This window comes from Sebastes umbrosus, chromosome 2 (genome assembly GCF_015220745.1).
Source record: "Sebastes umbrosus isolate fSebUmb1 chromosome 2, fSebUmb1.pri, whole genome shotgun sequence".
Classification (NCBI taxonomy): domain Eukaryota; kingdom Metazoa; phylum Chordata; class Actinopteri; order Perciformes; family Sebastidae; genus Sebastes; species Sebastes umbrosus.
This window is the reverse complement of record NC_051270.1, coordinates 23,232,523-23,304,611: the sequence shown is the minus strand read 5'-3', so window position 1 is coordinate 23,304,611 and position 72,089 is coordinate 23,232,523. Positions and strand designations below refer to the sequence as shown.

The 72,089-nt window shown below is 39.8% G+C and overlaps 2 protein-coding genes across 8 annotated transcripts; one reads left to right on the top strand and one right to left on the bottom strand.

Moving 5' to 3' along the window:
- Positions 1-13,495: 13,495 nt before the first annotated feature.
- Positions 13,496-14,622, top strand: kctd12.2 (potassium channel tetramerisation domain containing 12.2). The gene has a single exon (XM_037758555.1). The coding sequence runs from the start codon at positions 13,615-13,617 to the stop codon at positions 14,383-14,385; it is 771 nt and encodes a 256-aa protein (XP_037614483.1). The 5' UTR covers positions 13,496-13,614; the 3' UTR covers positions 14,386-14,622.
- Positions 14,623-29,021: 14,399 nt separating this feature from the next.
- On the bottom strand, positions 29,022-65,759 carry lmo7b (LIM domain 7b). 7 transcript variants are annotated; one of them, XM_037754282.1, is made up of 30 exons: positions 65,682-65,759; positions 65,382-65,460; positions 60,492-60,562; positions 59,720-59,789; positions 56,760-56,866; positions 56,231-56,261; positions 52,179-52,292; positions 51,941-52,091; positions 51,115-51,268; positions 46,405-46,464; positions 45,539-45,707; positions 44,613-44,761; positions 43,594-43,765; positions 42,828-43,445; positions 40,783-41,127; positions 38,701-38,815; positions 37,814-37,975; positions 37,511-37,686; positions 37,328-37,391; positions 34,563-34,588; positions 34,331-34,438; positions 34,124-34,213; positions 33,197-33,378; positions 32,926-32,970; positions 32,298-32,350; positions 32,049-32,214; positions 31,746-31,931; positions 31,528-31,636; positions 29,814-29,916; positions 29,022-29,602 (listed from the first exon to the last, which is right to left on the bottom strand). In XM_037754282.1, the coding sequence occupies exons 2-30, from the start codon at positions 65,448-65,450 to the stop codon at positions 29,580-29,582; spliced, it is 3,888 nt and encodes a 1,295-aa protein (XP_037610210.1). In that variant the 5' UTR covers positions 65,451-65,460; positions 65,682-65,759; the 3' UTR covers positions 29,022-29,579. The 7 variants fall into 7 exon arrangements, with proteins under 7 accessions (XP_037610210.1, XP_037610230.1, XP_037610254.1 ...); XM_037754302.1 differs by having other exon boundaries at positions 33,197-33,375; XM_037754326.1 differs by having other exon boundaries at positions 43,594-43,690.
- Positions 65,760-72,089: the final 6,330 nt, after the last annotated feature.

The following is a 72,089-nucleotide window of genomic DNA, read 5'->3' as shown; positions in this document are numbered from 1 at the left end:
GAATATGAATGTAACCTCTACAAAATGATCTAATTATATCAAGTAGTGTACTTTTACGGCTGTTTGTGTATGTTTTTGTTTGTGATTTTGCAAAGTCAAACAGTAACTGTTGCGGAACGATGTGTCGGCAGGTTCTGCTTCACAAATCTGTTTTTCTTTTATTTGTTGTTAACAGCAGAATATTTTCTCCGTGATGTGTATGTTTGTATAAATATGGAGAAATATATATATATATATAAATGACAAATCATGTTGGTTTAAATTATTCATATAAGATAGAAAGGATGCTGTCTAAATGTTTATTTATTTTTGATGTCATAAAAGATGAAACAATAAAAAAAAAGGATAAATTATTTCAAATTAATATATAAATTCTACTTTTGGATCAAGACAAAATTGGTATTTCATATTTTTTTTGTTTTCTGACTCTTGTTCAAAATACACTTTGAGAATAGAGCCAATGTAGTTTAACTTAATTTACTTTATTCATTTTCTAAAATTTTTACTCAATTAGATTTTAGTATGCATATTGTTTTGTTTTTTTAGCTATTTTTTTATTGGGGATGATGCTGAAACATGAGGAGCATTGTAATCCTGCATGGTCGAGGTGGAATGTGATTATATATATACATATAATTTATTATATATTATTATATATGTATGTATGTATATGTATATATGAGTATACGTATAATTATACTTATATACTGTATATATATATACATATATATACAGTATATTGTAAATATATATATACAATTTATCATATATTACTTTATATGTATGTACAGTATATATGTATACATACATAGTGTGCATGGAGTGTATATAATAATAATAATAATAATAATAATAATAATAATAACAATAATAATAATAATAATAACAGTTCATTATTATTATTATTATTATCATTATTGTTATTGTTATTGTTATTATTATTATTGCAACCGTCTCTTTCTTGTGTGCCCGGCCCTCAGCCCTTCAGCCCTTCAGCGCTTCAGCTAGCTGGATGGTAGACGGAGAAAGAGAACATGTCCGAAAACGTGACTGAAATTACAATCGCTTGGCTTGCATCTTTGTCCCCCTCCACGGCCACAGTGAAAGACAGAATCTTAAAATAGACCTCACTCTCCGGTTATTTACATTACCTTAAGTGCTGTACTCTCTCTGGTCTGGGACTCGGGGAGGAGCCACCCAGGGGTGGGTGGGGCTGTTGGTGGCCAGGCAGGGAAGATGGACTCGGATGGGGGTTAGAGGGGACGTAGCTTACTGGCGCCTGTCGCCATAAAATCCACCAACAGTGATGCGCAGGAATGACGCAGGTGCCCCACCCATCCCCTGCACCTCCCCCCTCCATCGCTTGCGTCCTTTTTGTACGTCCTTGAGAACTAAGACCAATCCCGTAAAAAGAAACAGAGGGTGGAGGAGAGAGAGAGGGTCCCATCTCCATTCATAGAAAGTACCTCAGAGAGCACTCATGATAATTAACAATTATAAAGGAAAACTGTCGCTTGTCCTAAAGTCAATCCATTTATTTCAGGCTTCAGAACGGTGGGGGATGGTTTCTGCTTTCTTCTGGAGAGCGTTTGGATGTGAACCAAAACAGATTCATTCATTCAAAACTAGTGGATATATTTAGAACGTCCTATGATGTCTTTCCAGGAGTCATTGATATTGTGCCAGTGCAGATTGTTGTCCTGCATTGGTAATAATTGACACATTTTTGGACATTTGTTTTCTTCTGTTCTCTTCGATTTATTTGTACCCATAAGTGCTCTGAATGATGTTTTTCTTTTTGCTTTATTGACTGGTCACACAAACTGAAGACTACCCATCCTAACATCTCGTACAGCTGCATTCTTACTTTGGTTTGGAGGAAGATTCTTTAAGTCTCTAATCAGAGGAGGACCAGCAGACTTTAGGCTCTTGCCGATGGACCGAAATGTTTTATTAATGTGAAATTCACCACTTTATCTGCTACAGCTGTCTGGCTCATTTACCCCAGACCATCCTTAAGAGATAAAAGGGAATTCTGGGAATCAAGGTCCCACTAGAGCACTTTTCCCTCGACGTGAACATGAGGAGGAGATGAGATTACCGCGAGCAGACGATGCATTCAGATAGACATCTAACATGCTGGAGTCAGACATAACTTTAGAGAGGACTCAAATCAAGGAGACTGTCCAGGTATCACACCGATGGGTGGAAATGTTATTTGAGATGTGGAATGTTTTTTGTTTAACTTTTAAATGTTTGGAATTAGACACAAATTTGCACTAAACAGCCTAATCAGTGATCTCATTTGGTAAATTTGATCTCATTTCATTCATGAATATAATTGGCCTTCTTACATAAATGAGGTGGACGCAATGGCATCAACATGTAAATCCACAGCAGCACGATGCAACGCCTCAAACATTAACAAAAAGTCAGTAGCTTCTTGTCTTAACAAAATTTTAGCATTTAGATTAATTTAAGGACTATACAGTACAACAAGACATATTCTCAACAGTTGCATGTTTAGTTTAAAGGGGCATTCCACCAATTTTGGACAAGAAGATCAGTTTAGTCATCATAAGAACAGTTGTATATCTGAATGATTTTGAAAAAATGTCTTATTGCGATTATTTTGACTGATATTGTAAGTGCGATATGATTTGCGATATTAGATTTTTACATCATTATTCTCATTTTCATTTTAAAAACATATTAAAATGACTATGGTGTGATTTTTGCGGTGATCTGTAGCAAACAAAGGTGTTTTCTTCAGTCTATAGAATATGATGTGTAGGCCAGCACATCTCTGCAGCACCACAATATTTAGATTGAAATGGTATTTGACACACATTTTACCTTTAAGAAATATTGTGATTATATATATTGCGATTTTGATGAAATTTAGATTAATTGTGCAGCCCTAATTGTTTAATGTCTGAGATACAAACTGTAGGTATGGAGTTTGAAAGATGGGCATTTACCTGCCGGGACCGTCTAATGAAAGACGCTCCTGAATTGCAGTAAGAGAATTTTAGAGTCCCACATTTTTTGGAGCTTGACTCATTCCAGCAAATAAAAATCAAGATCTCTCGACCTCTGCTGCTCAAACAGAGAAATGCCGTCTGGAAAGCAGTGTTCATATTTCTTATTGTTTGCTAAGAAAACTTTAAGGTCCCCTTTAGATATGCTAAAATATATAGAAATAATCTGCTTTGAATAATAGTGTTTTTTTTAATCGGTTTTTTTTTTCACAAAAATATATTTTTCATTTCAAAAGTTTAACTGCTGGACAACGAGATGTCTCTTACTTTACTGTCTATTTTCAGTGTGTGCACACTGGATGCGTCAAGTTTCCGCATCACACTTTAAATTGCATACTGGACCATGATTGGCTTCCACACTAGTTGTGATGTCACAAAATCATACTCATATGTACATGTCGTCTTAAACTCAGATTTCATGTGAGCACAAAGAAACAGCAGATCCAACCTGCCGTCATTCTGCACGATGAAGGTCAAACATCCAAGTGAAGTAATAATATGAAAACACACTTTTGAGTGGAAGGAATACTTTAATATTTCTTATTGTAAGCACAGAAAAATGTGCGATGTGAACATGATGTAGAGCATCAGACATGGTTTCTGTGTTCCTTCTCCAGATAGCACGACACAAGGCAGCTCATATCTCATCTGTGGCTGAGGCACCATCACGTCGGCAAGCCACTATTTATGTCCCTCTTTAAGTAATGTCCCCTGTAATCTAATTGAAAGGCTGCCAATTGAAACATCGGAGGAGAAAGGAGGGATGGAGGCGAGGGATGGAGAAGAAAAAAGAAGTGATGTAGATTTGAGAAGGATATATGAGAGAGCATGTGTGTGGTGTATATCAATGTAAATGTTGTCTTGCTGCTGTTTTATACACTTGTACAGACACATGCACAAACATAATGTCATGTCTAATTGTTTCCCATATATCTCTCCATCTCCTCCATTAGTCCCTCCGAGCAGCTGAGGAGCGTCTTTAGCAAAACGAATGTAGCGGCTGCTCTAATCGAATCAGCCACAAGAACCTAATTATAGAAGCAGCTTTGTTCCACTCGGGCCGGCTGCAGGTAGAACCGTCTGGGCCTCACCACCAGAATGAGGCGACTGCTCTACGATCAGCAAACCTCACTGATTCCTAATGAGTCAGAGCCATGAATCAGCTGCACTGATGTGGAATTAGAGCTGTGAGTCAAACAGTTACTCAGATCCTCCCAGACTAGATTTTACAAGTGGTTGGGAGCCGTCAGCTCCAATGGATCGATGAGAATCGAATTGTTCCTTTGGACCTGCGTGTATGGAGAGACAGCGGTGCAGAGATTGAGAATAGGAAACAAAAAAAGAGCTCTTGCATGTGAAATATAAGTGCAAAGGCAACAGTCATGTCAGTGTATTACAACGTACATATTTTTTACATTTCTCCAAAGATTTCTGATACGATACTTTATTAGTGATTTAGTCAGTTTTCCTAAAACAGTTTCAATGTGCCAACTTCTTAATGCAAAAAGACAAAAGCAAGAGTTTTTCCTTATTTTAAAGGGGTAATATCATGAAAAACTCACTTTTTTCTCACACAAAAATGTACGTATCTGAAGTGCGAACCAACCCACAAACTGTGAAATTGATCAGAAAACATGTGATTCAACGAGCCATTTAGATTTGACTCCCCTTCCTATGTCACATTCAGGCTCATTAGAATATATCACCCACAGCTTGAGAACTACCTTTGCAAAGGTGCACCATATTTTTCTCGCAAGCCAATCAGAGCAGCTTGTCATGGCCATTTTCAAAAGGGGTCTCTTGACCTCTGACCTCAAGATATGTGAATGAAAATGGGATCTATGGGTACCCACGAGTCTCCCCTTTACAGATATGCCAACTTTATGATAATCACATGCAGTTTGGGGCAAGTCATAGTCAAGTCAGCACACTGACACACTGACAGCTGTTGTTGCCTGTTGGGCTGCAGTTTGCCATGTTATGATCTGAGCATATTTTGTTATGCTAAATGCAGTACCTGTGAGGGTTTCTGGACAATATGTGTCATTGTTTTGTGTTGTTAATTGATTTCCAATAATAAATATATACATAAGTTCGCATAAAGCAAACATATTGGCCCACTCCCATGTTGATAAGAATCTCCCTTTAAGGTACATTTTGAACAGATAAAACATGTGCTATTAATTTGCGATGAATCGTGATTAAATATTTGAATCGATTGACAGCCTTAGTAAATTGTGGTTTAATGCCATATGCTTTCCAATCTTCCAATATTACTGTACTGTAGCTTAGTGTATTTTAGATTATTAATCTTACAAGTGATTGAAATAGTAAAAGCTTCATGTCTTAAACACAAGCCGTGTGGTTGATAAAGAACAGTATCTCTAAATCTCTATATCCTGACTTGTGTGTCTTTATTCATATGCGAGCCGCCCTGCTGTACAACATGTTCCTCTTCTCCAGCCCGTCTCTTTTCTAAAGACAGCCAGGGAAGGGACACACTGGGTGGACGGTCTTTTTTTTTCATCCCATAGAAAGTCAGAGGGGAGATAATGTAGCGGCCACACACACACATACAAAAGCACACGCTAGCCCCAGGGGAGCTGTTCACTCTCTGAATGAAGACGCTGCTGAGGGAGGGTGGATGGGACCCTTGTGAACTATTCACATGCACACATAAGGGCCCCAGTGGTGGTGATGGGTGGGGGCTGGGTGACACAGAAGGAAAGATGTGAACATGAAGTTTGTATGTCATATATTATTTCATTTTTATAGCCTTAGAGAGAGAATTTAATAAATGTGTTTATTTTAAGGTCACAACACGTTGGAGATTTTGTTTCGTTCTAGATTTCTTACAACAGCGTTACATTTTGCGGTATCAAGGGAGAGTGATGGTGAAGCACGAGAGAAGAAACAAAGGACAAAGACGGGAAGAAAATGTTGGGAGGGTCGTCATACCTCTTAGCTCATCACGACGCACATCCAGCCTCCAGCCCCGCCCTGCCCTACGCTCGCGCGCGTGTGTGTGTGTGTGTTTGCGTGTGTGTGTGTTTGAGTGTCTTTAGTATCACAATCAGAGCCCCGGCTGAGTCTGAGCCAGAGGATCCATTAGAGCTGATTGAGGAGCACAAGGGTGCAGACGTAACCCTGAAAGAAGGTGACGAGAACACACGCACACACACTCCCACACACGCACACACACACCAGTCCAGTCACATAAAGCATGAGTAAAACAGGCAACTACTGTATGTCACAGGGCTATAAAGACACACGTGAGCATAGAGATGTCCACAATAACGACTGTATCCTTTCATGTAAACACATTTAATCATGCACAAAGACACACACAGTGAAGACCCCCACCCACCCACTCACACACACACACACACGCAAACACACACATACACACACACACACACACCCACGCACACACACATACACACACACACAGAAATTGTCATTCTTTACCGATGAGGAAGGGATGAATTTGCAGTTGAACCACAATAAGGAAGTAAAAGGTCTGAGCCACAGTAAACAGTTTGACTTGTCACGACAGGAAAAGCACAAGTGTTCCTAATAACATTAACAATGTCTCTGCTATATTAAAGTGCCCCAGTAAACTATGACAGTGTGACAGTGAGCCAGCATACACAAGCAGCCTATTGTCATTCCAAGGGAGTAAAATACGGCCCTCGGCGAGTGAAGGCACCCTTTGGCGCCTGTATGAGACGCACCAGGCTTTTCATTAAATAAATCCATCCTTTGCACTATTAAACGTTCACTGTTGGGTGTGTTTACAGGTGCAACTGAGCACACCTCTGGCCAGTGACACCCTGCTTCACAGCCGGGAGTTTAGTTACTCTTTAAGGTGCTTTAATTTACTCTTAAGGAGACTAACACTGGCTTAATAACTTTGAACTGTGTTTTTTATTGAGAATTTACTATGTTTTATCCTCTGGTTTGCACATTTAAACAGTGGGAGATACATTTGTAGCAGTCAGCAGGTGGTCCACCATGTGATAATGAAGAGTATATGAGTTTAAATAGTTCATTGCACATAAATGTATGGAGCCTTTGCTGTGATTCAGGCAGGCATTGAAGTCGTTTTATAGTCACATGTTCCATACCTCCTCCAATCACATATATGTCCATGACCTCACATCAGGTGTTCCATATAAATATTTGGCAGTTACAGTATAGTATGACCAATCAACCTTATTCAGAAGAAGGGAAGTAAGTAAAGTACAGAGAGAATAATCAGATTAGATGTGTTTGAGATATGGTGAAGTCTAAACGTGTGTGTGTGTGTGTGTGTGTGTGTGTGTGTACCGGGGGTTAAGAGGTCAAATTGTGTTTTGGAGAAAAAGAGTAAGGACGAGTGTTGACAGAGAAGAAGAGACAGTTTCTGCCTCTTGTCTCTGTCAGACAGGAGCAGGGAGAGGATCACTGGAGAGGAGAGGAGCTGAGAGAGGGCGAGAGAGGGGAGACAACACATGGATGATGGTAGAGAGCACAGAGGCAGTGTTGAGGAGGTCACACTCCAGCACACTGCAGAGTGACAGTGTTTGACTGGGTGTCACATCAGGAGGCTGCCTCGTGTCACAAGCAGGAGGACACACAGTCAGCGCTGCACACACACACATCCATAAAACATGTATAAATATACATGGAGTACAAGTACTGAAAAGCAAAGTCACAAGAATCCAACAGCCCTTCAAAATACAATGAGCATTTTCAACCATCCTTGACTTGTATTTGGAGGAATGCTCTGTTTAGACACATTTACAGCTGATCTGGCCTCGACATAAAACAAATACATATTTTTCCTATCAAAGGTCCCAGTATTACAAACATAGAAACATCCACTAGCAGAATGTAAATATGAGATGCTGTTAAATATATCCTTTGTTTTTCCAGTGGATATAACTGTAAGATGTTTCTGTGTGAAAAGAGGTTGTCTATCTTCTGGGTGGAGCCAGGTGGGCTGAGAATAGGGTTGCACATTTGTATTTGAGTTTTTATGCAAAAAAGTACTTTCTAAAGAGAAAATTGAATCTAAATATTAGGGCTGTCAAAGTTAACGCTATAATAAAGTGTAAACACAAATTTGTTTTAACGCCACTCATTTCTTTAACACATTAACACATAAAATCTTTCAGAGATTGTAGCGGGCTCAGGTTTTCAGAGTGAAGATACTGGCATCATATGAAACTAGAAAAACTGGCATGGCCATTTTCAAAGGGTCCCTTGACCTCTGACCTCTAGATATGTGAATGAAAATGGGTTCTATGGGTACCCACGAGTCTCCCCTTTACAGACATGCCCACTTTATGATAATCACATGCAGTTTTGGGGCAAGTCATAGTCAAGTCAGCACACTGACACACTGACAGCTGTTGCTGTCTGTTGGGCTGCAGTTTGCCATGTTATGATTTGAGCATATTTTTTATGCTAAATGCAGTACCTGTGAGGGTTTCTGGACAATATTTGTCATTGCTTTGTGTTGTTAATTGATTTCCATTAAAGTGGCAGTAGGCAGTATATTTTTGGCATCATTGGGCAAAAATTGGATAATAACCTTTCAGCATATTGTAATTCAAGTGTTCTGAGAGATAACTATACTTCTGCACCTCTTCATGGCTCTGTTTTCAGGCTTTAAAAAAATCTAGTGACAGGAGACTTTGACCAGTCACAAATCATTTCATTGAGAGAGCGTTCCTATTGGCTGTGCTCCGGTCATGTGACCAGATATTGGCGTTCCTTCACCAGATTTCACAATGGCGGTGGCGTCACAAACTCTCTCATTTTACAGCTAAACAGTGCACTACAAGATGATTCTGAAAACATTTGAGGAGAGAAGTAGACATTACAGTTACATAATATTGATTCATATTTGATCAGCGCTGCCTAGTTTGACCGTCTGATTGGAGTTTGTGAGTGATTGACAGCCGGCTCTCACAGACAGCAGCTGGACAGCAGATCCCAAGTCAGCTCTGACTGCATGTTTTCCTCTGGTCTGTGAAATATTGCAGATGCCATTAGGAGCAGCGGAGGACACAGAGGCGCATGTTTTTTTCAGGTTACCTGTTTCATTTACTACTGTCAGGATATAACAACCGCTTTATAAAAATTAGTTTTTTTAATCATATTTGCTCCAATCTCGCCTACTTCAGCTTTAATGTCCCTGCCAAATGTTGACAAAAGCAGCCCAAAATAGATAAATACAAAAACTGTCTGTGAAGGGGACCCGTATGACGAGTAGGCTAAATGAGCTGTCATATCTCTTAACCTTCCTATTCTCTAGGAAATGACTGGAAAGCTTAACTTTACAATTTTATCCAATTATCTCCTGCCAGACTGTGAGAAAAATGTTAACCTTTAACGTCGATAACAGAGACATGAGGTTGAAACTGGACAGAGGACGACTACGTGTAGGCCTGTGTGTATGTGGTGTGCAGAGAGAGACTTGATCATTTATTTTATTATAGCAAAGTGTTTTTGATGCACCTGTTTTTCAGTGTTATTTATATGGAAACTAATCACACATCTCCAATAAACAAACGCAGTGCTTCTATTTTATACAGTGGTCAGAAAAACTGGGACATTCAAAGGTTGTAATGTGGCTTAGCAGAACAGTAAACATCTCCATTACAGTAAAACAAGAACAACAACAACCTGCCTCTTCATTTATTGTCCACTAGATGTCGCTCTAATCCAAAGATTGAAATATGTTGAGTAGGAGAGGCTGGGTATTCATGTTTGCACTCTAAAATAAGAACCTCAAATGTCAGGAGAGCAACAAGTTTGTGTAGATTCAGCTGCAAAAGTTGAACATGATGTTACAATCATTATAATGTCTAATATGATGGAGGTGGTGATGTCCTGAAGAAAGAAAGACAAAAGTTACTTTATTAGATTTATCAAGACATGACACGATGGAAGCGGAAGTGTTTTACTTTCATTATATTTGGATCAAAATGCATCAACATAAAAAAGACAAAACTTTACAGTTACATAAAGTTGATTCAAACGTCTGTTTACTGCTTAGTTTGAGCTTCTTTGTATTCACAGAGTTTATTTAAACCAACGTAATTCCAGGATTTGGACTGAATATTCAAATGTTTTAATGCGTTTTGCATAATATTTGTGTGTTATCCTTGAATTAACACTTGCTTTAGCTTCCTATCAGATTGTATCAACAACAGTTTTACTGCAACACCATTCTGATTTGGTTTTTACTAGGCCTGTCAATTGATTAAAATATTTAATTGCGATTAATCGCATAATTGTTCATAGTTAATCAGAATTAATCGCAAAATCATCTGTTCAAAATGTACCTTAAAGGGAGATTTCTCAAGTATTTAATACTCTTATCAACATGTATATATGTATTACTGGAAATCAATTAACAACACAAAACTATGACAATTATTATCATTTAGCGTACAATATGCTCAAATCATAACATGGCAAACTGCAGCCCAACAGGCAACAACAGCTGTCAGAGTGCTGACTTGACTATGACTTGCCCCAAACTGCATGTGATTATCATAAAGTGGGCATGTCTGTAAAGGGGAGACTCGTTGGTACCCATAGAACCCATTTTCATTCACATATCTGGAGGTCAGAGGTCAAGGGACCCCTTTGAAAATGGCCATGCCAGTTTTTCCTCGCCAAAATTTAGTGTAAGTATGGAGCGTTGTTTAACCTCCTTCGCAACAAGCTAGTATGACATGGTTGGATTCCTTTCTAGTCTCATATGATGAAATTTGCGTGTTAGTGTCACGTTAACTTTGACAGCCCTAATTTTTACATACTGTGTCATTACATACAGTACACATATCACTCATGTCATTATAAGGGATAATGTCTGTGGTCCTCAGCAGAAATACTGGTGTGTGGACAGAAATATGAAAACAGCCAACGCTGCGCTTCAAGACTAGATCAAAGAGCTCTTTGGTGTTGAGCTGAAATCGATCTTGGGTTAAGACAAAAGTCTTTTCAAGGGATTGTGGAAACACCACAGATCAGTCAGACCAGCTTTATTTTACCTTTTAAAGCAGAGATTTTTGGTACTTTTCTGCACTGACCTTTGGCTGTTATTCTATTTTCAGTGTACTCACAAAAAACCCAGACAGACTCCCTCCTGCTCAGTTGTACAGGGAAGTTGGGTTCTTACATTTCATCTTGGAAACAAAGGATTGACTGACTCTTAGCAAATGTGATGTGCTCCAGTGTAGAGCTGCATTGATTAATTGATTAGTTGTCAACTATTAAATTAATCACCAACTATTTTGATAATCGATTAATCGGTTTGAATAATCTTTTAAGAAAAATAAGGTCAAAATTCTCTGATTAAAGCCTCTGAAATGTGAATATTTTCTGTTTTCTATACTCCTTTATGACAGTAAACTGAATATCTTTGAGTTGAGGACAAAACAAAACATTTGAGGATGACACTGATTGACATTTTTCACCATTTTTCACCATTTTATAGACCAAACAACTAATCTTTAATCGTCAAATAAAAATAATCGTTAGTTGCAGCCTAACTCTGGGGAAAATATGACCAATAATGTAACGCACCTTCCCCCCTGAACTTCCTGAAATGAACCCCCACATTTTAACAACGCTTTGAAGCCCATAATGCATAACAGCCCACGAATAATACATCAAAAAAAGTTACATCGAGCATTTATTATGCATTACAAAGACCTATAATAACAGCCAGAGGACATTATAAATATGTTGACAAAACAATCTCACCTCAAGGTTCATTTAGTAGCTGTACCGGAGCTTTTGAACATATCACACAGTCTTCCTGTAGGTGGAGTTTGACCAGTTGTTTAAAAATGTTATTTTTTTTCTGTGCACATCTTTTAAGCCAGTATGGACAAGAAGTACTTGAAAAGCTCATAAAAAGCTATATACTATTCCATGACAATATAATCAAAAGCTCCAGATCACTCACAGTGCTAAATGGATCCTGAGCTGAAACTGCTGTTTCCAAAGTCAAGAATGAACCTTGAACCTTACATTTATATGTGTGATTGTCCTTTAAATATTACTACTGTTTTACTACTGTTTATAATCACTCTCCTCATTTTATGTAACAGGGTATGAGGTGCGTTATGTAAACATAATGAATGAGTTGTTTCGGTTGTTACAATAACTTCCTCTTCATAATAACAGCATGTCTGCTTCTAATGAGTTATCTTCTGAAGAGACCACACTGTATCTGTTTCTGCAGCCTAAAGGAACACGTTTATGAACATGGAACATGTTGACCTTTATTACTGTTATGTATACTGCGCCGCAGAAAGACAAAACATCCTGTTACAGATATAAACACATCCTTGTTTGACCAGTCATAAAGGCATTAGGACAGGCAATAAGGATATGCCCCATCCATTATGTTTACAAAAGGCTTGAGTAAAAAGCAGCTAAGCAATTACTTTGTCATTACTTGACTTAGTCTAATATGTGTATTGTGGTGGCTTATAGCAAGTCTTATAATGCACTCCTCATTACATAAGTGGGTTAGATAGTTTTTGGTTTGCAACCAACCAACCAACCAACCAACCATCCATCCATCCATCCATCCATCCAACCAACCAACCAACCATCCATCCATCCATCCATCCATCCATCCATCCAACCAACCAACCATCCATCCATCCGACCGACCGACCGACCGACCGTCCGTCCGTCCGTCCGTCCAACCAACCAACCAACCAACCATTCATCCATCCAACCAACCAACCAACCAACCAACCATCCATACATCCAACCATCCACCCACCCACCCACCTAACCATCCATCCATCCATCATCCATCCATCCATCCATCCATCCAACCAACCAACCAACCAACCAACCATCCATCCAACCAACCAACAAACCAACCAACCAACAATCCATCCAACCAACCAACTAACCATCCATCCAACCAACCAACAAACCAACCAACCATCCATCCAACCAACCTACCAACCATCCATCCAACCAACAAACCAACCAACCATCCATCCAACCAACCTACCAACCATCCATCCAACCAACCAACCAACCAACCAACCATCCAACAAACCAACCAACCAACCAACCATCCAACCAACCAACCAACCAACCAACCAACCAACCAACCAACTATCTATCTATCTATCTATCTATCTAAAAAACATAATTAAACTAAAAAAATAACCGGCAATAGAAAACACTATCAAAAATAGAGTCTTAATATAGTAAACATCTAGAATAATAAAGCAGTATTAAATAGTAATACAGTAGCCTACTTATAGGCCTGATGTGACTTTAATGCATGCATGATGTGAAGATGTTTACAGACAGGATGCTGAGTGTTACAGGGGGCCCTTGAAGGCATCATAGTGTTCTCTCAGAGCAGTTAAGAGTTAATGTCTCTGTTGGCCGTCCTTCTCCTCCTTCTCCTCCTTCTCCTCCCACACAGACAAACCAACACAAACATATCTGTGCAGTGAGTAGTACACTCTCTATAACTACCCGTCCTTGTTAGGGCACCTACAGGGATAAAACACCACTAGAGACATAAGAGATGGCCCAAAGTTTCCCAGAGATAGTGGAGCTGAACGTGGGCGGTCAGGTGTATGTGACCCGACTAGAGACTCTCACCGCGGTGTCCAGCTCTCTGCTGTGGACCAAGTTCACCCAGAGCTCTCCGGGAGACCTGCCCAAAGACAGCAAGGGCCGCTTCTTCTTCGACCGGGACGGCTTTCTGTTCCGCTACATCCTGGACTACCTGCGGGACTCTGAGCTCTTCCTGCCGGAGTTCTTCAAAGAGAGACGGAGGCTGCAGAGAGAAGCGGACTACTTCCAGCTGCCGGAGCTCTCCAGGCGGCTCTCTGTAGTCACTACCACCGCGGAGGACACGGAGCCGGAGGACGCGGAGCTCCTCACCACCAGCCCGGTCACCTCCTCCTCCTCCTCCTCGGACCGGACACCCGGAGCCACCGCCGGATACATCACCATCGGGTACAGAGGCAGCTACACCATCGGTAGAGACATCCAGGCGGACGCCAAGTTCCGCAGAGTCGCCCGGATAACCGTCTGCAGCCGGATCTCTCTGGCCAAAGAGGTGTTTGGAGAAACCCTGAACGAGAGCCGAGACCCGGACCGCCCCCCGGACAGGTACACCGCCAGGTATTACCTCAAGTATAACTTTCTGGAGCAGGCGTTTGACCGGCTGGCCGAGGCTGGTTTCCACATGGTGGCCTGCAACTCCACCGGGACCTGCTCATACGCCAGTAATGACCCGGGGGAGGACAAACTGTGGACCAGTTACACCGAGTATGTGTTCTCCCGATGAACCTGAACTGCTCACCTGCTGGGTGTGCATCCATGAATCACTCCGCCTGGTTTAACTATAAGGAGCAGAATCAGTTAGTTTCTACTTTTAATTAACAGTTGTGTTATAGTTTCATTTTATTGTGTTTTTTTGTCACTCTCTGCTCTGTAATAATAATACATAATAATGATAATAAACTTTATTTTGTATAGCACCTTTCCAAACATAGTTACAAAGTGCTTTACATAAGTTAAAGTAGTGCAAATGTCAAGATAAAAACAATACAGAATAAAACATAGGCCAAAATAAAATGTACTTTTGTACAAAAAGTCAACAATAATGAAATTTAAAAAAAGGGATTGCTATAAAAAGGTATTTTCTTGTGTTTTTTGTCACTCTCTGCTCTGTAATAATAATAAATAATAATGATAATACACTTTATTTTGTATAGCATCTTTCCAAACATAGTTACAAAGTGCTTTACATAAGTTAAAGTAGTGCAAATGTCAAGATAAAAACAATACAGAATAAAACATAGGCCAAAATAAAATACATAAGACTTTTGTACAAAAAGTCAACAATAATGAAATTTAAAACAAGGGATTGCTATAAAAAGGTATTTTCTTGTGTTTTTTGTCACTCTCTGCTCTGTAATAATAATAAATAATAATGATAATACACTTTATTTTGTATAGCACCTTTCCAAACATAGTTACAAAGTGCTTTACATAAGTTAAAGTAGTGCAAACGTCAAGATAAAAACAATAAAGAATAAAAACATAGGCCAAAATAAAATGTACTTTTGTACAAAAAGTCAACAATAATGAAGTTTAAAACAAGGGATTGCTATAAAAAGGCCTTCCTGTAAAGGTAGGTACTACCTGCTCTGTAATAATAATAAATAACAATAATAAACTTTATTTGTATAGCATCTTTCCAAACATAAGTTACAAAGTGCTTTACATAAGTTAAAATAGTGCAAAACATCAAGATAAAAACAATACAGAATAAAACATAGGCCAAAATAAAATGTTGAACATAAGACTTTTGTACAAAAAGTCAACAATAATGAAATTTAAAACAAGGGATTGCTATAAAAAGGTATTTTCTTGTGTTTTTTGTCACTCTCTGCTCTGTAATAATAATACATAATAATGATAATACACTTTATTTTGTATAGCACCTTTCGAAACATAGTTACAAAGTGCTATACAAACATGGGAAACATGTTTTTTTCACCATTTTTGACATTTTATAGACCAGACAAGTAAACGATTAATCAAGAAAATAAACAGATTAATCGACAATGAAAATAATCATTAGTTGCAGCCCTGATCCGAACACATTAACAAGGATGTATGCACTGTAAATAGCTTAATGTTTAAATAGCCTCTCAAGTCTTTAATTGTGGGGTTGATGATAAAGAAGTTGCTTCTTCGTTATGAGATTTTTATTACTGTTATAATACCTTTTGTATGCCACACATACAGTATCACTGCTTTCAAGATTACACACTGGGACTTCTTCACATTGTTATGTGCCATCTATGAGCTGTTGTCATTGTTTTCTCTTCAGATATACAGCTAATAAAGTGAGACATTGTGACACTATCCAATCCATCGTCCCCTTGAGTTCACTGTGAAAACGTATTTAAGATGTTTGTCTTATGTCTTAATACATTGATGCTTCTTTTAAGCTTTTAAGTAAGCAGAAACATTTTATTTCTTCTCAGGTCACCACCTCGTTGATCTCTCTGTGAAGGCATTTTAGAAGTTTACATGACCATCTTATCTGGGCTCTTTCATAGAAAAGTTTAGACATTTTCATTGATATAATCACAGGATTTATCTTGTGCTATCTTTCACACTGACTCCGCTTATAAATCCTTTACATGTGTGGACATATTAGAGCTCAAATCTACTCCCCTACTACTGAATGAGAGATGACCTCAATAGATTATAATGTCACCAAAAATGGTTTGACGAGAATTTGACCTGAATTAAGTCACATTGTATTGTTTTTGACATTAAGCGTGACATTTAATGTGACAGCATAACCTCAACTGCACAACAGCTACATTTAATCAGACATAATCTGCTGTCAAGTCATGTGTTTCCTAGTAAAGGTTACATCCGTCATGGTATTACAATACACAGATGGTTGTCTTCATTCAAAACTGCATTGCAAAATTTAAAGTTATTATTATATTCATGTAAATTACTCTGAATTTCATACATGTTTTCTGTTCCGTTTCAACTATAATTACCTCTCCTTTTACTTCAGGAGGATATTTTGTGTTCATTCAAGCTAAAATTAAGATAAATGGCAACAAATTGTAGCCAAAAGCATAACTAGGTAGCCGATCTGGCAGAGCGTATCAGAGTCCTTCTTTGCAACACAGAAGAGCTCTGTTATCTCCCCTGGGCAGGATGGGAAGGAGGAGGAGGAGGAGGAGGAGGGATTTCTCTTTGGCTGACAAGTACAGTAATCAAATGTCTGTTCCCTTGTGGGATCCTGGGGCACAAATCCAAACTATCCCAGGATCAAGTCTAATCAAAAAAGGGCTTTGTGTGGGCTGTGTTAGAGTGGGCTTGAACAAATTTGTAGAAATATAAATAAAATAAGAAAAATTAATCATTTCATTGTCAGATGTCCAGGAGCACTGAAGCTGTACATATAAAAAAACACATTATGATTGATGTTCCTTAACTAAAATGCACACACACACACACACACACACACACACACGCACACACACATATGTGCACACACGCACCCTCCCTTCAACCCAACCGCCCACACACACTTCTGCCACCAATGAGCTTCGTAAGAGCTTCAAAGATAGACGAGAGACCTCGTATCTGCTGTCAGCTGATGCCGCCATCTGGACAGGAAAAAGGAAGGATCGACCGCGACTCTTCCTCTAGTGAGATCTCCAGAAACAGGACGTAGTGCTCCGCTGTCCTCGGCAAAAACGCAGCAGTTGGGGCTCAGCAAAATCAGACACATTTGTTCTCATTGTGTGTCTTAATGTGCATGTGTATTATTATGAGAAAACAATAATGGGTGAATGCTTTGAATTGGTCAGAGAGACCTCCAGTAATACCTTCTGCATTAGAATAATGATAGGAATAATGAATATTGTTGGTCAAAACAGAAAAACATTTCCTTTTTTGGTTCCTCTGAGATGAGAATGAGTTTCTCTGCCAAGCAGCTATTTCTAATACAGACCTTGTTATGTGTGTGTGTTGTGTGTCCTTGATACAAACACCTCCAAAACACATTTCCCTCGGTGTATGCTATCTTTTTTTTCCTGTAAGAAAACTCTGTCAGCCAAACGTTGAAAATGCACACACACACACACACATATAAATGAACACACAGAGCGCAGGAGGGTGGCCGATAAAGAGAGCCAAATTAGCCAATTTGCAGAGTTGGAGATAACACAGTTTTCTTCATATCAGCCTCTAAATCTTTCACACTCTCTCTCACAGTGTCTGCATCTATAGATCATTGCATGTCTTTAATAGTGTTGGTGCTTTTTTTTCTCTTCCAGCTCCTCTGGTATAGACACCTCACGCTGTTAACAGAGAGAACAACACATTCATAATTCTTAATTCTTAATTAATAAGATGTGTTTCTCTTTGTTTAGGTGTGAGAGCAGGAAATAGAATTTGATGGCCTTTAGCTAAACGTGAGAACGCTCTCCCTTCATTTCCATGTTATGTGAAATGTCCCATTTACAGTCCAGCTCCTTCACAGCTAGTAATAACAGCAGTGGCTTTTCCATTACATGTGCATTCATCAATACCTTGTAGTGCAGGGTTTCTGGAGTACTTATGCTTAGTTGTTAAGCCTAAGCATGAAAAATGTGGGAACCTTGCAGACTTTTGAGTGATAACTCCACATTCTGACTACATATTTAATAATAACAAAAGGACTGAAAGCTTCATGAAAGTCATAGAAAGAAGTGATAATGTTTTCAGAAGGGTTAAACTGTTTGGCTTGGCTCTCTGATAATCATCCTACAAACATTAGTACCATAGCCACCGTGAAGCTTATACTGTAATAGAGAACCAGAAAGCCAACTGCAAAGCATTTCACAATCCTTAAGTCACCTTAAATCCACTTAAAACAGCAATTAGTGTTTATTAATGTCTTCATTTGCAGAGTGGATATCAGTGGGCATCTCTGCATCTGAAAAGTGAAGCCAATGTGGAAGTGCTTTAAACCTGCATTCTTTCTAACAGCCAGCAGGGGGCGACTCCTCTGGTTGCAAAAAGAAGTCTGATTGTATAGAAGTCTATGAGAAAATGAGCCTACTTCTCACTTGATTTATTACCTCAGTAAACATTGTAAACATGAGTTTATGGTCTCAATCTCTAGTTTCAAGTCTTCTTCAATACAGCATGATGTTCATTTAGTCAATTATGTTCCCGTTTAGAGTCAAATAGACCATAAAACAGGGTATGCTTTAGGGTGTGGCTACCTTGTGATTGTCAGGTCGCAACCACGGCGTTGTCTGGTCTGGGAGTTGTTTGTGTTTTCGTCGTAGAACTTTAACCCTTTCACAGGGTGTTTTCAGTTCATGAAAGTTAATTATAACCTTTTTGATCACCTAAAAGTGCCTTATTCAGCGTTCGGTTGTACTTAGCTCCACCCTCTCGTGTCACTTATAGTTGCAAATAACTAAGATGGCACGGCCAAAATGCTGAACTTGAGGCTTCAAATTGGCCGACCACGAACCTAGACGTCGTGGTGACAACGTTCACGTCTTATATGCAGTCTATGTTGGATATATTGGGTCTTTCTGGGTCACAAATGCATCCATTACATGAACAAATGAAAAGTATCCTTTAAAGGAATAGTTTGACATTTTAGGAAGTGTGCTTGTGCTAGCTTAGCTTAGAACAAAGACTGGAAACAGCTAGCTTGGTTCTGTCTGAAGTTAACAAAATATCCCTAACAGCACCCCTAGAGCTCACTGATAACATAAATAAAACCAAAACTTGTTGTTTTTATATTTACGTTTAACAGATAAGAAATTACATGTAAATTATCCGGCTGTAGCTTCATATTTACAATACAGACTCCTTTTGATTGGTTGATTGATTGATTGATTGATTGACTGACATTTAATCTATTACTCAAACTCATCATTTTTATAAACCTCATATTTGTGTTAAAAAAAATACAGATTGTCTCTTTAAATAGCTGTAAAGTTTCTTAAGAAATGCTCTATTGCTGCAATAAACCAGATCTGTTTAGTTGAGCTTGGCATTTCATTTATAGAAAGAAAAAAGAAAGAAACGTTAGGCTATAAACAAACTACACCGCGGCCGCATGAGCGCTAGTATTCACAACGAGGCTGTAGAGGTGGACGAGTTGGTGTGATGACGTTTAGTAGTCTCATTTAGCCACTTGTTGGCAACTGCCTTTTTAAGACACAAAGGCTACAGGATTCACGAGTGGGATATTTACTGACGTATTTTATATTGTAGAATAAAACGTTAAAATTTCTTCAGACCTTATTTCAGGCATCCAACAAAAAACCCATTGACTTCCAGACGAGGGAACCGGAAATGCTAAAAGGCCATTTCAAGGTTTTAGGACTCATACCTGCACCCCTCTATTGAACTTGAAAACAGCAGTTGACAAAATAATCCCAACTCAAGGTCCATTTACTTCCCTTTCCTGGATGTTTTGATAATATCACATGCCCCTCATTAGCCCATAGAGTTTGCTCAGTTGCCATGGAAATATAGAGACTTCCCATGCTTATGAGGACCTTTAGGACTTCTCATCCATAATCCTTAAAAGTTGAACTTGATATTTTATTGTTGACTTTGACCACAGCAATTGATAAAACAATCTCAACTCAAGGTCCACTTACTTGCTTGTTCTGGAGCTTTTTCAGACAGTAGCTATTTAATCTCTTCAGGTATTAGAGCAAACACTTCACTGTTTGAATAAACCCTGAAAAGATTTGCAGCCATTGATTGCTAATGTAAAGTACACATACTGTAGCAGACCTTCACAGGCTTTCATCACGGCAGACTGCTAGTGTTTGTTAACAGCCTGAACACTCATTAGCCCAGTATTAAGTGTTTGTGTTACCAAGCAGTGAAACTATTAAGGGTCCATACATCCTTTGAATCATTAACCATTCTCAGAATTGTGTTCAACTAAAAAAAAAAATGTTGTGTGCAATTACAATTCATCACAGTGAGTATGATGTAGTAGTGACTTTCACAATAAAACAAACATCCCCTTTTTCAAATCTTGCGCCAGAGCAGAAGTCAGGCAGAGCAACTAAAACAGTTTAAAGTAGGGCAGACCCCTTTTAGTCTAAAAACTTGTCGTTTTGGTCTTAGTCGACTAAGATTTCTTTAGTTGATTAGTCATTTTTTATGCTTTTTTCATGCTGAATGACTTATTTCTAAGAAACTTATGAGCACATCTCTGGTAAACACACAATTTAAAGTGGTGCTTTTGTATGATTCTTTGTGGAGAAACTCAGTTTCACAGATCTGTCGATTAAATCAACTAATCTATCGTATGAGTGTTAGTCGACTTAGAATTGTTTTGGTTGAGGACAGCCTTATTTTAAAGCCACAATCCATCATTTCAAAGCCAGGCTGTATGCTCTTGAATTGTGACACTCTAATCCACAGCAATCTGATGTAGATATCTTTCATTCTGTTACATAATCTTATTTTACAATCTGACAGTTTTGCTATCGTCATAAAAAATTGCAACTTAATTTTTGCCTAATTTCCTCTTCAGTTACAAGAAGTAACACATTGACAGGTCAGTACATCCTGGGGTTAATGTTTCTTTGTTTTGTGTGTGTGTGTGCAGGTTTGTGTCCGAGTAAAGCATGAAGTCGATCCCTGGCTGCACTGGAGAAAAGATAAGATGCAGGAAATGAAAGCAATAATGAACTACAGTCAGAACTTTGCTCCCCCTGCAAGACTCTGTTAAGACCAGTCTGACATGAGCCCATTTTCATTCAGACAAGACACACAAACCTGAACACAACAATCTTTTGTTCTTCTGCTATCCTGTTTCTTGTAGCCTGTAACATGACAGCATTATGCAAAACCTTCATACAGTACAGCCTAGTTGTATTACTTGCAGCAGCATTAAAGCCTGCAGCTGTACTCCGAATATGGGGTTACATTTGCAAATCACACTGGTACCATAAAAGCTAGTGGAGGGAAGGGATGCAAAACCAAACAGTTCAATGATGTACAAACCAAACTGTGGGCTTGTTGAATCGTTGAACCAACGTCAAATACAGGCCTGCTAATTATTTGATGAGGTGCCAGAGACATAGAACCTACTTGACCATTAAAATAATAATACGATTTTTGTTTAACTAAATGTCTGTTATCTCACTACCTGAGATCGCTCGCTGAGGGAGGCAACAAAATGGTGATTGAGCCTATAGTCCACTGATGAAAGCCCTTTCATTGCAGTATTACGAACTGGGTATCAAAATCGCAAGTGGCGCACAGTTAGTGACACGTTTTCCATCACCCAGCAGTGGTTGGTCCGCCAGAGAGGGTATAGGCGGATCTATCTATCTATCTATCTATCTATCTTGTTGAATACTCGATTCTGATTGGTCAATCATGGCGTTCCATAGTCTGTTATTTCTTTATATCAGACCGTTGCTATGTATAACAGACCGTTGCTATGGATGCAGTTCTGATGTCAGACTCTAGCTGACCTTTTTTTTTTTGGTCAAATTTTTGATTTCTTAAGTAATTAGCCGTATAATAAGCGGGATAATGTACAGCTAGCAGGTCATTGTTGTGAAATAAACCCCCTCAGGGCGATTCACTTTATTTCACAACAATGACCAGCTCGCTTGACATGATCCCTCACACATATACAGTATATAAACACATTGAAAATTATTGTTTTTCTTCTCCCTAATGTCCAAAACAAACCAAACTAAAAAGCGCAATACGAACCAAACCATTGGGCTTGTTGAACTGTTGCATTTCTCGTGGAGGAATCAAGCTGTAGTCCTGAACTTTTGAAACTGCAAATGACATATCTTATAAAGGCCGTTCATGTTTTCACAACCAGCTTTGTATGCAGACACAGTTATAAACAAATATGTTTTGAACTTGTTTTAATATTTTATAATGAGCAAAACACTGGAAGCACATTGTTGTCTTGGGGTTACATTTTTAGTTGAATTTCTTAAATCAATTTCTTGCCCTGATCAGTCAACAAAACAAGCAAGGCTTTTCTTCTTTAACAAGGTAATTAAATAGTGGAATCAATTCACAAATAGGAATGCATGAAATTACACATTTTGTTGCTTAAGATACTTGTGTAATTCTCTGGATATAGAATTGTTTTGGCTTTTGAACCACTTTAAAGTTGCTATCAGCCAGGGGTGGATAAAACCCAGGTATAGCTGCAGACTGGCAGATTGAAATCTGTGATCCTCCAGTGGCCATGTTATCTGTCTCCCTCAAGGATTCAACCTCAGTGCCTCGGACCATAAAGCTCCGTCTCCCTGTCTGCCCTGTGTAGTTTTGTTGGCTAGAGGGAGGGTGTAAATGTCGCCAGTCTCCGCTGAGCTGCTCTCAGCGCCCAGCAGCAGACCGGAGATTGGTGCAGCTGCCAGTGACAAAGCTGAGCCTTGCACTGTGCCGGTAAACTAAAAGGTAAAAGGCTGCCAGCATCAATCAGCTGCGGGGAACAGAGAGGAAGAGAGGGAGCATCCTCCTCCCCTGCTGTGGCTGCAGCAGGCTTCCTTTCACAAGAAGTGCAACCCCTCCCTCCCTCCCTCTCTGGGCTGTCTGAAAGGGCAAGATGTGGAGAAAGAAAGTGTGTCTGTGACTAAGGTCATTTTAATTTGAGCTGCACGTCATTTCATGAATAGTAAGATACCGCTATTTGTCCCTGAAATGGTTCAACAAAACAGTATTTCCTGTGAGAAACTGATACCGCTGAAAGTGTCACCTTCACACATTTAGCTTATAAATTCACACCGTTCTTTGCCTTTGCAGCCAGCCTTGGTTTTCAAGACTGTTCCTCTTAACGTCACATACAAAAAGCATTGAAGCACCTGCTATTTGGATCCAAATAAATTGGCCTTTTTAAGGAGAAAGGCAAAAAGGATGGCAAAGTCTTTCAGTCGGTCGGTCCATCACTTTGGTCCAGACTGAAACATCTCAAGTTAGTTGGATTGCATTGAAGTTTTGTACAGACATTTGTGGTCCCCAGAAGATGAATCCTAATGACTTTTCCTATAGCGCCACCAGCAGGTTGACTGTTTTGGTTTTTGAGTGAAAAAATCTCAACAACTATTGGTTGGATTTCCACAAACTTGGTAACAACATTCATGTCCCCCTCCTCAGGATGAATTGTAATAACTTTGATGATCCCTTGGCTTTTCATCTAGCACCATTACTGGGTCAACATTTCTATTTGTCCAATTCTTTGTGACTTTTGTTTATGACTAGGGCTGTCAAAGTTAACGTAATATCACATATCACAATATTTGCGTTAAGGTGATAATATCACCTTAACGCAAATATTGTTTAAAGCTAGAGTGAAGATACTGGCATCATATGAAACCAGAAAAAACCTAAGTAATCCATTGGTACCAACCATGGCATACTAGCTTGTCGCAAAGGAGGTTAAATAACGCTCCAAATTTACACTAAATTTTGTCGAGGAAAAACTGTCATGGCCATTTTCAAAGGGGTCCCTTGACCTCTGACCTCAAGATATGTGAATGAAAATGGGTTCTATGGGTACCCACGAGTCACCCCTTTACAGACATGCCCACTTTATGATAATCACATGCAGTTTGGGTTAAATAATAGTCAAGTCAGCACACTGACTCACTGACAGCTGTTGTTGCCTGTTGGGCTTCATTTTGCCATGTTATGATTGAGCATATTTTTATGCTAAATGCAGTTCCTGTGAGGGTTTCTGGACAATATTTGTCATTGTTTTGTATTATTAATTGATTTCCAATAATACATTTATACATACATTTGCATAAAGTTGTATATTTGCACACTCCCATGTTGATAAGAGGATTAAATACTTAACAAATCTCCCTTTAACGTACATTTTGAACAAATAAAAAATGTGCGATTAATTTGAGATTAATCACGATCAACTATGGACAGTCATGCGATTGATTGTGATTAAATATTTTAATCGATCAACAAGCCTATTTATTATGACCCTAACTAATGAAATTCCTATTGAAGCGTAATGCATTCACTTGAGGAAGAAAATATTTGCCTTGTTTTTCTGAAATAAGATAATTGTCTTGGTTATTCTAAAAAAAGTTTTCATGGAAAAAAAAAATCAGTCTGTTAGCATGACTGTAGACTCTTCTTCTTAAGTGTTGACCTTGTTTAGCCTTTGCACATGAATTATGGCCCAAATCAACATATTAAGTCATCATTACAGTTTAGGTGAGGATTGTAGAAACAGATTCTAGGTCCTCCCTCCTTTCTGTCCTATCTGTGTTGGACGTCTCTGTCACTCTGCCTCTGTCTGTTAGTGCTCTGGACAATGTTACAGCAGTGACGCTGCCCTGAGAGGACACTCGCCAGATATCTGCGAAGCACAGACACGCCCACTTCCTCCTCACTGCTTCCTGTGTCAGTTTGTCAGTGTTTTAATATCAAGCTGTGTTACAGACACTCCAACTGTTTGCTGTATTGCTCAAAAAACACATCTCAGTAGTTAAAGTTATTATATGCAAGAATTTCCTGAAAAAAACAAAAATAATCCCTCTCAATCATCACTTATGCCCCACTAGAAGTGTGTTTCTGCAGAGACCCTGCAGCCCTCTGTCTGGATTTTCTCTTCTCTTCTTAATGTCCTATGTTCGGGACGCTTCTGGGCGTCTGGAAACAGCCTTTTAGCCCCACGTGGGGCTGTAACCCCAGCGTGCAGGGTGTGCATGTCGTCAGATATCGCTGCTTTGTCACGCCCCTTGGGGTCTGAAAGAAGTCCCCCTTTAGCTCTGTTAGATACAAAGCAGTTGTATTTGACAGATGAGAACAGGTTGCTACATCGCTGTGTGCTTCAGCTTTTCCCCCGTTCGTCTCTCACTCCTCTGCTGTGTGCTGTTATCGGTGTGCCGAGGCACGTGCATCAAGACACAGCAATTATTAAATCTCAAAAAGATCATTTTTTAACGATGGCCCTGAGAGGTCCTTGTGGGTAGGTGTAGGTGTGGGTTTACTGGGCACGGGCAAACTTACTGACACACGCATCATTTAGTGATTTACCACACTTAGAGTTAGTATTAATGTGTCGTGTGTGCTTCAAATCTCAGCGTGAAAGGTTAACTCGCTACAGAACAGCTTTTTGTAATTTTCTCTTCTGTTTCCTCTAAAAGGGAGAGCAGCCTTGGTGATGACGCGATGCTGGTCTGGTCTATAGCTTGGAGCCATGAAGCCCCTCAATTATATCTTTTTTAGGACACGGCAGGGGAGCAAATCAGAGATCGGCGTTTTTGAATTTATTGTTGGTGCAACGAACTACTCAGAAACTCTTCGGCATAGCGTTATTATAGATACCGGTTCCTTTAAGTTGAAATTTGGAGACATGTTTCAACTTCTTCTCTTTACGCTGTTGAGGAACGAGGGATTGCTTCCTCCAAAAGGGGGCGTGGTCATATGAGCCTACTCTGGATTACGTATTGCCGGTCTGATGTATCCCATGTGGGCCCCGTTTTGGGATGGCCCATGAAGGGCCCAGTAGCTTGGCCCCTATTTGTTTTTTCTGTGGGCAGCCCATTTGGCCCCCCTGTGTCAACAGCACAGCACAGTTCAAACATTGTTTTAACATGACAGTTGCTCAAAGATACTCATATTCATTTGACCAAACTACTAAGAGGAAGTTACTTTCTCTAAAACCTTGGATAAATGTTACTTTGACAGAGACCAGGACAGAGCCAGTAGTGAGGAAACTTTTAATCAGTGATAAAAACCTGTGGCCAAATGAACAGAGAACCTCTTTGGGAAACTTTGAATGAACAATTGTTTCCTCTGAAGCAAACCAAATGGGAGCCTTAAATCTTCTTATGAAGACCAAAGTCATGATTTTCCACTTGGCTGCTCTGCAACCATAAACTGAAAAACAGAAACAGTAGCTTATTAAAAATGTCCCAGTGATGCTAAAGACAGTTCGCTTCCATCATGTGTCTCATGTACTTATTCCCATTTACACTTATCAGTTAGACATTTAAAAACTTTGTGCAAAGTATAAAAGCATTAAATCCATCTAGTTAATCTTTCAACTCTCAAGCTAAGCTTGAAGTAACTAATGTCTCTACATATGTAGCCTGCCCGGGCTGTTTGACCCTCTGCTGTTTCCGGCAAACTGTACTTGTGATACTTAAATGAGTCAGGCTGGAATCATCCTTAACAGATGGAGCATGTCAGAAGCTGAAAAAATGTCTCTACTTGTGCCTTAAGGGAACTGAACTCTCCCCTCCAAAAGACCAGGTCACAGTCAACTGTAAAAACATTTCCATCCATCACGCCAAGAGCGCCAAAGAGAGTTCAGCATTCCAAGAACTAACAAATGATTTCTCCCAAGGTGAAAAACCACCATGTGGTCACCGCCACAGCGACCTAAATAACATCTTTGTACGGAGTCCCTAACTGATCTTTGCGCTGAGATTCCCGCTACATCTGAGTTGAACGATAGTATTAAGACAGAACTGTCAGATGTGTGTGAGCTGTTGCAAATGCGTGATTTGCATTGCTATGCAACTTCCTCATATGGATGAAACACTGTTTTGTGCTGCTGTTTACTCACACACAGGCTACATTACTGCAGTGCAGCCTACCGTGTGATACAAACAATGGTGATCTATAAGCCAAAACTAATTTTTCAAATGTTAACAATTCACCTTAACTTTTTATTTAACCACATGGGCACACCACACCACAGGCTGTTCTTTAATTTGGGATGTCAGAACCTCAATCTGTTTTAGTTCATGCCACTTCCTAATTTAAAGGCCCTAAAACAGGAAACTTTCTCTTCCCCTTTGTCCCTTCAACCTCGCATCACCAATTTCCTGTTAAAGGTCAGTTTACAAAACATCTTCTTACTTATCCCAACACAATTCAGCAGAAAAAAAAGTCTGTTTACAAGCTTTTAATGGGAATTGGTATATCTATAAAAAGGAGAAATAAAACTCTGCAGTGGCAACTAGTAAAAAGTTTTACAAATTATGAAAAGCAGAAGGAGTTCCTTTATACTCCAGCAGTGCACTGCTTCAGCTGTTTATTTTTGTAATTGTTGCTAAAAACATTAAAGGTGCAGTTTGTAACATCTGGCGGCATCTAGCGGTGAGATTGCAGATTTAAACCTCTTCCGTGTGCCAAGTCAACACATTCTCACTCCGACGGTCGTGGTTGACGCTAACTTCACTGACTAGCGACTCATGTGACACACAGGGCTGACGATACTAACGAGTCACATGACTAACAACTCATGGGTCTGATGATACTAACGACTCACGTGACTCACAGGGCTGACGATACCAATGAATCACATGACCAACAATTCACGTGACTCACAATAATAAAGAACAATTAATTAAATCTATATCTATGTATTTATTAGTCACATTAATCACTTCCACACGGTGAGGCATACAGCTTATTAATTACACACTGGTATCGGATCAGTATTCGGTATCGGCTGATACCCAAAGCCAAGGTATTGCTATCAGGACTGAAAAAGTTGGTTCGGTGTATCCCTAGTCAGTTTCCGATGCCGACGGGCTTTTATCAGACGGCGGTATTTGACGAGTTGGGAGTGAGGACAGTAGAAGAGGAACTACGGTGGCTGACATAAAAACGCAAATGGCCCTATCTAGAGCCAGTTTTTGTAAGAGTAGTGTCGGTCATTTGGAGCAGAGTCAGTGTGTAGAGTGTGTGTACGTAAAAAGTGAGTGGTGAAGCAAGAGAGAGGGGGGTGCCGGGGAATGTGTGAGCGAACAAGTGAGCTGGTGGAGCAGAAGACAGAGTTAGTTTAGCTCTGAGAATATCAAGTGAATGTACAGTGGAAGTTGCAGTTTGTGCAGAAATAAATGCTGCAGCTCCTCAAGACCAACAGAGGTTTCCTTTGTCTTGTTTCCCGGCGGCTGAGTGGAGTAACGGCGGTTAACTCCGGAGCGAGTGACGTTATCGACTCCGGCCCAAGTAGGAAAAGTCACAGTGTTTGGTTTGTTACAAGATTAACTAAAAGATGAACTCTGTCACAAAATCAGGACAGGCAGAAGATTTGTTGACATTTAAATAACAGGTTATTCTTTTTGTCCAGTTTCTTCTGACGGCATAAAACACCTCATGTGAAATGTGCTGCGTCTTTGTAGCTGCTGTTAATTTTTGGATCCCTGTTACTGGATGCCATTGTTGTCAGTTAAAGTCATATTAGTACACGCTGGCAAGTACCTGTACTGTCATAAAATATTAGCAACAGAAGTCATATTGTACATTACAAAATAGTTACTGCTCTAATAATTTGGGCATATTCAAATGACATTTTTATCCACAGTTTGACACTGAAATGTCTATTTTACTATGAGACCAATGATGCCACCATGTGGTACACAAAGGAACAACATATAAAAACTCATATAGATGTTTAGTTTACTTTATTTACAAAAAGATTTCAGTTAAGATTCCCATATTCAGGTGACAAATAGATGCATTATATATACCACTGATTTATCCCAAAGTGCACTTGGTGAGATTACAACAGAACAGAAAGTGCCTCAGTACAAGTTAAAATGTGCCTCCATACATGGGTTACATTAACAAGAAATATCTGATATCTTTAATGTACTAATGGTCAAATATAGAACAAGGATATGACAAATAGCAACACTAACATTAAGAAAAGCATTAAGCAAACACTAATAATTCTCACAATTACTTTATTTCATATATTAATTCTACATTTTCTTGGAAAGAATTAGCAGAAAAAGGACAAACTAAGTAGCACATTTGCTTAAAAACAGCCATTAAAAAAAGTCTACCTTGCATATAGATCTGCAGATTGTTTAAGATCTAATATCACATCGTAGTTCAATTACTATAGGAGACTTAAGTCATGGCCTGGCTGTGTAGTTTTGTCCAACAGGAGTTCCCAGCGATTCGGCTGCTTACTCTGTGATCTGGAGTACAGCATGTTGGTCACATGGAGGGGGCACCAGCGGCTAAAATGTTAATAATAAGCGTTATTAATGATACCGTTTGATTTTTACTTGACAAGCAAATGAAGTGCTAGTTTCCTGCACAGTGATAAAGCCCAGTCCAAGTACATTTGGTTTTAAGTGCATGATTAGGATTCATTCCTGTTCTTCACAGCAAGGAAAATTGGCCAAAAAAGAACAATTGTATTGAAGTCTCACAAAGACCGGTACTCACACTTGAGTTGGAAATAACAGGGCTCACAGTGGGGCTTCCTGTTTCGGATTCGAACCTGGACTCCAGTCTCAGTTCCTCCGAGATGCCGGTGGCAGCCCACACACTGAGAGGAGGAGGGAGAGAGGTGAGAAAACAAGTACAGAACTATTTAAAAGAAATCCAGCTGACCTGGAACGTGGGCCTTTTGTGTCTAAATCATTTCACCAGATTGTCCGCCACCCAACACAGAACAAACCAAGCTTTGTTCCTGCGTACAAACACATATAGCATATTAATATTCTATGAGTGTTATGTGCGTCTGTAACTCCTATGGAGCAGAGAGTTGCAAGAGTGAGTCGACTTTTACATCTACATGCTAATGAACAAAAGGTCGACTAAATGTGGGGGTCGTCTGCCAGAGACATTTTCACAATAAGCATCTAAAAGCGAAGCAGGACAGCGGGCTGGCGTCTTCCCCTAAAAAAAACACATGCAGAAAATAAGAGACAAATAGCACACAGGACTACGGCATGAGGCCAGATGCCTGACACAGACTGGGAAACAGACTGGTTAGGAAAGATAGAAGCATGGAAAGGTGTTAGAAATGCTCCTGCTAGCAGGTGCCTATAAAGCTGATATGATTTTAACTACAGATATGAGACTCCTACTGACCTTTCTGTGCAGTCACATTAGTCTTCAGTCTTAATTACATTTTCCCACAATAAGCACCAAAAAAAGGAGGTCAAGTCACGGTTCTGATGCGGGTAATACACTTTGGGCAGAATGAAAGGGTGTGTAAGCCATCTCTAGGCACGCTTCCATCCAAATGTAGTGCAAATTTTAAACAAATTTCAAGAAAATCAGCAAGAGAAAATGCAAATTAGTGCGCGTTTCCATCATAGACTATAAAATATGGATATAATCTACGTGATGTCACCCATAGGTTTCTGAAGAGCTGTTGTGAAGCTCAAAGTGCTTTGGCCGTCGCCAACTGGGCAGTGATGACACAGCCTAAAGGCCGTTACACACCAGCAGCGTTTCTTTTCATGCGATTAATTCGCATGTCGATATATTTTTTTGAACTGTTGTTTTTTTTATCATGAGTACTTTCACATAGAACGCAAATATTACGTGGCGAAAAAGCAATTTTTTTCCGTAACAAGGTTGGTTTTCTGAGCTTTCACACCATGGATAAAGGCATCAACCAATCACGTTCTGCGGAGCTGGTTGAGTTGCGCCGGATGCTCCGTAGTCCGAATCAGGACGGCAAACTTTATTACTCCTTTCAACCTTGACAAAAGGTAACACACACTAGATCCAGTTCCTCTTCAGTGGAGCAAAAGCTTGAGTGACAAATAAGTCACATGCTTCATGTACAGTATGTCTGGATTTATTTGCAGTTTCCTTTACACCGAGTCACATATTGTTTTAAATATACACCGACTTTTCCACCTCAGCCAAGTTTAAAAAAATGTCTGCTATATTTTTATGCACAAGGTGAAAATGTGCACAATAGGTGGAAGGCAATGCTGTGTTTTTTAGTCTGACAGCGTAATATTGTGTAAGGTGATGGCACATTACATCACGTGAACTCACAGATCAAAGTTGAACAAAGGTGAACTCTGACCTGCGAGATTGACCCGTACCAAAAACGTGAGCCGATTCATGAATGAGTAATTATTCACAAAGAGTGGAGCTACTGTGACTGCACCTCAACCCGGTCATGACCTCTCACCTGGAAACAGGCGAGGTGGAAGCAGAGACTAAGGGCCTCTATGACCATGGCTGCCCCACTACCCAGGACACGCTCACACACACAGCAAGTCCTCCTGCCACTGACCATCCTGAGGCAGCACATGTTAACAGTGTGAGGCCAAAAATCAATGACGCCATACAGAAAATACCACAACATGCACAGGAGAGACAGGCTTTATATTCTAATGCATTACATACCTGCCATGTTGAGAGGAATCAAATGTGTGTCGCTGGGACAACATTGATCCAGTGCTGTAGCGGGAGGAGGAGTTCCTACTCGGAGCGCAGTAACCTGCAGCAGCCGAGTGTGGACGAGGGTAACTGAATGTAGCGGTCGAGAGTGAGGACTGACGCAAACTATCCAGGTCTTCCAAAGACTCGTACCTACAGAGAAGACGTCACAGTTCAGAAAATGGTAGTAAGAGGGTAAAACACGGGGAGGAAATGTCATAACCAAAGGTTGTGAAACAAACGGCTGCCTAAAGGTGCAAATACACCCACCTCTTCATAGGAGCCCCGACATAGATGGGCTCCTTGTAAAAGCTGCTGCTGCGCTGACGTATCCAGCTGTTGTCGGTCAGAAGCTGAGTCCTTTTCTTCATCTCCTCCAAAATCTGCTGCCTGTCTTTCTCAGCATTGGACTTTCCTTTTCTTTTCCTCTCATCACCTGAACCAATCAAAGTTTGGGGGGGTCAGCCCAGTACATCAGCAGAACAGAGGTGAATATCATGACAGAGAGGGTGGACTAACCTCTGGTCTGTTTGAGGGGGCCAGCTAATGCTGGGGTTGACAAGGACTTTGCCCTATGGGTGAAAAAAAACAGACAGTCCACATTATTCTACAAAAATACTCATCTTTGATAAAGATTTTTTTTTAGGGATGCAACTAATGATTATTTTCTCAATTAGATTGATTGGTTGTTTATTCTATAAAATGTCAGAAAATGGTGAAAAATCTGTGCAGAGGAGTAAAGACACCAGAAAATATTTACATTTAAGAAGCCGAAATCAGAGAATTTTAACTTTTTTTTCCTTTAAAAAATTACTCTAACCGATTAATTAGTCATCAAAATGGTTGTTGGCAATTAATTTAATAGTTGACAACTAATCGATTAATCGTTGCAGCTCTACATTTTATTTTTTTTTATTTTGCTTTTAGGGGCTACACCAAACTGGTTGCGTGCTGATGTTTGCTTGAGTTGTAAATAATACCCACCTAATGAAAATAGCTATATTATGTCATATTAAATATCTTGGAACAAACAATACTGTGTTATGTTTGCACACAAGCAGACAGGACTAGTTATAATATTTAGCTTTGGGCGTAAAAGGTCCTAGAGTAGTATGTCTAAGTCATACAGAGCTAATGTTGTTCTGACCTGTGTGCAGAAGACAGCTTAGCAAAGCCACAGGAGTCCTCAGCCCTGAGGTGCAGCGTGAAAAACATGAAGGCCCAGCCAAAGCACAGCAGATTCAGCAACAGCAGCAATGTAAAAAAGATTATGACAAGTCATGTTAAAAAATTGCGAAATAAAGTTCCTCAAACTTTCATTCAATAGTAAGCACAATAACTGCACATGCATGACACTGTTAGACCCAGAAAGGATGGATAAGGAGCTGACAATATTGAGGAGAAAAAAGTTGAATTACCAGGCTTGTTCAGAAATCTTGTCACGCTGCTCTCCTCGTTCATTACTTTGAGGTTTTGATCCTGTTTCTTTCAGCTCATCTCGGTCAGGGCTCTGCTCTTCTTCTCCTCCTCCTCTGGTTTTGCTCATCAATCCATTCACGTGGAGCTGGGCGCTGGCAGGGCTCTCAACAAAGGTGTTCTGCTTCAAAATCGAGGTGATTAAAGAAATGACACTATAGAAACCATGTAAAGCACTGAAATTGAAAGTGGGCCAGGGACCCTCTAATGAATCCTGTGGGATTCCTAAAACCGTATTGAAGGGAAAGCAGAAGCCAGAAAACGTCCGTCTAATTAGCAGTAAAGGTGTAGCAGGTTGTATTTGTTCCCGTCAGCACGGTAATCACATGTGTCAGAGCTGCTGATCAAAAATACCAACTCATACTTTAACCAGTCTAATATCATCACATCATGATGTGGGGAAGATGAAATATTAGGATCTTGATAAGAATTCAAAATTATAATAGAGCATGGGGCTGGACATCATATACTTCCATCACACTGTTCTAAACCCTTATACACATTTACAATTTATTTTAATTAATTCATGTTCATTTCTGATTTCTGACTAGAACAACTTGACAAATGGTGCTGAGCAGCATCTCTAATTAATCATCAGTTTCCCAGCTTTCAGATGATGTACACCACTTCTATGTGGCATAAACTGCTGACCTGCTATCTCCCCCTATACACCCCCCGTACCTCCCTAAAAAAGACAAAAACGTGTCTATTGTGGGTCTCAGAGGGTTCATGCAACTACAGTGCTTGGGGTAAACTTTTTCTATGGTGACTTTATAGAGGAAAATCTCATAATATGTTTTAAGATCTCTCAGTTCTAACTAAAAATGTTCTGCAGCTTGGAAAAGGCTCAGAGGACCACTCAACATTACCTCTGACTTCCTGCATAACTCCCCCTTTGCATCTTGTTGAGCCCTCCGCCACTCTGATTCAAGCCTCTCCTGATCCCGCTGGTATTGCTCCTGAAAAAAAAAAAACAAGCGCGCACACACACATACATTTAGCTGTAAACTTTAGATGAAGTTCAAATGAACAAGGACTGTGCTGTGTAGTTCAGTGTTGGGGACACAAGTCTTCACCTGTAGGAGGCGCTCCTGCTCTTCCTGCCACTTCTCCTGGCGCCTCCGATCCTCCTCACGGTCCCACGACCAGCTGGATGAGGAGGGGCTGAGGGATGGCACCTGGAGCTGGTGATGCACAAACAGACTGTGTGGCTCAAACACGATCACAAACTCTTTCAACACACATACGCATAACTTATGTTTGAACATGCATACAAACATCCTTTGATCAAGCGGTGTGGCAACTCACATCGGATATTGCAGATTCTGAACCTCCTGTGAGAGAAAATAACAGGTCAGCAGAGAGGACATGATACAGTAGCTCCTAAAGATGATCAAGGCCACACATACGCCACACAAAGGTTGGGGACACATTAGAAGACTGAGAAACCAAAGCATTTTTAAAATACACTGGATCATGCATTATGTATTTTCGACTGTTTGCAAGTCTTTGCCTGGTTTTGAACTAGAAAAAAACCCTCATACTTCGTTTATCCTGCTGACCTCTGACAAATGTTTTACAGCATCTTCCTACGTAGCACAAAACCTTTGGGTGTAGCCAGAAACAGTATGAACATTAAGTATACAGCCCTGCTAGATGCCTCAGTTGCTACGAAACAATGTTTACTGAAGACCAAAATACAACCATGTTGGACAAAATGAATTGTTGTTTTTCTCTTTGTAGAGCTTTACCTTTAGGACTGACTCAAATATTTGTTCACGAAAGGGTACCTTTTGTACTTTGTTTGTTTTTGTGTCTGACTAAAAGCAACAACAATTTCTGAAATTGGTCCAGTATTGAGGGAGAGTGCTGTAGACGGCAGCTGCTCACGGGCGGCAATATGGTGCTATTGGGGCAAGCTGGCACCGTCATTCACATCCACTAAAAGTGCCTATTTTTGCCCTGACAGGCTCCGATTGTTATTACAAGTGTCTGACATTATGGAAAGAGTCTCGCTCAAGGAGAAACGTTCTGAAATCTGGAAGACAACAGTGGAATAGTGGAATACATCCATGGTGGAAATGCAGGGCAGAGTTTGTTGTGTTGGAGTACAGAAAGTGCGTCTTAGTGTTATCTAAAAGATTTTCAATGTAATGGCTGAATATTTAGATGATTTCGACAATGTGGATGAGGTCTTTGAGTTTGATGGACGCCTGTATTTATTTGAGTCAGAGAATACGGTTATTCAGATTTCACAACAAGACTTCTCCTTAAGTGGGACTTAAACACAATAACAAACAGACCGGATCAAGAGAATGGTAAGAAAACGTTTTATTTCTCTGTAGGGTCCTTTCCATAATGCTGTCAGACACTTTTAATAACAATCTGAGCCTGTCAGCGGCAAAAACAAGCACTTTTAGTGAACGTAACACGTTACATTGACGCTGCAAGGGCAAGTGAGCAGCGTCAATGTAACGTTACGTTCACTAAAGTAACGTTCACTCGTTTAGCTTCTGCCGGTTACAGCGTTATCCCTTTGGTAAAAATACCAAAGTTACCCTTTAACTATGAAACGTCAAATGGTTCACATGTGGCGTGAGAGGTCTACAGAGCTTCACAGACTAGACCTGACCAAGGATCAGCAAGTCTGTATGTAAATCAGCTCACTAATCTGCGAACGTATCCCCACCTTAAAGCGCACAAATACTGAAAAAGAGACAGTTAAGCAAAGACTTAAACATGCCTTAGTAAATAAAGAAAAATGGTATTCACACTTTGCATCACAACACAAATCCGCTTTGTTCATTTGTTGCTCCACAACAACTAGTTTGTTGCCCAAAGTACAGTTTAAAAACACACACACGCACACACAGTGCAAACATTTACCACACAAGTAAACCCATGAGCTGAATCCCGCCGAGCCTGAAGAGAGAAGCCATTGTTGTAGGACACACATTGGATTCATTAACAACCACAAAGGACAGCATTACACATCACTCATTGTGCAAAAGAATGAGCAGTAAAAGAAGCATTTGTTGCACATCAGATATGGTATGTTATGGACATGATCAGTGCTGTCAGCTCTGTGGTTGCGAGGTAAAGTTATGCCAAGATGAGAACCATTTTTTGCCCCAGTTTGCAAGCGCCGTGAAAATGCTACATCTTTAATAGTAGCTAGGCTGCATTGATGAAAATACTGTTCAAGTATGAGACTAATATTATTATAGTGGTATAAAGTGAAAGTTCTCATCTATACACTGTGCATCTTCTGATTCCTTTTAAATCAGCAGCCCTCTTCTTAGAATACTACTAAAATACCCAATAATTAACCAAGCCAAGCACCAGCCACCAAGCTGCTACCCAAGAAGTCTAAGGGCTCTTTCACAAGCCATAGTCCGTTTGGTTAGTCCGAATCAGGGTGAAATTGATACTTTTGGTTCATTTTCTATTTAGTCTGGTTCACAGTGCACAAATTAAAATGGATCAAATTAAAAAAAAAATATTTGCTGAGGAGCGTGTAGGAGGAAAATATTGCTGTTGAAGTGTTTTCACTTTGATATCTCTTCTCCAGTTTATCTCTATTTTATTGACTGTATTTAACATATCCTGTATGTTCTCTTCGGCCCAGATATCAAGCAAACATTAGACTTCTGCAGAAGTCCAAGTCAGTCCTCTCCCACTCATGTTAACCTGCATTTACCTGTGTCCATCTCAACTTATGTCCACACAGGAAGCCTGCGTTTTGGTTTGCTTAGAAACCAAACCACTTGCGAGAGATGGTTGTTTTGGTCCGCACCAGACTACGATTACTACGTTTACAACCGCCCAAACTAACCTCACCAGACTTCGATTAAAACAGACTACATGTTGGCTTGTGAAAGCTAAAGTTCAAACTGGAATTTTACCTTTCTGTTTGAAAAATTCTTCCCTCCTTTTCTGATTTTTCCTACTAATATTACTATAATCTACATTAGGAGGAAGGACAGATAAGGTGAACATTACATTATTACATACTGTATCTGAGGAGTTAGATGTTCGACATGTGCTATTGCAGACTTTATTCTTGTCATTACCTTTACTTCTGGCTGTCCTGTGGCTGTCAGCGAGCTCTCCATGCATGACTTTACCTTGTAAAACCTGGGGAGGTGAAAGAACATCATTTGATGAGCATCACTTATCAAGCTGCACTATCAGAAGCTTTTGTGCATCCATTTTTTGAATTGAAGCGATAACCGAAGCGATAAAACGTTGCTCACATTGTCCGTCTGCCCGTTGGATTTGGACACTTTCCTGACTGCGGTTTCTGTAGAGGCACCACTGTTGGCATGGTGATCAGGGCAACCTATCAGACCGGGCGCTGTGGCGGTCAGATTGAGGGTCATCCTGCTCTGGCCTGGCTGGTTGTGATGACCTCCGTCACCGGTGCTCCAATCTAATGAAAACAACCAACCATCAACGCTAAGGCCACACTGTTACTGTTTGTGACCACCGGTTAGAAGTTAGATTAAATTATCACAAATAATTAAGGCTAAGGTAAAAGACGAGACTCATTATCTTACCCTTGTTGCCATAGCGCCGGATGTCCATGGTCAGACTGCCGTTTTGCAGGGAGGATGTCATTTTATCCTTCCACTGGATGTAGTTCATGTGTGCCGCCGCAACTCCATTAACAGCCACAATCTCATCGTCCACACACAGCTGGCAAAGCTCCGCTGGACTGCCTGGGGAGGGAGGGACAGGCGTCAGGGAAATGAAGAAAGATGAGGACAGCAATGCATAAAAAAAAAAAAAAAAAAATGTACCAGCTTCAGAAGTGATTTGTTTAGCACCGACTGAGCTGCAGTATTGAGGACAAGGTTGCTGTTCCAAGTTGAAAAGTAGGCCAGTGAGCCAAAACTACATCGCTGCGAGTAAGTGACACCTCTCTCACTTCTGATTAAATATTCATACTTGAGGTTTAAATCACTGGTTTCATTTTATAGGTTGTTTTGTAGTTTTAATGCACACAAAATAAACATCAACATCCTAATAACCATGTCACATATGCCATTAGTCCAAATCTATAAAGACATTTCTCTTTTTCAGCATTAAAAAGAGACTTTTTGCTCTTTTCCAGCTTTGTCTTAGCTCAACAAACTGTCTCAGAAACCTAATTTTTGTGTTTCGATAGTGACGATTTGTCTCTGCTCTGTCTGCGCTGAGACCTGTCAGTGTCTTGAATTACTGTTCTTTTTGTAAGAGCAGGATGTTAGAACAAATTTACTCTTGGAGAAGCAAAAACAAACAAACATTGAGAGCACAATGTAGCACTGCCATCCATCCGTCACAAGAATGTCCTTGTTTTACAATACAAGGTTCAAAGCAAAGACTCAACACTATGTCAGCTTAATCATAAATGTGATGGTAAATTTGAGCAATGCAGAGATAAATACAGCGAAAGTCTTACCAGGTTGAATGGATTTGACTCTCGCCCCGGTGGAATCCCAATGAGTCTGGAAACCAAAGTCTGGTCTGCTGTTGGGTTTAAGAGTGAGGCTCACTCTCATGTCACTGTGATCCACCTGAAACACAAACGTAAAAGGTGACACCCTGTGATCCAATGTCCTGTTCTTCCTGCTGGAAACTAGACCCTTATAGTAAGAGATACACACCAGGGAGGAACCAGTTTGTTATGTACAATGTGGTGCAATCATCACGGCAGCGCTGCAACAAATGCCATCTTTGTGAAGTTTTATTGTTGATTTCAATGCTACGTTCATGTTTGTGCCTTCAGTTTGTGCTGGTTCACCATTATAATGAAAGGCGTTTCTTCATCCCTCATTTACTCAGATAAGGAGGGCAGAATATTAAAAACACCTCACACACACACACAGCGTAAAAAAAACAGAACATTATGAGCTTGAAAAAGATAAGCTGGTGACTCAGCGTATAAGCACGCTTCAGGCCTTTTAGGGCTAATACTGTTTAACGGGCTGCACACCCACACAGGTGTTTTCACTTACTCTGCTGATTAGAGGCTGATTCACCTGTGTGGGTGAAGGAAGACACTGCAGGAATATAAATGTTTGCCGTTTGCTCCATGTCTGTTTACCACACTAGTTTCTAAGTTTGACTTGCTGTTACAAAATATTAATGTTTTTGTTTCAGCTACTAATTTCATAAATAAGAACAATCATTAATTACAAAATGTAAATTCTGGATAGCTCTTTCTCCTCCCTGATCATGACATCTCAGGCAGTGAAAATAAGAAGTCATTTATTTGTTATTTTATTTGTCATTTATTAAAGAGGTCCTATTATGCTTATTTTCAGGTGCATACTTTTATTTGGGGTTTCTACTAGAATATGTCTACATGCTTCAATGTTCAAAAAATATTTTTATTTTTCTTATACTGGTTGTGCTGCTGCACCCCTTTTCACTCTGTCTGAAATGCTCTGTTTTAAGGCCCTGACACAGCAAGCCGCGGTCGGCCGTCGGACAGTTTGGGGTCGTCGGTGAGCGTCCGTCAGCCTAATTTTTTGGTGTGTCCCGCATCGTCGGCTCTAATCTGCCAATGTTGGAGTGTTTTTGGCCGATTCATCATGTTGAAGATGTTGAGAGATCGCTCTGATTGGCGGTTCAGCTTAAGCGAATCGGTGCACGAGAAGAGAAATGGGTGTGAGGAAAGCAAACCAACGAGTAAAGTCAAGAGGAAAAACACAGAAGGCTCTTCTCATTTTTCATCTCCATCTCCATCTCATCTGATCAGGACGGACCCGCCGATCTATGTGTATTAATTTATCCTCCATTGTTGCTGTTGTTCAGCACTTGTAGCCTACATGCAGGATGTGACAGTTGGTTTTGTGGTATTTGTACCGCCCTTCCTCCATTGTGATTGGGCGGCTGGGTTAAAAGTGACAGTGCAGGTGTTGCGTTTTACCCAAAGTTGAACATTTTCACTATCAGTGACTACAAAAAAAAAAAACACCAAATGTGCAGCGCTTAGACACTCGATGCCTCGTCACGCTGCTGGCGTAGCGGTTGCGGCGGTTGCTTGCCATCCCTGCGGTTGGTTTGTCAATAGCGTGGTATTGCAATATTGCAGTTATTGCGACAGCCCTAGTTCAGTAGCAATGTTTCTGTAGGGGAGAGTAACCCCCTTTGGTGTGGTCTTTGGGCTTTGTAACATGGACAAAAAACTAAATAACACACTAAAGAAAAGGGAAAAAGCACAAAAGCACAATAGGTCCCCTTTAAGTCACAATAAATATTAGCAGATAGTGAGCAGTGCCTGATCACTGCTCAAAGTAAAAATCACTTAAAACTACTTAGAAAAGTGATTATTTTTCCATCCATTTGCCTGTGATCTTCTAATCTAACAGTGGCTCATTTAGCTTTTCTATTGATCAACGGGCACCGCCACTGACCGATAATTGATTTGATAATCCCTGATTATAAAGAGTACAGTTTGATCAAACAATTCAACAATCCTAGTTGCATCAACATATACACAGTACAAATGCTGTGTGCTGAACATAATCTAACATACCTTTGGAAGGTCAGTGCTTGCATTAGATGGGAGGGTCAAGCTTTTGTTGTGGTGTGTCTGCGGGTTTGAATAAGGCTGCGGGAGTAGCTGGGTGTGGGTGTAGGGCTGATGGTGGTAGCCATTGGTCTGGAAGGACGTCTGGCTGGAGAGAGTGGCACATTTCACCTCCTCCCTCTGCTCGGTACCATTCTGCCTCGCCTGGTCAGCTTTCTCTAGTCTGATTGAAGCCGGCTGCTGACCCGTCAGATAGGCGGTCGCAGTCTGTCTTTTGAGAGAAGATTTGGTGGTTGGAGAAACAGATTCCTCTTTCTCATTTTTCATCAGCAGACCCTGGTTGTCGTCTACCTGGAGATTAACAAAAACAAGATGTGCTCAGACGGACAGCACAGATACATTTGATTGACGCATTTACTCTGCACTTGACGTGTTGACTGTGCTGACGTAAGACAGTTGGTACTGAATGTCTACAACCAACAGCCTCATATGAAAATAAAAGTGTGTAATCTTGTAGTGAGTTGACGCTGTTCACAATGGTGCAGCAGCGTTTCTATTATTAATGAGGAGGTCGATCCAAGAAAACAAAAGGTAACACAAGCTCACTCACATACAGTACTCACAAACAGGAAATGCTCTCATTACATTAACTAGCTTGAGCCTATTTGGCTGACTAAACAAGTCCCTATGCACCCTCCTGAGCACCAACTGTCCATTAAGACAGAATTACAACCGTCCACACTGTACAATAAAATCTGCAGGTGGCAGGTCCTTCTACTTTAAAAGCTCCGACACGCTCATTTTCACCCGGAGAGACAGTCCTATACTGTTTATCCCAGTCCCAACACCATATCCATCACCAGGATTTTGAGAGCGTCTAGATTTCAAAATTAGACACACTTATTCCTTTAGGAATCGCGGGGATGGGCTGTTGAAAAGTGACCATGTTAGAAAGAAATATCCATTAGACAAGTGCTCCAGGTTTATCTGAGGAAGATAGAGAGGGAGGATGGTAGTCAAAAAACAATGGTTAACAGTACTGGTTAAATGTTTTATGTACGCCTACCTGTATGCCAAGAAGTTGCCACAAAAATGTATTACTATTATTATCAACACATATCATAAAAAGACCAACATAGAGCACAAAACTAATTAATTAAAAACTCATCAACAAGCCACACCGCCAGGTGACATGCTCTTTTGTTATGATGATCATGGGAGTATTTTGAGTTGATCCCACTTGCACTGTCCTGCTGATGTAAATGCTTGTTAGCGTGCCAATGTGTATTAATCCACAGCTGAAAATAGTCCCAGACAAATGCACTAATTACTCCCATTTGAGTAAGGATTGCTAAAAACTACAGTGCCCAGCTGCTTTTGGAAATTATTTAGCATACATACAAATTTGCATTATGTCTTTGTGACCCGTTTTAAAAGATGGTTTTGGTCTTTTCATGGAATTTTTCGACAGTAACAAAAATGTAGACTAAACACCAAACTTATTCTTTAAGCCTATACTGTACCATGAAAGGAAAACAACTATGGATACCATTTTGTTAACCGTGTTAAATGCGATATTGGGAGCATTTCTATTGCCTAAGCATGGCTCTCAACAGCTAACGGTGCTAATAGCACTAACGGTGAGAACAACGGTAACAGAGCTAACAGTGTTAACCTGGGGGGGAACTGGAGGGTGGGTGCTACTGTACACTCTGTGACCGCGTCGTCGGTAGGGACGCCATATGAGCGCAGTGCAGAGCGGCAGCCGTGAGCTAGCCAGTGGGGTAAGCTCACATGCACAAACATGTGCTAAAAAGGCATACACGGCCGGCCGGCTATGTCAACAAAATGAGGAGAATCTCTGATTACAACACACACAGAGGGAGGGTGACTTCATTCTCCGCTCAGGTAGACATTACTCCTCTATATCTTTACATAGAAAATTGTTGTTTGATGCAATATTAATGCTCTGAATACTGTATAGAGAACATTTAATCTCCAGTACATTCAAAGAACAACAGTGCTATAGCTGTGATAACCAATGAACTCACGTTGCACAGTCTCGGCAGCGAGGACATCCTGGACTGCTTCATCCCAAAGGGTCTGGCTGTGATTGCAGAAGAGAGACGAGATGAGCCCTCGGACCTCCGGTAACCACGAGGAAGGCTGGCTGAGCCGGACCACGACCCAGCTCTGGACAAGTACTTGTAGACGCCTGCAGCCTGCTGGCCTCCACCTTGCTCCGCAGCTGGTTCCCAAGATGCCCTCTGACTCTCTTCCTGGGACTTGTGGTTCTGGTGGGGCAAGTCCTCCAGAGCATCAACTCCTGCCGGATTAACAGCATCAGGGATGAAAGTGGGAACTTTTGGATCAACGCAAAATGGAAGTTCCTTCTGACTGGACATGGATTCAGCCCTGGTGTTGGTTAACTTTGTGGTTGTGGTCAGAGTGGAGATTTGGTTTGTAAAAACATTTTCTGGCTGGGCCAGTTCAGATGTGGGCTGGAGAGGAGCAGGGCTGCCCTGCGCTTTGACTTGGGTCTGGGAGCTGAAAGGGCAGTCGGGAGAAGGGGTGGTAACTCCTGCTCCATCTGAAGCCAAGGAGGCAACCTGGGTCTCCTCTTCCAGGATGTTCCCATCAGAGGCAGGCATGGCTCCAACCGATGGTCCCTGAGAATAAAGAAGTCAACACAGGCTGGAGATTTGGTAACATGCAACTTTTCTGTTATCACTTTCACTACAATTATACTAAAGGCAACACAACCAGGGACACTGATTAAGGTCAGGGATGCAAAACAGAACGTAACTGTAAACGTACCTGCTTGTGGGGGCTTAGTGGAGCTGTAGGGCTGAAAGGTGCCTCAATGGCGTAGCTGCGAGCCAGCAGAGCTCGAGTATGTGGCCGGAGATCAGAGCTTGAGTATTTTGATGGAGGAGAGATGGAGTAAGGACGAGGGGCAGGGTAATGTCTGCGTGGTGACTGCTGGTCTCTGGGGAATTGGCATGTAAGGAAAGAGGAGCCAATGTAATAAAGGAAGCAGAAAAGATGGGGGTGGGGGTGGGGGGGATGTGTGTCATATTACATGAGTTCACTGTGGCGTACTGAACAGTGAGGTCAGCAGGTTTTAATCAGTGGGCAACCTCCAGTTCTGTTAAGTGAAGCCAATGCTGAAGTGTCTTAAACTTGCATTCTTTCTAATAGCCAGCAGGGGGCGACTCCTCTGGTTGCAAAAAGAAGTCAGATTGTATGGAGGTCTATGAGAAAATGACCCTACTTCTCACTTGATTTATTACCTCTAAACATTGTAAACATGAATTTATGGTCTCAATCTCTAGTTTCAAGTCTTCTTCAATACAGCATGATGTTCATTTAGTAAATTATGGTCCCATTTAGAGTCAAATAGACCATAAAGCAGGGTTTGCTTTAGGGCGTGGCTACCTTGTGATTGACAGGTCGCCACCACGGCGTTATCCGGTCTGGGAGTTGTTTGTGTTTTTGTCTTACAACTTTAACCCTTTCACAGTGTGTTTTCAGTTCATGAAAGTTATTTAACACTTTGGTTGCCTAAAAATGTCTTATTCAGCGTTCAATTGTACATAGCCCCACCTTGTAGTATCACTTCTGGTTGCAAAAAAACAAGATGACGATGGCCAAAATGCCAAACTCGAGGCTTCAAAACGACAGTCCACAAACCAATGGGTGACATCACGGTGACTACGTCCACTTTGTATATACAGTCTATTGTTTTAATCCACACTTAAAATAAATTGTTGGTAGCAACAGGGTTCGGAAGAGTTAACATAACATTTCACATTACATTTGTAGCAGGAGCGTACCTCTTCAGCATTCTGCCTTGTGCTTCGTTCTTCTCAAATTTAATCACAGCCCCATTGGCCATCTGGTTAATGACGTGCTCTCTGTCCACTGATTCCCTGCGGAGGTCAGAGTTGGTGCTTCTGCGATGATTCTTCCACTTTGTCAAGTCCTGAAACAAAATGCACAACAACACGATAACCCTGTTATAACTTCAATGTAATGTTATAAATATTTTAAGACTGAAAACACATTTTCTTTCGACTGATTATACTCTAGAAAACCATCCATTTGTTGAGATAGAAAGTTCATTCTTCAGTACCTTTGGAATGGTGGTAGACAAAACAATCATTTTTTTCTCAACTAGATGCAAATACAGACCCCCTCCAATGCACCGCAACACTGCCACCATGCACTGAGCGACTGCTTCTCCTGCTTTCCATAAGAAATGAGTGGAAAGCGTTGAGACGCCCTCCGTCACCGGATCTGGTGGAAATTCGCAGTTACAGCTGATAACGCCGCCCCAACCAACGGCGCAGTTGCGGATGCGTAGCACCTACCCTCCGGTTCCCCCCTCAGGTAAAACGCTTTCACAAGTGTTCCTATTGTTTTCACTGTGAGCGCTGTTAGCATAGTAAGTTACAAGCCACCGGCTCAGCCGTTGCCACGTTGAGAACCGTGCAGACGCAATAGAAATGCTACCAATCTCGCAATTAACTGCCACAATCAAGGTACAGAATAAACTTTAATTTTCAATTTTTAAATCAACATGGAAGAAAAGTCCTTAAAGTGCTAACAAAAAAAATAAATCAACTATAATTCCAAGACATCTGGGCAGATTTTATCTGCTGAAGAACATGGGGAGCTTTTTCAGCATATCACACTAACAGCAACTAAAAGGAGTGTAGTGTAGTGAGATTGTTTTGTCAACAGACTTTTCCAGACTTACATCATGCCACTTAGCCTCACTGTCCTTGGCAGCAACGCTACACCTCCGTTTGTTTTCTTGATTGCACTCCCTTGCCATGTCCATGTCCTGGTCCAAATCATAGATGGTGTTCCCATCAGGAACTTTACGCACCGGGTACACCATCGGGATGTCACTGAGTGATTTGCTCCTGGTTCAGACAGACAAAGAGGCAGGAAAATAGAAATAAATAATGTATGTGCAGAGCAAACAAACACCGCAGCAACACCATGTAGCAGAACAAGCATGATGAATAGCAGTATTGCAATGCAGCGCACACTAACAGTTACTTTCAGACACACACAGAATACACTGTACATCACAAGCCAGTACACCACAGTATTAACAGCTGCAACACGACACATTCTGCATCCAAACAACAGAATCCTTAGCAAAGTGCGAGCAGGAGAGTTGCATGCAAGTCAAGTAACGCAGCAGTATAAATGGCAACAGATGTTGCTGTCTGGATAACACAACAGCCATGACTTGTAACAAGTAATAGCACTGCTGTGGGCAACAGAGGGTGTCAGATGTGACATTCAAATAACTTACAGCAGCAGTTAGCAGGTGGTATATCAAAACGGTGACATAATTTGATGGGAGGAACCGAGCCTGTGATTACAAACAATCCTGTAGTTTGCCATAAATTCTACTGTCAAGTCTCGGCCCAGAAAATTAATAGTGGGAGGTATGCCAAGTGCTTCATCTTTATGAAAAGGCAAATGATGTTTGCGGCGTAATTTCCTTTGTAGGTGAGCTGAATACAAACAAAAGCAGATGAAGCAGCAACAAAGCAGCTATGGTGCGGAGCAATCTCAGACACCTTCGCTCAAAACTTTAGGACTCACCAAATCCAGCCAGGGTTGACCTGAACTGGTCTCTCAGGTCTGACCTGGATTTGATATGCTCTACAGAACCAAAGAAACAGACACGGAGACCGATGAATGCCATCATGCTTCTAAATATAAAACCAGGCACCTGGTTTTTACAGAAGTAACTAACAGCATAGTAACAAATGATGAAGGCCAGACATGACAAGGTGCTAAACTAAAATAAAAACACATTATATATTGAAGAGACATTGTATAGATTACTTTGAGGCAATGGGCCTTCATGCAAGAACATTTTCCTATTCTTGTCTTAACTTTCTCTTACTTTTTTATACCGTGGGATCATACAAGTGTGTCACATCAGATTCAGGAAACGCTCCTAACTTCAGATAACTGTGTAAATGACCTGCATAAATATGATGAATGCCATCTGTGCGTCATTCATGAGAATTGTAAATCAGCATAATTAATGCCCCAATGATACCATATAAGGCCATGCTTCCTGCCCCATTCATCTGTCTCTGCCAATATATCAGCACACTGTCTACAGACACTCTCTTCCAAGGGCCTAACGTACATCCAAAAGAAGTCAGCCATGATTCACCTGGTTACACTTCCTGTTGACCTTATGACATACAGACAAATCAACCTTCAATTAGTGCATAATTTAAGTCTTTTGTAGTTTGAGATGTTCATATTGATATTTTAGTGTTATACAACAGAATCAATGGCTAATTTAAAGTAATGATGATATCGTTAGGCAATATGAATACATTTAGAATCAAATTAATTTGAATTCCAGAGTCAAACAGGATAATAACAATTATGAAGTATAATTTATATTTTCCAGCTCAAAATTGCTTCAAAGTAGTTATTGTACAGTTTTAAAGCTAGAGTGAAGATACTGGTATCATATGAAACTAGAAAAAAACCTAAGGAATCCATTGGTACCAATCATGTCATACTGACTTGTTGCAAAAGAGGTTAAATAACGATCCAAACGTCGCTAAATTTTGGCGAGGAAAAACTGTCATGGCCATTTTCAAAGGGCACCCTTGACCTCTGACCTCTAGATATGTGAATGTAAATGGGTTATATGGTTACCGACAAGTCTCCCCTTTACAGACATGCCCACTTTATGATAATCACATGCAGTTTGGGGCAGGTCATAGTCCAGTCAGCACACTGACAGCTGTTGTTGCCTGTACGGCGTGAGTTTGCCATGTTATGATTTGAGCATATATTTAATGCTAAATGCAGTACTTGTGAGGGTTTCTGGACAATATTTGTCATTGTTTTGTGTTGTTAATTGATTTCCAATAATAAATATGTACATACATTTGCATAAAGCAGCATATTTGCCCACTCCCACGTTAAGAGTATTAAATACTTGACAAATCTCCCTTTGAGGTACATATTGAACAGATAAATCCATTAGTGAAAAACTAATTTCGGATAACAGCAGACTATTGCACAGGACTCCTACAACAGGTCTGGATTGGACCACTCGCAAACAATGTTTGTGCCTAAGAAAAAATGCAAAATACGAGAGAAAATTGGTGAATGCGGCAAGTTCTAAATCGCTCGTACAAGCCACTTAAGATCGCATCTGTTCGTACGAGTGGTTCTTGTATGACGCCCATTGTTATCTGACGGATACAACACATATGCTTTCAGTGCCACAGCTGCAATACAAACCTACTGAACACACAGAAGATCTTGGCAGAAAGGATGTGTTTAATACACAATATTTTAGGCAGTTCATTAACCCACTTTGACGCACTTCCATTTATCCAAACCAAAGCCAGAAAGTAAACTGGAACACATTAGCGCTGACACAAAAGGCGTTATAAATTACATGATTCTGTGATGGCTATCAAAGCATGACACGACGCATGAGTCATCCGTTTAACCATTATGAACTAATGAGTCATAGCATGACGCTGTTAAAAAGTCCTCACATCGTCAGCGCTATAATAATAATAAAAGGTGCCAGAGTAAATGCCAGATAATACACCGTGCAGTAGTTAGGAAAACATTAATCAGTAACAAAGTCAAAGCATTTTCCTGATAAAACAGGGCAAAATTTGCATATCAAAATTAAGTACTTTGCTGATGGATTAGAGGTTTGCAAATAAGAATACTTTGGGATAGTGTGTTAGAGCTTGTGTCAACAGTGTGTACAGTTTGTGTGTCAGTATGTGTGCATTAGCTGTGGATCTTCAGGACATGAAGGGTGAAGGTTCAGGCTTGGGAGAATGTTTCTTAGAGACGGTTTTGAGGCTCTCCAGATGTGGCAGAGATGTTTGTACAGGTTTGCTCACGAGCCAGGAAATGAAGTCAAACGCTTCCTCGGAACCCAAGAACCCAACGCTTTATGGCTACAGTCAAAGAAAAGGAATAGAAGATGCATGAAATGAGTTCATTATTAACATCAGACTTTATATATATAACACAGGATGTCTTCTAAGGAGAAGAAATTTGCAAGATGTTGGGTTCGGCAGTTTTAGCTTATGTCATCTTTCTTGCAACGTAGTGCTAGCTATTCCCATGTGCCTAGCAAACTAGGATTTAGTTTGCTGGTGTTGTTAAGCTGGATTTAGTAACTACTATCCAATGCTATAGCCAAAAACAATAAATCAACAGAAGACATTTGACCAGATGCCACTATGTCACGCAGCAGGTTATTTTAGCACCACACACAAAAGGTTTCATGTTAGAGTTCACAAAAGAAGGTACAGTAAGTGCTTCTGTGCTTCTTTACAAGTTACCAAGATGACTTGCTGCTCAAGCAACGCAACTTTTTACACTAAAGCAAACAGCACAACAGTAAAGCTTCAGCTTTGCCTTGTATTAGTAAGTAAAGTATTTGTAAATTGTAAAGCTTTGGTGCCGCCTCGCTTCGTAGAGCAATAAAAATAGCCAACAGACCTTAAGCCTTGCATTTTACGATACCAGGGTCTTCTCTGGGAGCCGAGGTAGATGGTACGCACACGAGTCTCCTCTTCAGGCGTCCAATAACGGGGTAAGAAGCGGTCGTAGTCGGGGTTGTTAGACGTCTGATGAAGGGTCTGCTGCACCCGCCGCAAATACAAGTCATCTAGGACGGGGTCTGCGTCGGTATAATCGTCCTCCGAGTCTTCCTCACACAGAGCTCTCAGGAAAAGCTCATCAAAGGAACACTCGGGAGGACTCACAGTGAGGTGGGGTTGAGGAGGGAAAGGGGCATCTTCAATGCTGCAGCAAAGAGCGGTATATACCCACGTCTATGTTTATGATGATCACACAGACATCACTTTGGATAAAATATGAACACCAAGTATCACAGAAATGATCTCTGAGCTGCTCCAAAATGTTAAAAGGCAGAAGTGTGGTCGATGATTAATGCTTGCAGGCAAATTCACTGATTTTTGAGGAGAAGGTTAGGGTTATGCAATGCTTTTCAACTTCAAGGCAGCAGAGTGGAAGGTAGTGTGGTTGAGTAATTATGGAGCCAAGTGGAGCACCGTCGACACGTCGGCCTGCCTCATCAGATATTATATATTATCATCTACTTCTGAAAAAAGTTAATGTCATTTGTTGAGCAAGACTGATGTTGAACTGCAAAGACTAATCAATGAAAGTATTAAATTAATTGCCAACTATTTTGATAATCAATTATTCAGTTTGAGTAATTTTTAAAGAAAAAAAGTCACATTCTCTGATTCCAGTTTCTTAAATGTGAATATTTTCTGTTTTCTTTACTCCTCTATGACAGTAAACTGAATATATTTGAGTTGTAGACAAAACAAGACACTTGAGGACGTCATTGGGAAACACTGATTGACATATTTCCCCATTTTCTTACATTTTATAGACCAAACAATTAATCGACAGATTAATCAACAATGGAAATAATTAGTTGCAGCCCTAGAATGAATTTTAAGAAGTATTTTTAAGCTTGGATGTCATCCATTCAGTGTTTGTAGTCGTATGTTTTAGAGTGATAATAAAAAAAAAACTTCCTTGCCCACAAAAAAGGGTATTTTAAAAATGTTAACACAACAAGAACGCTGACTTGCTGTCGCTTTCACAAAACCAAACAAGTGGTAAAAAAGAGCTCTTTATCAGACATCACTCAGCAACTCAGTCTAGATTGACAAAGTAGTTCTGATGTAATTCTAGCAGGAAAGAAGGATTAATACAAGGCTTAAATACCATAAAGATAATTACCACCTTGTAGGTGTTGTGTGAAAGTGACTTTGTCTGCTTGTGATGGCTGCGTTCATGAACGCATGCCGCTCTACATCACTGATATGAGCTTGATAATGTGAAGACACTCCAAACTGTCTGAAATCAGTCTTTAACTGATGTGACAACCTTGAAATTTGCCATAATATAATAATAATGAGTTTCAACCAAGAATAATCCATGTCATTATACTAATGATAAATATTATTGAACCCAGTTCTCGCTTCACAGTATTTTTTGCCACATTACAATATTAGAAAAGAAAGCCGAATACTGCAGGTTACTGTTGAGACTCGGGAATAAAATGATCTTTTCTAGGGTATGTTAAAGGAGGTCATATATGTGCAAATAAACACAGAAAGGAAAACTTTAAAATCCAGTGAAGAATTAAATGTTAAAGAAAAATAAAATGTTAACAGTCCTTTAGCAGCTATGAATAAGTGAGTTAGTGGCAGGAAGTGAACTATCCGTGTACAGTAACCAACACATGTACAGTACCTGGAGAGTGGACCAGCGCAGCACCCCACGTTCTCCTCCCGTCCTTGTTTTCTCCGAAGGAGCGGCTGTGGGATATAACTTTTGTTTTGCTGGGTTGAGGGCTGTGTGGTCTCCATCTTGAACACCTGCTCAGCTTCTGCGTCACTTCCACAACCTTGAGACCGCACAAACACACATGGAAAAAATGAGAATCGGAAAAGATACAACTTTGGAGAACAGGGAGATATCGGAGGCGGAGCGTAACCTTTAGAGGAACTTTAGTGGGTGACTGAGTCTTCACACAGCCAAGCATTTTGTCCTCTCCCATCACACACACCGTTATCACCACAGTGTGGAACTTGCCACAATTTATCACTGACGTGCACGAAGACGAAGCACAGCAGACAAATGACACGTTGAGTAAGAAGATCAGAATGTTGTTGATTCAACAAAATGTGGTTGATCAAGCATAATAACACGGCTGCATATCAACTTAACAGAATTCATGCATTTTTGATAAATAAATTTCTGTTCTGGCGTGTTGTTTTTGCAGATTGACAGTAGCAGGTAGATATTCTCAGGTTAAAAAAAAAAAAAGTTTGTTGATAGGACATGATGTCTTCAACTGTAGCAAAAGTTGCATCAGCAGAGTTAGCCCTAACAACAGAAACTGCATCAAATAAAACTGAAAGTAAAAAGAAAAAAAGTGTCACTATTGGCCACAGTTTGATTACCAAGTGATTTCAGCAAATTACAGTAACTATCTTTTACAACCAAACAAAAAAAAGGAGTCACATTATGTACAAGTCACTGACTATAAGGAGATTTAATGCACCGATAAACGCACCTTCACTGTTTGGGCGAAGGGCTCGGGAGTCCGGAGAGTCGATGCCGTCCACAGAGAACTGCGTCTTGTAGCTCGCTCTCGTGCGCCGACATTCCTCCCTCTCTGTGTACCAGCTCTCTTTCCCAAGCACATTACTGCCCTCATCTAGAGCCTGCATTTAGAAAGCAGAGTTAATGTTAATAATAATAATAAATAAAAAGGAATACAAGTGTGTCAAAAGCCTAGAAGAGCAGCTTACCTTGGACAAGGCCAACCCTAACAGCCCTTCAAAGGCCTTGAAGTTCAGCTGAGGACCATCGTAGAATGTGTCGAGGTGAGCCTTGCGACCCAACCAGTAGATTGTGATGAGAACCTGAGAGAGCGTGAACAAACAAACGTCACCGACCACACACACACACACAACTTCCTTTTCCCTTTTCCTGCTAAAATGGAAAGTGTAGGGTTTCCTATGAATTGAATTTTTTTTTTAGCATTTCCTCACTCCATCTATGGGTGGCTAAGGCACAACATGAAATGCCCACCCTGATTTAACTCATCTCCAACTCAAAAGCCAAAACCACAGAGAGAGATTTCTGACATTCAATAAATTACTTGTAGATTTAAAGTTTGGCAGATTAGGATCTAGGCCAACATAAACGACCAGAATTACCACCTCGTGGTTGTATGCCTCCGCCAACCAGTGGAGTTGCTGTTTACGTCCATGTCTGTCCAAAATGTCATCACTTCATCATTTTATTCTGTTAGACATTTGTGTGAAATTGTCATAATTAGCATATGAATTCTTGAGTTATGGCCAAAAACGCGTTTTGTGAGGTCACAGTAACTTCGACCTTTGACCACCAAATTCTACTCAGTTCATCCTTGAGTCCAAGTGGACGAAAACATAATGCCTCCGGCCACAGCTATCGTGGAGGCATAACAATAGTTCCAACTAAAGATGCGAAGCAACAAATCAATGAAAAGTTACAACGACGATAAGAAAACACAGATGCTGTTAAGAGGTGTAAACTGTAGATTCTTCTCTGGGGACCATGAATGTCTGTACCAAATGTCATGGCAATCCATCCAGTAGTTTTTGAGATAATTCAGTCTGTACCAAAGTGATGGATTAAGTCGACTGATCGACATTGCCACAAATTGTAAAGTTTCCTACAGCATCGGCCACAAGAAATACTGGCGAGGCCAGGCGCGTGGCCTTCATGACACAACGCCATGGGACCGAATGCTGTTGACAGTCAGTCAGACACACACCTGACACCATTAGTAAAGACGGCGAGTAAAGGCCTGTGAGATATACACCTCTTCCTGGCATTTTGTGGTTTATTATTTCAGCAAGCGAAGCGTTTTGGACACAATTTATTTATCATTTGCCTTGAGGCGAGGCACATTATTTGACGAACGGCCTTTCTCCTTGGCAGAGCAGCACCCTGTGTTGCAAAGGGATTATCCACAACACTACGTGTCAGAATTTCTCCATCTGTATCTTAACAAAGTCATCATAGAGCGGTCAGCAGATTGAACACATCCACGGAGGGCCTTGAGAGATTTGAATCAGTGAATAAATATTTTATAGCTCAATACATGTTAGATGAAAAAGGTGAGAGGTAATAAATGCCTGTGTGGATTCCCCATTATGCTTCATCGGTGTCTGTAGCGGCCACCTTACCGGTCATTTGAAGGCATTCACTGAATACAGACATTATCTCCATCACCTTAGAGTAGCAATATAACCTAATAAAGGGTTGCTTTCACATTTTTCAGCACCAATTATGTACAGAGAGCCATTGTAATAAGTACTAGCAAAAACAGGCAATTCTGTTGGCTATGTTTGAATCATTAAATGGAAAATTGGTTTTATTTTTCCCCTCATTTGTTTACCTGAGAGTAAACAAGCATCAAGTCTGAAGCACATAACAGGATGCATTCATTATTCTTTAACAGCTTGCCACCTACCTCATGACAAGGAAATCATTACACTGCACACAACAAGTCATATGTTAGTGCTATTTAATGGCGCCATTTGCCACGTATGATTTTATTTATTGTAAATTATTTTGGAACCCTTAAATCTCTAATCAAGTTCTATTAACATTAATTCACATTAGGGTTCTGGCGTTAGCAGAGACTTCTATAGTCCAGTGGTTCCCAACCTTTTCCCTTAAGAGAACCTTTTTCTATCATTGAGTAAACTGACGACCCCTGACTAAGTGACACATTTTATGGATATTTCATATTATATTCAATGCATAACAATAACATTATAGAAATGTACAATTAACCCAAATGGGGAACACAATACCAGCAGGAAGTGTGTGTAAAATGAGCAATTTGGATGAATTTTGAGCAGATTATATCCTGTGAATATTGCATCAGAGATGATTTTCTTTTTTTTTTTTTTTAGGAACTTTTAATAGTTTTTTTGTGTATTGTCTGTATTATGCATTTAAATTTTTTTTTTTAAAACAATCATTCATATTTAATCGGCTTTTTTTTGGACAAATGCAGTTGTTTCTTCCCCCTGAAGCTTGGCCATTTTGCCATTAGCTCTTAGGTTGTTTTAACTGCATACTTTTCTAATGCATCCTTTTTATATTTTTTCTAATGCATCCTGTTTATATCTTAAATAATAATCTAAACTTTAAAAATAATTCTCCACAGAGAACCACACAAAAGCAGCACTTTAATCGAGTTTCACTCACAAGTCATTCAGCATGACAAAAGCATAAACAACTAAGAATTGACTAAAAAGACCTCAGTCGACTAAGACCGAAACGACAGATTAGTCGACTAAGAAGGGGCAGTCCTACTGTAAAGTGAAGAAAACTCAATAACTGTAATAAACAGGCTTATAAAACATCCTTCCAAATAAAGAATGTGATTCTCACTTAACTTGAATGTTATGGGTGCAACAGCACATGTCAACATTATCCCACATTGCATCAATGCTTTATGTAAAAACAGGGATACTCAGCTCCATTTTGCAACTTCAACCTTTCAATTATGTATGTATCTGGTTGGAGACCTGCATGAAAACTGGATTTCAATGGATGTTGCAAATTGACCCTAATTGGTTAATTCAAGGAAAAATGCTATACCCATTTCAAGGAAAGAATGCTCCGACAAACAGCCTCATTACTGAGTCCAGGCTGTCAGCTATTGTGTGACTCCAATGAGGCTTCCCAGATAAACAAACAACCTCGAAACATGTGAAATACCAGCCGTGCACAAAAGCGTGTACAAATAACAGTACAGTACTCACATGTTCCACACAAACAAAACACATGCGGTACTACTGCTGTGTACGGATACAGTTTAAGGCATAGGGATGAAACATTTTGCTAGATTATTGGGATGAGCCCCAAACTCAATCAAGAAAACAACCCCCTTGACTATCATCACTCTGATTCTTCATGCTGGTGGGATGTTGGCATCAGCATCAGGAGCTGCAGCCTGTGTGCTACACATACTACTGGGCAGATAAATAGGATGTTGACTACAGGCTTCCATGTAGGTAAATTCAGTGGTAGTGTTTGAGTCAGTGGGCAACCTCTGGGTCTGAGAAGTGAAGCCAATGGGGAAGTGCCTTAAACTTGCATTCTTTCTAATAGCCAGCAGGGGGCGACTCCTCTGGTTGCAAAAAGAAGTCTGATTGTATAGAAGTCTTAGAGAAAATGACCCTACTTCTCACTTGATTTATTACCTCAGTAAACATTGTAAACATGAGTTTATGTCTCAATCGCTAGCTTCAAGTCTTCTTCAATACAACATGATGTTCATTTAGTAAGTTATGGTCCCATTTAGAGTCAAATAGACCATAAAGCAGGGGATGCTTTTTGGCGTGGCTACCTTGTGATTGACAGGTCGTTACCACGGCGTTGTCCGGTCTGGGAGTTGTCCGTGTTTTCGTCTTACAACTTTAACCCTTTCACTGTGTGTGTTTTCTGTTCAAAAAAAAGGTTAATTCTAACCTTTTTAGTCGCCTCAAAATGTCTTATTTAGCGTTCGGTTGTACTTAGCTCCACCCTCCCGTGTCACTTTTGGTTGCAAAAAAACAACATGACGACGGCCAAAATGCCGAACTCAAGGATCACCAATTGGTGACGTTGCGGTGACTACGTCCACTTCTTATATACATTCTGTGGTTAGGGACCCTTTACTAAGTGAAGTGGAGCAAGACGGAGATTCTTTTAAGGTTTTAAAACTCGAGAGAAAATCAGGAAAATATAAGAATGATAGAAAAAAAACATTTAGGAGAAGAAAAACTGAATAAGTCATTCTTGTCAAACTTACATTTCTGAGTCTTCTGGTGCTCTCATCTCGCCTAGAATGAAAGGAATGATAAATAAATATATATATATATATATATATATAGAAGAGTGTTGCTCCTAATGCTGCAATTTACAGTATGACTGCATGCTGCTGTAAACAAGATGTTAGGGGGAAAAACTACAGTGACATCTTAATCCTTCTCATTTGCAATGCTCCACTAATCAGCTACTTATCAGCATGTACAGAGAACAGGCTATCAACTCATATAAAGCAGCAGCTTGTCGCCAGGCAAAGCTCATACCTTTAGAAATGCAAAGCAGCTGTGAGGCTTTAAACTTTATTCAGCTCAGGCATCGCATTAAGAATGCCTCAGTGTTAAATGTGCTCAACGCAGCCGATACAGAGTCAAGCCGTCATATTAGTCAATGTGTGATTTGACTTTCAGAAGTAAACGTGTGCTTCTCTGTGCTGGCATGAGCTCCTGTAGCTTTAGGCAGTTGTACACATTCACTTAACATGACATGACACTGCTTCTGTAAGACAACGGTACCTGAGTGTGGCACGACTGGACAGGTCCTGCAGGTCTCCTGGATGAAACAGCTGAGACACATTAAGGCCCATTTTCCCACAGGCTTTCAGGAACACGTTCACGTTATCCTGGAGATTAAAATGACAGAGATGGCAAAATGAGTGCAGGTAGAAAACGGGTAGAGAATCAGAAGAGGTTGTCGATGCTGTTTGGGATGAACTAATAATGTCAGGCGAGTTCACAGGACCACCAACAACCTTCTATGGTTTGATCGGATATCTAAAAGCACTGTTATTATCTAATAGTCTGCAATGGTAATTATTAAATTACTTATAGACACTTTTGCACATGAAAATCTAATATTGGTTAACGGGAGGTTAAGTCAAAGCCACAATTGAATGTAAATGTAATGTTAAAGCTTTCAATGAATGTCATGATGACCTACAGGCTTACTGTCTAACATAATGCTTCTTTTTACTGCATTCAATAAAACCAAAAAATGTAATGAATCTTTTCATTTTTAGGTAGTGACTCGTGGCTGGAATGACAAATATCGGCAGCAGATTGTATTCGATTTTATTTACTCTTCTAGGTGCGGCCTCTAACATTATGCTTTGTTAAAGACAGGCTTCCTCTGTTAGCTGCTAGCTAATTCGCCCCATATGAGTCTTTCTCATCCACGACATCGGATCCCAAACGATGGCACAACCTAGGAAGCAGCAGCCAAAATCAATACTTTAAGCAGTGAAAATTGAGAGCTGAGAACAGGATCATTTATCTTACTTATTCTAAGACCCCACTATAGTAATTATTATCTGACTTATCGTTTGTTTGTCATTGTCATAAGTCTACAGCCACTTCTGAAAGTCACAACGATTATTTTGGAAAATGATTAAGGAGTTATTTTAGGGACACCATAAATGTAGACTCTCTCACTTAGATAGGAATAGCTTAAATAAAGAACTGCAATGTGAGAACAGTCTATATTGCAAACAACAATAAAAATCAAATCAGAAACAGACTTTCACTGTCAGCGCTCAAGCTTGCGTGACAATAGAGACAACACCACGTCTAGGTTACGTGATGAACGTCTCCACGCTGAACAGTCTGCTGTTCATCTCAGTAAGTGGACCAGGGGTTTGCTTCCTTGTCTGCAGGGAGATTTGCAGAGATGTGGGAGGGTTTGTGGGCGACACGCCGCAGATGACCCCTCCACAGGAAATCAGAAAAAAAAGGAAATAGGTCCTTCATCAAAGCAGACCGTTTTCTTAGTCTGACTAGTAGACATATACTGTAGCCTATTTATTTTTATGTTCACACAGCACATTATGCTATTGCATTTTTAGATTTTCTAAATATTGAAGTTCCTAAATAAGTGTATTGGCACACCTGGCCAAGTGGCGCTATCCACGTTACTGAAAGGGAGATTTAATTCTGGCTTGTTAAATTAGCATTTAACATTTTTTGTTGTTTTTAGCACAAGGCAAGAGAGTGAAAGTAGACTTGTTCAAGATGAGCCAGGCCTGCGCAGAATCGGTCACCGGCGATCGCCGCGCAATGCATGCCGGTTAGATTTGTGTCCGACTTGCTCTGACGTCATGCACACGTGGGCAACGATAACCTCACGAGATCGAGGCGGCCGCAGTTTTTTAGAGCCAAACGCCGCAGTTGCTCTCCACCGACTGCAAGACCCAGGGCATGATGGGAAATGCCTGGCTGTCGCCTGATCAAAGAGCTGATTGGCTCTTAGTTTTGACAGCAAACACCACGTGTTGTAGAAAGTCACAACTTTCTGTGTAATTGTAATATTTAATGCTAGATTGTAGTTATTAGTCTCATGTTGTGCCATGAAGGTTTAATCTGTTAAACATATTTTGTGTGGTTGATAATAATAATTATAATAATGAAGGTTATTTATATAGCACTTATCAAAACGAGTGCTTTACAAGGCGGACATAAAAAATAATAAAGGATAGAATCCAATGCTAAATACACTCACATTTCCACATATATTTACAAACAAATATAAATAAATCTGAACGTGGTCTGAAAACGGATCTAACAGGATGTCACCATCTCTGTGATTTCCTGTAAATTCTTTGAAGGCTGCTGGAAACAGCTGGAAACAGCTGGAAACTGTCCGACTTGACCGCAGATTTTTGTCTCTGCCCCCTGATCTCATCTACTTTCCAGGCGAGGCGCAGTTCATCTCAGACAAGCCTAATATCGCGCTACTTGATTAATAAAATGTAATTAAAATATTGCTGCAAACAGTGGTTAAGTTCAAGTTAGAAAAATTGTTTTCTTAAAGTTCATAATTCTATGAATGTGGCTTCAACAGATGGGAGAAACAGCCTAGCATGCTTCATCGTCTATATAAGCCCACTGAGGTTCGGGATTCATAAATATGAATAAAAATACATCCCCCCACTGAGCCGTGTTATGTCAGCAGTAATGTAAAGTATATTTAATTTGTAGTTGCTGGTTAAAACATGTAAAACCACCAGCATGGTCCTTTAGGATGTTGAAGTAACTTCTGATTCTCCCCCACCATCACCACCTCCAGTCCTGCATCACTGCTGGGCTCTGTCTATTTACTGGCCCCTGATGGGAGGTTGCAATTCATCTTTTCCTGCCTTGCTTTGGGCAGTTTTGGCAATTATACTTGCCATCAAAAACACAGCCTGAAGCCAAAATAAAAATCTGCATTTGCATCTATACCGGGTATATACAAAAATATTTATGTGTTCAGCAGTTGGGTTGTCACACTGAAATGCAGTTTCAGGATCACTCAGACTGTGGCAACACTGTCTCTCAGTGCCTTAAACAGGAAACCACACATCGAGTCAAAACTTCCTGGCTAGCAGGTGCCTTCTTATTTTCTTATGTACTTGTTTGACACTCAAGGCAGCCGGCGCCACACCGCCAGGCTACCTGTAACACACACACACACGGTAAGAAGTGTAAAATCTGATACTCACCAGACCAGCGATGGGAGTAGAAAGCCTGTTAACTCTCTTAATGATGCCAGGTTTCAACTGGTTGATCAAGCTATAAGGGATGACAAAAAAAAACAGAAAACAGTTTATAAATATTCCAGATTTATGCTGCACATATTTGAGAACCAATATATAAATTGTATCATCAGGGTCCCATTCCACAAAAGAAGCTAAATAGAGTCGGACTTTAACTTCCAACAAAGAAATTAAATTAAAAAAAGAAATGCAACAAAAAACGTTCTTATAAACCAATTTGATTGGAAGAAGCTTTAGGCCAATGTCTATAACTAGACTTCTGGGCTAACCTGCAAGCCTAGACTTCCTGCCCAAATGTCTCATTGTTCTTTTGTAGCTACAAGCTGATGTTATAAAAGTCAGTGGTTATTGAAGAGTGTGAGAGAAGAATATGAATAGTAATTGCACTCCACAGAAGATGGAACAGAAACAGAAAGTTGGTGTAGAACTGAATCTTATCTGATTGTCTGTATTACATGTAACTTAATTCTTGGGATATGCATTTTTGTTTCGTTTACCTTAACTACCTAAGCATGTTTAGAGATATTGAGGCCCCTCAGAGTGCAACTTAGGACAAGACTATTTTCTAAAGTTGCTCCAGGGCTGCTGCTGCTGCTGAAGCTAAACTGGCAGATCAGCCCGACTACTCAAACCATAGTTTTACACGGTGATTTAGCTTGAATTTAATCCTCTGCAAGTAAAATGTGACATCGTAAAAGGTTTGTGCATCATTACTCACTCGCACAGCAGGACTCCATTCTCCAAGGCAGCACGGAAGTCGTTGCAACCGAACAATTTTCCAGTCACTTCCTGAAACAAAACACCAGCATGATTAGAATTTAGCTATTGAACATTGCATTTATATTTTGCCACCATTAACATCAAGTGCTGTGATGATGACACATTTGAGTGGATGGTCTGTAAATGCAAATAGACAACTAAGAAACAACATTCACGTCAACAGGATTTTGTACTAAAATCTGATATATTAACCAACATTAGCGTTTATAATGAGCCAATATATAATAGCATACTGGTATAGGCGTATGTGGCAGCCGATTGGTGACATAAAATTTAAAAACAGCCATTTTAGAGATTGTCAACCAAAGAGCGCTGACAAGCTTATCTTTCAACTGTAAAACATCTCTCTCAGTACATCATCACAATTGTAAAAAAAAAAAAAAAAAGAAATATGTTTTATTAGTGTATAATCACGAAACTAAGAATCGTTTTTTGTTAGCTTAGAATGAGCACTATATATCCACAGAGGGAGCGGGTCCTCTTCATGGAGTCCACCATGTTGCTCCACCATGTTTCTACAGTAGCCTAGAGCAGAAAACCAAACACTGGCTCTAGAGAGAGCCTTTCAGGTTTTTACGTTACCTGAAGGCCACCGTAGTTCTCCAACAAGCTTATGAAACTACGGTACGTGAGCTGCAGAGTGTAAAACTGTGGTACCACCAGCCGCCATCTGACTGCCGTTGCTCCTTAAGTAGGGTTATTATGGTAAGGATGACCTTTGAGCGAAGCGAACAGCGTTACCACGGTTTTGCACTCAGCGGCTCACATTACCGCAGTCTTCGAAAGGGAGGGGTGAGCGGAGGGGTACTCGGGTGGTTGCAATCTGCAACCACACTACTAGATGTTGTCAAATCCTACACACTGTACCTTTAAGGGATCATTATCAAAAGTGTTTACACTATATATTTCTTAAAAAAAAATAAAAAATGTGTGGTCGCTCAAAATTATCAGATTTTTTCAAACCCTCAAATATTACCATCAGCCTCAAAAATCCAGTCGTGCTCCATCTTATACAGGCTCCCTAATAGCTTCACAAACTGCATTAGTGTTAACACAAGTGATAGTAAACACAGCAGCAGTACTGAACAAGAGAAAAACAAAACAATGAAAAGTAGATTTAAACCAACACAGTTTGTAAATTGCAGTGTGGTTGCTACGCTGTTAAAAGTATTTTAATTAAACTGTTTGGTTCAACTGTTGAAGAATGAGTTGCTCCTTTATGCACTTTAGTCACATAAAGCTGTTTGGTGGCTGTTAGCGAAAAGAACAACTCTGCCAAAAATTAGGAAAACAAGGTCCTGGTGGAAGTTAATTAAAGTAATTCTTTAGCCCACAGTGCAAGCATTTCCCTGTTTTGTAGTTGTTCTCAACAGTAACAGTAAAGTAAAGTAAATTAAGTGAGCCGGATACTGTTGAGATTCAGCTGAAATATATTCCAACTACTGCACAAAAGCAAGGCTCTATACAAATTATCACAAAATATCTACCAAGCAAAACAGTGGGCTCTAAAAATAATGTATGTGAACAAACAACGCATATGTTTTTGATCAAAACAAAGAATAAAACATAACCTAAAGGATTTTACGTGGCAGAAGCAAGCACAAGGCAAAGGGGGCTTTGTAATGAGGACATAAAAATGGGGCTATTAAGGTTCAGCTCCATAACTAACAGAGGGCCCCAAAAGGCTATTCTTCTCACTAATTAGTCCCCCCAGGAATCCACAATCACAATTCATTTTGGGTAGAAGTGGGCACCGGGCACCGAGCGGAGGCTTCTCACAGACAAAGCAGTGCCAGGTTAACACAATAAAACACAATCATGTGGTTAAGATACTGTCTGTTCTACAGCAACACAGCTTTAATTGGTCATTTCAATAAACAACTGTCCCTATGAAACCACAGATGCAATGGATTTTTCAAACATATGTTCTTGAGTGTGACTTGCAAACTCCTCTAGAAAGCTTCATCTGTTTAAATGTCCCAAATCCAAAAGGATCAAACGAGGCAATTATCTCAACTGGGAGGAAAATACAGGCATCATTACTAAATCCATGTGATCCAGTTCTAACAGGGAGCCTAATGTAGAACAATGGGACATTTAGAGCTGCAATTAAAAGTTGATTCTGCAACTATTTTGATAATCAAATTATAAATGATACTTTTAAACTTTTACTTTTTAAGCAAAAAGGCCAAACATTTGTTAGTTCCAGCTTCTCAAATGTGAAGATATGAAGCTTTTCTGTGTCACACAAAGTAAACCGGATATCTTTGGATTTTGGACTATTGATCGGAGAAAACCATACACCGTATACAAGAAGTGGACGTATCACTGTGAAGTCACCCATTGGTTTGTGGACTGCTGTTTTGAAGCTTCGAGTTAAGTATTTTGGCCGTCGCCATCTTATTTTTTTACAACTAGGAGTGACATGAGAGAACGCTGAATAAGACATTTGCAGGTGACCAATTAACTTTCATGAACTGAAAACACACTGTGAAAGGGTTAAAGTTGTAAGACAAAAACACAAACAACTCCCAGACCGGACAACGCCGTGGTAGCGACCTGTCAGTCACAAGGTAGCCACGCCCTAAAGCATCCCCTGCTTTATGGTCTATTTGACTCTAAATGGGATCATAATTTACAAAATGAACATCATGCTGTATTGAAGAAGACTTGAAACTAGCGATAAAGACCATAAACTCCTGTTTACAATGTTTACTGAGGTAATAAATCAAGTAAGAAGTAGGCTCATTTTCTCTTTGACGTCTAATTAAATCATTTTTGCAACCAGAGGAGTCGCCCCCTGCTGGCTGTTAGAAAGAATGCGAGTTTAAGGCACTTCAGCATTGGCTTCACTTCTCAGACCCGGAGGTTTCCCACTGGATTACACTGTTTCTATCTTGTAGCCGATAGAACAATGTAACATATAGAACTGCAATGATAGGTTGATTAATCTGCAACTATTTTGATAATCAAAAAATCATTTTAATCAAGCAAAAAAAAATTTAAGCAAAAATGCCGATCGTGTTTGTTCCAGCTTCTCAAATTTGAGGATATGAAGCTTTTCTGTGTCACACATGAGTAAACGGGATACTTTTTGATTTTGCACTGTTGATCAGATAAAACGAGACATTTGAAGATCTCACCTTGCGGCGTTTTTCACCATTTTATGATATTTTATAGACAAAGGATTAATTGGGCAAATAATTGGCAGATGAATTGATAATAGAAATAAGTGTGAGTTGCAGTCCTAGGTAAATAAGATAAATTGCACTACATTTAGGAGATGAAGTCCTGTGGTTAAGGAGATGGCAGCCACTATTATAAAACAGAAGAACACCTCCTCATAAATTGGACTGTGCTGCTCCTGTTTCACCAGACACTAAATGACCTGTTTACATAATGTGGAAGAGGCCAATCCATTCTTATTTCTTCTCCAGTCCAGAAGGGACTGAGCAAATATTGACATGTTAATCGCCGCTTGTACTGTGCTAATGATAAACACCAACCATTTCTGGACACTTGAATGCATGGAAGCTTATTATCCTGCAACGTGTTACACCGCATATTAGTGCAAACACATTCCTGATGTTGTTTGGCACGAGACGGAGGGTTTATGACAGCATTTACAGTACCATTTCCTTAAAAGCAGCATTCGTTGCTTCCCTCCAATCTCTCTCTCACACACACACACACACACACCTCATCACTGCTCATCCATCCTTTCATCCGTCAGTGCAGGAAAATAGACGGGTAAAATTGGCATGGGCTTACTGCCAAGTGCGCTCTGGGCAGGATTCTCATAATGATCCACTCAGACACAATTGACATTAATGGTCCCATTTAGAGTTGGTCAACATTCACTGCCTGCAGTCTACAAGTTGTATGCATTGGTTATGATTTAAGGATTACAACTTCAACAATGTTTGGGCAGCAGCAGCAGCCGCCTGTAACAACCTAGAAAATGCCTTGCTATAAAAACCACATTCTCCACCACAATGTGTGCATGCAATAACCAGCCTACAGCACATCTCAGTGGACAGACAGTAAAGAACAAACCACCACACAGTGTTAAGGCCTTTCTCTTAAACGTTACATAATTACCTTCCTTCCATGTGCATTTCTCTCTGAGGCTCCTGCAGTCAAATCATGTTTTATCTGTGCAAACCACAGAGGAGCCTCACACAGGGCTCTCTGTGTCAGGACGCTTATCTTGGCATATTTTGCATTTGAACTCAAAGATAAGTCTGTAAATTTAGGTTTATGAGTGTTGAGTCGAGAGTCGTTTGAAATGTGAGTTAAAGTCCTGATGATGCAAACAATGCACAAGTGGGTTTTCATGGCTGAAGTGTCTGCCAATGACTAACAGAAAACATTTCCTGTCTCAACAAGGGGTTAAATGACTGACTGGGCAAATCTTCATGGCTGAGGAGGGCAAGGCATGTTTTAAAAAAATTACTAAAAAAAATAAATAATAATAAAATAATCCTGGTGGCTAACCTCAACAACCATGAGGGGTTGCAGTTTGATGCATTGTTAATTTAGTTTTTTTTTATTTTAGGCAATTTTTGTTTGTTTGGGTTTTTTTTTTCTCTTCTTTTAATTTTTAATTTAATTTTTCTAAAACATGTTTTTAATGTGATTTTTTTAAATGTGCTATATGTCTTGTTATATATTATGTTTTTGTTGTGTGTGTGTTTGTGGACCCCAGGAGCAGTATCTGCATGCTACCCTGGTGGTGGTAGCTAATTGTGATCCGAATAAACAATAACGAATGAATAAAAGGAGCACAAATACAAAAATAAAAGACAGATGAAAGTGAAGCATGTACCTCAATCCAGCGTTGAGCCTCGTTGAAGGCGTCTGCACAGCTGACACTGGTCTGCTGGCGCCACTCCATCGTTTCTCTCCTGGACAAGCAAACAACACACAACTGTGATGAAATGAAATGAAATGAAATGAAATGAAAGGCTAAAAACAGGTCACATTCTGTTCAACTCATTCATTATGGAGCCACCACGACATCAACCACCACCGAGCCTATCAAATAAGTTCAATTAATGTCGACAAACATGAGATAAAAATGCAATTTGATTAAAAAGATGCACATGTTTTTAACCAGCTCAGTCACCTTGTGCTGTGTAGCTGCTCACCGGTGAGAGTTCTCCTCTAATTGACAGATAGTTTATCAGTAGACACTTCTGCAACCGACTTTCCATCACTGACAAGTTCCTCTTATTGGTTAAAGTGGAGAGGAAAGTCTCCTCCCACACTGAGAACTACAGGCAAAGTTTTAGAGGTGAAGTGAAAGCGAGAGGAACAATAGAGAGGAAGATCTGCAGTGTCCTCGACCCTCTGGTGGCCTGTTGCTGTGAGACACTGTGCTACTATCTATTTATTTTTCATTCATTTATTTATTTTATCCATCTTTTTTTTTTTTTTTTGCTCTCCATTTTATTTGATCCATATTTCATTTTATTTTATTTTTTTATAAGAAAAGAAAAAAAATATACATATAATTTATAAAAGAAAAAAAAATCTAAGCTTTATCTAAGCATCTTTCAAACTCTTAGGAAATTCATAGTGCCCTACACAAGGCGAGGAAATGCATTAGAACAAAAAAAAAACACAGGAAAAAACTGAAAACAAATAGATAAACATTGAGATAAATTGGAATAAAAATGGACAAAAATAGTAGACCACGAATATAGTTAGGGCAGCAATAAGTTGCCCCAAATTATAAAAATATTTTGTCAATGGTCTGTTTATTGTCAATACTGTATATACTGCTCCTATTTTGATACTTCCTTCTATTTAAATGTTTCATATTTTGTTACACTTTGTTTAACTCTTTTTTCTTACTGTGTTAGCTGATGCATCTTGTTTTTTGCACTTGTTTTTATCCCCTTTGCTGCTGTACACTGCAAATTTCCCCACTGACGGACTAATAAAGGAATATCTTATCTTATCTTAAAAATGCAATAGAGAAATTAATCAATCGACATATATGAAATGAGGCATCACTTCACAGAAGTCTGACCTGACCTAATTTTGTGAGAGTATAACCTTTAGTTAATCTTCCAATCTATTGTGTAACGCATCGACATTTCTTTGAAGTTCTCTTATGCAGTTAAGTGTATGAAGGAAGGAACTGCAAGAAACCCTGTTAAGTTAAACCTGCAGTATAGGCAGACGTCTGATCTCACAGTATACCATTATGGCATGTGACGTGTGAGAAGAAGCCTTATGTAACCTGTTAACATCAGAGGATGACGAGCATTTAAATGGCAAATGTGTAAAATAACGTGTTTATATAGACTGCAGATAAAGAAACAACCTGTCTCTTCTTCATGTCTTCCATATCTCCTCTATCCTTCCCTGTAAACAGCAGCCTGAATGATAACGTATGCAAAACATGACAGTGTTTTTCAAGTGTAGCTCTCTTCACTCTCCTGCCTTTTTGGTATTGAAGTGATGAAAGATGGCCTGTGACAATTTAATTTTCACACATATATCACTGCATAGAAAATTGTTTTTCTTTTGTATTCTTTTTACACATTTGAAAGCGGGGCATAATAAGAGTCTGGTGCGTAGGCCTCATCTCGTATTACAGCACATGCTCCTTCCAATCCAATTTCCTGCCAAATGCCCAAAGAGGTGCACTATATGGGGAACAAGGTCGGTGATGGAATCACACAATTTAAAAGTAAAATGAGGTGCAGAGGTGTAGGACACTGTAGAAAATTTAATGAGACGCCTATTAAAAGCACAGAGAACATTATGGGAATCAATAATCTTAACAGACTTTCAACTTATTATCTTAACCAGGGAAATTAAAAGATAATTTCCTGCACCATCTGGTCGTATTATTACTCCAACAGAACAACAGGAATGAACTTTTTTTTGCTTCAATTCTGAATCCTCTGGCTCACTTTTGTAAAGTATTAAGAGTGAGTGTGTCCTCGTTGTCCTGAAATTTTATTGAAGCGGTTCAAAACATCTTTAAAAATACATCCAAGGACACGTCCACAGACACTCTTTAACCTTTTTCCATTTAGATCTGAAAACAGGAGGAAATTTAGAAGCAGTAGGCTGCCGTTGAAGAAACATTTTTCCTTTTTCAGCACATTTGAGTTTAACTGTGCTATCAAAGTGCAAAAGGTTCTGTTCACCCCTTTTGATATCTGCTTCAATCATCTTAGCTTGTTGGTGTATTCATGTCATGATCGTGACCACAGCTCTGTCTTCTGCGTGTCTCTTTCCAAACCGAAGGAAATAGTACTCCACCATCCCTGCACATGTGATGCTAATTGATCTTGAAACTGAAGAGTGGCGCACTCGAGAAAACAGATTGATGCTCATCATCTTTATTACAGGAACGAGGGTTTGTTGCACATACTGATCTGCTGCTGATTAGATGAGCAGAGAGATTAGTCAGTATGTCAGCCCAGCAGCTCATAGACTAAACAATAGCACTGCTCCCGTGACGATCATTTAAACTCTGTACATAATATGATCTGAGGTGTGTTTATTATGTTTATTATGTCTCTTCAAGATGTCAGATAGATAGGTAGATATATAGATAGATAGATAGATAGATAGATAGATAGATAGATTGATAGATAGATAGATTAAAAAGATGTAGAAGTCTGTTATGTAATAATCTAGAGTTAAGAAAACATACTGTAATAGATATATATGTAATGAAAATAATGTTTATTCATTTTATTTTCCTTTCTTCTACCATGCAGTGCTATGTCTGTCATTTCTGTCCAGGCAGCCGTCTTGCATTATCTTATCTCTTAGAGAAGGAACAAGACTAACAATAAGCATGCAAAAAGGGGGGAACAGAAAACAACAGGGCAGAGATGAAATGCATTTCATTTCATTTGGGCCAAGTTTTCCTATGAATACATCAGCTTATCAGAGCTGAGGAATTTATCTGTTGCATTTATTTCTGACTGCCAGTAGGTGCTGCTGTAACTCTGCATGTGCGTGCATCATTTGGAGGGTGGGGGTCGTGGGGGGGTTGATGGCTCAGTACTGGGTGAGGAGACTGAGTGAAATGGGCAGTGACGACAATCTGATTTGCCTTCACATGAAGCAGTTGTTTCCCATATTTCCCATTTGTCGGCTCCCCTGGGTCCAGTCCAGTGTGAGGAGAGTGATGCGATGCTGCTTAGAATACCCAGTTTTCAATTACACCCACTATCACTACTGTTATCAACAGCAGCAACATCAACCGCTAATCTCCTTTCCATTATTTTCCAGATGGAATTTGAATTGAAAACCAAGAGCTTTGGACTGAAACTCTCAACACTATGAGAGATATGTTTTGAATAGAGATGTCTATTTACTTATCTTGATCACACTGACAGCCAAGACATTTCTGCCACCACTTGGGTTGCTGCACAATGTGTTCATAGTCTTTGCATTAAAAAAAAAAAAAAGTTTGATATTATGGTAGTTAAGCATAATTATGAAATCAAGCATTAATGTAGGTTACCTTTTACTGGGTTATACTTTAAAGTTGTATTAAATGAAAAAAATATTTAAATATATTGCACATTTTCAACATTTAGCCTATGTATGAATTCTGCTGTTAGAGAGTGTTTATTATTTTATAACCCCCCTGGTACCCTCAAATTTACTAACATCTTTTACACAGCAAAAACGCAAACTCTTACCAAGTACTAGTAAATCTCATAACTCTTAATATGAGACAAAATCACCTAACAAGCAACATTTCAGCGAGATATCGGGACATAGTTTTTGATGATTCATCTCAAATATCTTATTAAGTGAAAAAATACCACTTTTGAACATTACAGGCTTATAATGACACAAACCCTTCCTAATACTAGTGAAATATAGCTCAAAATGAGTTTCCCCAGCTGATTTCAAGATCTCTTTTTATCTTGAAAGGCCTAAATATTACGTCTTATGTAAATAAATCTTACTATGCAATTTTTCACTTGTTCCATGAGATGTTTTTTTTACTTATTACAAGCAATAACACCCTGTATTCTTGTATCCTTGGGGTTCGACCCTAGCAAGTGAAACCTCCAATGGCAGGTTAAGGCCCAAAATATTATAGAAATACATGTTGTAATGCAAGATAATAGGAGGGATTTATAAACATTTGTTAATTCATTATCATATGTAAAACTGTATGTATGTCCCCAAATTAGGGACACTACAAAACATTATATTGGTAAAATATAGACAGAGTAAAGCCAATGATATATAACAGTTTTAGTTCTCTCTCTCTCTCTTTTTAATGCTTTTCAATTGCATCTTATAGAAATGAGCAATGTTTCTGTTCAGTGTATTTCTCCAACAATTAAACAATACAGTATGCTGCACCATTAGCTTCAGCCCAACCCCCCTCACTGTGGCATCATCTGATATGTCTGTCCGCGTAGCCAAAGTACTCTCTGTACTGTATTATATGAGCTATTTTACACAATGAGTGAGAGCCATGTAGTAATGTTATACTCGGTGCACAGACTGCATTAGTGGATCATTAAGGGTCACGCTTCTCAATGAGATCATTAGCTGGAGGGCTCGCCTACGGTGCTCCTCTGTGAACTGCATAAAGGGCGGACGGAGAGGCTAACGTCCACTATAGTAAAGTACATGGTCATGGTCATTGTTTACATGTTACATTATCCAGATAATCATGCATGCTAAAACAGAATTTGCATATCTATATGTGCAGCCTATGGATGCATGAAGATATGAACATTATGCAGGTATATGCACTCTTACTTACCTGTTGCCTTTCTTTCCTATGCTTAAAAAAACCACAGAGGAAAATAAAGTTATTTTGCTGTACGTATAACTGTTATTGTGCCATGCAGAGGCAAGTGAGTCCAATAATTTCTCTGTGTTGAAGGATGGAGAGAGGGATCAGCTCCCAACAGCTAAAATGTTATCATCTTGTCATTATGGAGCATGATTATGACCATAACTATGAGTAAATAGCATGTGTGTGTGGCATAAAGTGGACTTTAAAAAAGGTGGAAATTGAAGCCATACACTGTAGCGACAATTGGGGCTTATTGGCTGTTAAGAACTGCTTTCCCGCTGTTATCCTTTTATAGATAGCCTAATATAACAAGGGTTTTCACATCAACACAACAGGTTTAAAGCTGCAATTTGCATCTTTCAGGGACTTTGAGCCAGCATGCCACCAGTACATTTCTCCATAATGTCAACTAAACCATGAATGATATTTATAAAGGATGCAGTGTGTTACAGACACATCCCAAAAGGAAAAAAAGGAAAAGAAAAATAATGAATTTTCCTTAATTGTTCCTTTGCAGCCTTAAAGCACGGGCTTATTCACCTCCACTGCCCTCTCCTCCCCAGTGCCTGGTGTGTGTTGTCCCTGCCAAGGTCTGAAACATTATCACAACAGGATGTGGGCTGGGATAACACTGAGAGTGCTTCCTCTGCAGTGCCAGTCACCTGGGAGATTCTTCAATTATTGCATTTTAATGTAACTTCTGAGCTGCGCTGCAACTCAAAGGAGCCAAAGGAGAGGGGGCAACATGGGCATTAGACTTGTGGGAAAAAGCTAAATTGATCGTGTTTTGCCTTCCTGATTGCCTTCAAAGTGGTTTTGTTGCATTGTCTGTTCACATGTAAGGAATAGCACTCTCTGCTAATGTATGCATATATTACAAAGTTGGGTCCAATCCAGCGGAAATTGTACATTGCTGTTCAAGGGGCATTTAGAGTCACTGATTACTATTCATCACATTAAAAATAATGAGAGGGTAGTTTGGATATATCACTCTTCAAGCAGCTTCCATGCAAACAATTAAGAAAATACAAAATAAAAGCTTAAATTACGCATTCCAAGCAACTGGCCGCGTGGGAGTGTGCACTATTAGCCTCAAAACTGTTCTCCCTGAAGCTGAACTGATTGTCTGACTACTTTTGTGGATATCGTTTTGTTATAGCTTATTAAACTTTTTATTGCGGCTATGATGATGTCTATGATGATCACCTCTGATGCATGACCAATTTGAATCAGGTATTTTGACCACAGGAACAATTCAAGTGTGTTTTGGGAGGTTTTTACCTTGAGAGATCTTAAGAAGAAAATGAGCTTTTAAGCCTTTAAGAAATGCACCAAACTACCAGCTCAAAGAAGTACAACTTTATTGTAGACTCACACTCACACTGCTGTGATGTTTCATCCTGACGTGTAACATTTTGATCTGTCTCCATGCTCAAGGTGCTACATTTCCAAGGTTATACATTTAAAATCCTGTTATTTTGCTGCTATTTCATTGTGAATATAGGTCTAACAGATCAAGATTGCCTGTAAGGATTAGTCAGATAGTATTTTTTTTTGTATAAATATATAGGCTATAATTATTGTCAGCTGATAGGTGCTGCATTGCTCTGTTTACTTTGTGTGTTTCTTATTCGTATTTTATTTTTTCAATTCAAGTTTTTTTTAATAATCATTTATTATTCTTAATTTTATGAGGTCCACTGCAAGTACAGCTTCTGTCTTCTGTCT

Bases quoted from the DNA above. Each gene is read 5' to 3' on its own strand.
- kctd12.2 (XM_037758555.1), top strand. From the start codon at position 13,615: ATGGCCCAAAGTTTCCCAGAGATAGTGGAGCTGAACGTGGGCGGTCAG.
- lmo7b (XM_037754282.1), bottom strand. From the start codon at position 65,450: ATGGAGTGGCGCCAGCAGACCAGTGTCAGCTGTGCAGACGCCTTCAAC. The intron at 59,790-60,491 runs GTGAGTAATGAT...CATCCCTTATAG, and splicing joins AATGGAGTCCTGCTGTGCGA to CTTGATCAACCAGTTGAAAC. The intron at 29,603-29,813 runs GTGAGTACCGGT...TTAACATTTTAG, and splicing joins CTGTTATTTCCAACTCAAGT to CCGCTGGTGCCCCCTCCATG.